This window comes from Elgaria multicarinata, chromosome 9, assembly GCF_023053635.1.
Source record: "Elgaria multicarinata webbii isolate HBS135686 ecotype San Diego chromosome 9, rElgMul1.1.pri, whole genome shotgun sequence".
NCBI classification, from domain to species: Eukaryota; Metazoa; Chordata; class Lepidosauria; order Squamata; family Anguidae; genus Elgaria; species Elgaria multicarinata.
Genome location: NC_086179.1, coordinates 66,131,392 through 66,203,480, shown reverse-complemented (window position 1 = coordinate 66,203,480; position 72,089 = coordinate 66,131,392). Strand labels below are relative to the sequence as shown.

At 42.3% G+C, this 72,089-nt stretch overlaps 1 protein-coding gene across 1 annotated transcript; it reads right to left on the bottom strand.

Moving 5' to 3' along the window:
* Positions 1-31,493: 31,493 nt before the first annotated feature.
* On the bottom strand, positions 31,494-64,732 carry TES (testin LIM domain protein). Its single transcript, XM_063134036.1, has 7 exons — positions 64,550-64,732; positions 50,164-50,249; positions 46,314-46,566; positions 44,518-44,853; positions 41,890-42,105; positions 40,500-40,658; positions 31,494-34,354 (listed from the first exon to the last, which is right to left on the bottom strand). The coding sequence occupies exons 1-7, from the start codon at positions 64,574-64,576 to the stop codon at positions 34,163-34,165; spliced, it is 1,269 nt and encodes a 422-aa protein (XP_062990106.1). The 5' UTR covers positions 64,577-64,732; the 3' UTR covers positions 31,494-34,162.
* Between the last annotated feature and the right edge of the window lie 7,357 nt (positions 64,733-72,089).

Sequence of the window (72,089 nt, the reverse complement as noted above, 5' to 3'; positions counted from 1 at the left end):
TACTCTTAGAGTCTGTAGTGCTCTGTGTGTGTTAGCTCTTGGTGTTTAGAGTACTTGGGTCTAGAGAATTTGAGGTTCAGTGTAGAGAGTGGTGTCTTTGAAGTGTGGTGTGCACATAGTTGATGTATATTAAACAATACTGATAATAAAGCTCAAGAGTGATTGTGTGAGAGAAAGGAAAGTGCGTATGTTAATGCATGAAAGGATTGGATGAAAGGTTTCAAAAAGGTTTTTAAATGTTTTATTTGAAATAAAGCTTGTGAACTTTTAAAAATAAATTTTAATTATTTTGTTTTTAACTACCACAAAAATCCCACGTGTCTGTTTGGCATTTGTCATCTGAAGTTTACACATTTAGCACCCACTCTGACAACAATTCACCTTAGCACATATAATTTACAGCACATTATTTTATTATTGAAATCCTCCTCCATTTAACCTCTTTTTCCACATGGTTTGAAGGAAGGTGGTTTTTATCCCTTGCCTCAGGCGTATCAAGCAATGGTGCTTGGCTTGAGCAGGGAGTAGCCGCGGCCGGGTCTGTTGTTCAGAGCCTGTGTTGTGGCAGTGGCCCCTCCCATAAATCTCAGTTTTAGTCATCACAGTACTGTTGCATGCCATTTACCATAGCATGGGGGTGGATTTCCAATTTTAATAGAACAAAAAAAGTTGCACAGGAGTGTGGGTGAGAGTACCACAGTGGGCTGCAGTGTGTGTGTGTGAGGCTGTTTTGAATATTCAAGCCATAACGGCACTTGTCATGTCATTCGAACCCACTAAAACAGCCCAAAGGTTCTCGCTGAAATATTCAATAGCCACCCTGCATGCAGTAGCATGCACCACAGCACATAAGAACATAAGAGGAGCCATGCTGGATCAGACCAACTGTCCATCTAGTCCAGCATTCTGTTCACACAATGGCCAACCAGCCGCCCATGAGAAACCCATAAGCAGGACATGAATGCAACAGCATCCTCCCATCCATATTCCCCAGCAATTGGTGTATATAGGCATACTGCCTCTGATATTGGAGGTAGCATATAACGATCAGGAGTAGTAGCTTTTGGTAGGCTTCTCCTCCAAGAATTTGTGTGACCCCCTTTTAAAGCCATCCAAATTGGTAGCCATCACTAAATCTTGTGGTAGTGAATTCCATAGTTTAACTATGTATGGGGTGAAGAACTACGTCTTTTAACTGTCCTGAATCTCCCATCAATCAGCTTCATGGGATGACCCCGGGTTCCTAGTATTATGAGAGAGGGAGAAAAATGTCTCCCTATCCACTTTCTCCACACCATGCATAATCATGGCTCCTCTTACTCACCTTTTCTCCAAGCTAAACAATCCCAGCTGTTGAAAACTTCCCTCATAACAGAGTTGCTCCAGCCCCTTGATAATTTTAGTTGCCCTTTTCTCCACTTTTCCCAAGTCTATCCTTTTTTCTTTTTCTTTTTTAGGTGAGGTGGCCTGAATTGTACATAGTATTCTAAGTGTGGTCACACCATAGAATTGCATAAGGGCAGTATGATATTGGCAGTTTTATTCTCAGTTCCTTTCCTAATTATGCCTAACATAGAATTCCCCTTTTTCACAGCAGCTACACAGTGGATTGACATTGATTTAAGACACTGTGGCTTAAATAAGCCATGGTGGGCTGTGGTGATTGTGCAAACATGGTCACTTTGTCTATCCTGTGACTTTTCTCCTCAGGTGAGTTCTAATACTGGAAAGAGCTTGACTGGGAGAAAAGTGCTTGGGTGATGGCAGGTGGAGATAGTCCTGGGGGCACAAGAAAAGTTCAACTCCTCTTACTCACATGCCTGTTATGTACCAAAAAAAAAGTGCCTCAGCTTAATATAGGATTGGGGAGACCTGGGTTTAAACAAGCAGGTTTCCCACCATTATGTCTAACTTGGCCCTTATACATGGTGTAATTTATAATAAAGGACACCCAATCTGTATGTCAGATTTCCCACCCACAGTAGAAGGGGTTAGTGGTTTCCTTTGGAAAGAAATGTTAGCCTTTCTCATTACAGCCTTATCTTTGGCAGATGTTCAGAAGGAATGAGTCACTTAAACATCTGACCTGAAAGAGAAAATGTGAGAGCCATGCAGAAGATTATGCCTGTAGGGCTATGAAGATTTCTGAGATTGCAAAACAGACACTGTTATTATTATTTTTTAGTACACCACACCCTCTGAACTCTTGTATTAGACAAGTGATTTAGGGCCAAAACAGAATTACTTTAAATCTGTATCTAGCAGCTACATATTTTGTTCATTTTTGCACTATATAGTCCAGTCCAGATTTTCAAAGCCCCCATACTTGATCTGAATCAGGCTGTGCCTACCCTAGATTAAAAAAGGAGGTGGAGCTGCTAGACACAGATTTAAACTAATGCCCATTTTGGCCCATCACCAGCTTCCATTTTATTAGTAGTTCTTATATGGAATGCAACACTTGTAAGTAGCTGAAAACAATAACAACAGTATTGCACTCCAGTCCCCAAGACATCTGCTATGGAGTTCTTTAGTACCACTGGTTTCAATGGAACTACTCCAGAGGAAATGGATTGAGGCTGGCCGGCAATCCTATTGCCTTTTGAAATGAACCCTGGACAAGCTGCGATTATTTTAAAGACTGCAAAGGTGCTACAGAAGCCCTCTCTGAAAATCTCCAAAGTGATCTGCAAGTTAATTTGCAACCCTGGACAACTTTGACTCTGCATTATATGGATGCACTATTAACTGAAGATGACTTCTCTTGAGAGCCACATTTCTATTAAGAAAACCTCAAGGCCCATATCTTCATGAATGGTTTGATTTATAATGTTCTCAAAGGCAAATGTCTCAGGTTCATTTTTAAAATTTATTTCTATCATTTGATATCCCGTTCTTCCATCCTAAGGGACTCCCAGAGCAAGAAGTTAAAAGCCACAACAGAACAATAAAAAAACAATAAAACAAAGCAATAAATGTTTTAACCAGTAGAACAGCCAAAAAAATTCAGTGTCGACTTCAACTGAACTCAATTACATTTAAAAACAAACAACAACAAAAAATGCCTCTAGCTCTGAAGCCAACTTGTGCAACGCAATACTCAGTCATGACCTACTGGTTTAAAAGGGCTGGCAAAAACATAATTTATTGTGATATCATTCCTTAAGCTGTTGTGCTTTCTAAAGGCTACTTTCATTCTTTGGTAGGTGAAGATGGCCATGGAAAGTAATACTGACTGGAAATAGAATAACTTGAAGAAAACAGTTCACAGTAACATTTATTCAGAGTGGTACAAAAGTATTCCCATGTGTTCCCCACTAAAAAAACAAAACCATTCTTACTACCATTTGTATGTGCCTTTGTAGATGGTATGTTCATACTCTGCAGTACTTAGGATATCTACAGCAGTAGGCTTTTTAATGAAATCAGGCTTGCTCAAAAAACAGGGATTTTATTTTATGGGAGTGAAAAAAAAGTATACTCTGGGCAAGGCAACAGCAGTCACAAGTTGCATATTTTGTAGCCTAGAAACTAAATGAAGATCTAAACAGTCAACCTTCTACTGCAGACATGTTACTATCTTAAAAAACAAAAAACAAAACTTCCCCTCAGAACCTTCACCACCATCTTGGAGATGTTCCCAATGCTGTGGTTAGCCTCTCCTATTTACTCACTCAAGGGCTCACATTCTCTGTACTAGTGGTGGCATTGCGTTGCCATGGCAGAAGATGTTTGTTATATGAAAAGATTTACAAGGAGGGAAACCCCACATACCATTATGGACCCTTCGTGCTTGAAGGGCGGTGAGGAAAACATGTTACAATTTACTCCTAGGCTGCTTGAACTTGAACAGCTTGCACCTTGGAAAAAGAGGCAACAATTTGCATTTTCCACAGTAGTTCCATGGGCCAACACACCTCTTACAAATGCTGACTAATACATTTGTAATGGCTGGAATGCTTAGGGTGTTCTTTTGAGGTAAGTCAGATCCCTGCCCTAACTCTGAAATCCTTCCACCCGTTCTCCTCCTACTCCAAATTCCAGCTCTTTAGAGGGAGTTCCTTGAAAAGAAACATTCTGCACTTGGCACATCACTCTGTTTGCCACTAGGAAGTTTCCGAGAGTCCCAAAACCTGAGGTGAAACCTGACAGCCAGGTTTTTCTCCCCCTCACATTCCAGCTGAGGAATCACTAGGCTGTGGTATGATAAGAGCAGCATGTGTGTGGAGTGCTAACATTTTAAAACACACACACGGACGGAAATTGACTTCACCCAATTAATGAGACAAGGAAACCGTTTTTGTTTTCACTTAGGAGGAGAGCATTTAAGTAGTGACTTTATCTTAATTTGTCAGGCATTGCCCAGGGGAACAAAAAAGGCAAAACAAAAAACCCACGAACAACCCTATGTGGCTGAGTGCCAGCACAACGCTGGACCACTGGAGCATTAACACCCTGATAAAAATGAATCCATTCTAATTGGTTTGCCATCTGAAAAAATAATAGCAGTCGACATGCCAAGAAATGCAATACGCTAATGGAAAGCCCGGAGCTTATACAATAGAAGCTGATTAGGATCTTGGGGCTCCATTTATGCTCCTTTTAGAGTGAAACAAAGGAAGGTGTTTGGATCCTCTGTCTTTTATAAAAAGGCCCCGCTGCACTAGTTGGACTGGTCTTAAAGCCAGGCTTCCCACAGTCCCACTGCCAAATGCACAATTTTTTTCCTGGCTGACGTTCAGGAAAGTACAGCTCCGGCCGTAGGATGGAAAATTAAAAGACTTTGCCTGGATACATTGAAGGGAGCATATACAAACACTGCTTGACGTATGGCATTGATTCACCCTGCACAGGCTGTCCCCACTGCATCCTAAGGAGAGAAGGTTGTAAAGCTCTTTATAATCTTTTCAGCTAAGATCTTTAAGAGGTTAGTGAGAAGAGTAATCTAAACATCCATCAAGAAACTCATTCCGGGAGTTAGCAGCAATGTCCAGTTGGACTTGTAGTATACAGGGACAATCATCAATTTGAGTCTGATTTAATCCCTGTGGCTATATTTAAAACAGCAGATTAGTTATAGCTGAATCATGTCATAATTAAAAGACAATCCTTGATCATGGTGAACTTGCACTTTTTGAGGGAGTCACACCTATCTTTCTAGATTAAATATGTAATAATAGGCTCATTGCCTGTCACAAGTTACTTATGAATTCTTGTTTAATGGGTTGGGACCAGATTTAGGCTGTAGCTAGACCTAAGGTTTATCCCAGGATTGTCCTGGGGTCAAACCTGTTCATCTAAGTGCATCTAGCGCTCAGGCAGGGACGAACCCTGGATGATCCTGGGATAAACCTTAGGTCTAGCTATGGCCTTAGTCATGCTTAGAGTAAATCCACTGAAATCAATAGGACAAGTTAGCCATGGCTAACTAAAGTCCCATTTCTTTTAATGGGACTACTCTAAGCATGACTAAGTCTGGATCCAATCCACTGGGTTTTGGATATGTTGCTGTGATAACATTTTATTGCCCCACCTTTCGTTTGACTTGTCTTATGCACCTTCAATATAGGATAGTCTATAAAGCTCAACGAACACCCTCTTTCCCATGGCGACCAATCATTTGGTGGTTTTGCAGTCCCCCCTGTTCTGAAAGGTTGCAGTGTCTCTCCCAAGGCTTAGTTATGGTCAGCAAGAATGTTAAACTAAAATATGCTGGCATTTTTAGTATTTTGGCCCCACCCATTTTGCCTTTAGCCTTGCCCACCACTGGAATGTGGCACCCGAGAGCTTTTCCAAAATTTGATTTGGCTCTCAGGGCTATAGGAACCTAATAGTTATCATAGTAACTTTACCTGAGGTATCATTTTGTGCGTGTATACAATGGGTTTTATCCAGACTTAGTCATATTTAGAGTAGATCTATTGAAATCAATGAGACAGAAGTTAGTCATACCTAAACTTAGATCCTATTAATTTCAATAGGTTGACGCTAATCTACACCAAGCAGGATATTGCACTATGAAAGTGGTATCAAAGCGGCATATGGTGGCCTTAGCCAGACCTAAGGTCCGCCCCCGGAGGCTAATGGACTCCGATGGATTCCAGAGGGCTCTGGGGGATTTTCCTGCTGGTATGGCCGGTGCTCCTGTCGAAGCCCAGGTCGCTCTGTGGAATGCAGAGATGACTCGGGCGGTTGACACGATCGCGCCCAAGCGTCCTCTCCCTCTGAGCAGAGCCCGGTCAGCTCCTTGGTATACACCTGAGCTGAGGGCGATGAAGCAAGAGGGGAGACGGCTAGAACGCAGGTGGAGGAAGACTCGTGCTGGGTCTGATCGAACACGGGTTAGAGCTCACTATCGAGCCTACTCTGTGGCGGTGAGGGTGGCAAAGAGGCAGTTCTTTTCCACCAGCATTGCGTCTTCTCAGTGTCGTCCGGCGGAGCTTTTCCGGGTGGTTCGCGGCCTGTTACACTCTGGGCCAGGGCGAGAGATGGTGGAACCCTCAGTAGCACGCTGTGACAAATTTGCACGGCACTTTGAAGATAAAGTCGCTCAGATTCGTCATGAATTGGACACCACACTTAATGCAGCTCCACTAGTAGAGGTGTTCAGAGCGCCGTCCGGTTCAGTTTTATTGGATGAGTTTCAGTTAGTGAGGCCCGAGGATGTGGACAAGGTGCTTGGCCAAGTCCGGTCGACCACCTGTGTGCTTGACCCTTGCCCCTCATGGCTCATTACATCAAATAAGGAGGGGATCGCCGGCTGGGTCCAGGAGGTTGTAAATGCCTCCTTGAGAGAGGGAGTGGTGCCGGCCTCTTTAAAAGAGGCGGTAATTAGACCACTCCTGAAGAAGCCTAATCTGGACCCGGAGGATGTTAACAACTATAGGCCGGTGGCTAATATCCCTTTCCTGGGCAAGGTGCTTGAGCGGGTGGTTGCAGGACAACTCCAGGCACTCTTGAATGAAACGGATTATCTAGATCCATTTCAATCGGGCTTCAGGCCTGGTTTTGGAACGGAAACTGCCTTGGTCGCCCTGTGGGATGACCTCTGTCGGGAGAGAGACAGGGGGAGTGCGACCCTGTTGGTTCTCCTGGACCTCTCAGCGGCCTTCGATACCATCGACCATGGTATCCTTCTGGATAGGTTGTCTGAGCTGGGAGTTGGAGGTACTGCGTTGCAGTGGTTCCGCTCCTACTTGGATGGCCGATTCCAGAAGGTGGTGCTGGGGGATTATTGCTCTGTGCCGTGGCACCTAAGCCATGGGGTTCCACAGGGCTCTATCTTATCCCCTATGCTGTTTAACATATACATGAAGCCGCTGGGGGAGGTTATCCGGAGATGTGGACTGAGGTGTCATCAATATGCGGATGATACCCAGCTCTACCTTTCCTTTTCATCAAACCCAGGTGAGGCAGTGGCTGTTCTGAACCAGTGTCTGGGCACGGTAATGGACTGGATGAGGGCTAATAAACTGAGACTCAATCCAGACAAGACGGAGGTACTGTTAGCGGGTGGTTCTTCTGTCCGGCGAGGTGATGTTTGCCCTGTCCTGGACGGGGTTGCACTCCCCCTAAAGGATCGGGTCCGTAGTTTGGGGGTGCTCTTGGATCCAGAACTGTCACTTGAGGCACAGGTGAACTCAGTGGCAAAGAGCACCTTTTATCAGCTCAGGCTGATATACCAGCTGCGCCCTTATCTGGACAGAGATAGCTTAGCTACAGTTATCCATGCTCTGATAACCTCTCGTTTGGATTACTGCAATGCGTTATACGTGGGGCTGCCTTTGAAAACGGTCCGGAAACTTCAACTGGTGCAAAACAGGGCAGCAAGGTTATTAACAGGGACTGGCCGGCGAGATCACATTACGCCAGTCCTTTTACAACTTCACTGGCTGCCAGTCCAGGTCCGGGCCCAATTCAAAGTGCTGGTATTAACATTTAAAGCCCTAAACGGTTTGGGGCCAGGTTATCTGAAGGAACGCCTCCTCCCATATGTACCTACCCGGACCTTAAGATCATCTACAGGGGGCCTTCTCCATGAGCCCCTGCCAAAGGAAGTGAGGCAGGTGGCTACTAGGAGGAGGGCTTTCTCCGCTGTGGCACCCCGGTTGTGGAACGAGCTCCCCAGAGAGGTCCGCTTGGCGCCTACACTGTACTGCTTTCGTCGCCAGCTGAAGACCTTTTTATTCACTCAGTATTTTAACACTTAATTTTAACTTAAATTTAAATTTTACTGTTTTAACTCTGTATTTTAATCCTATATCAACTTTGCTGTGTGGTTTTATCCTGGTTGCGCTTTTTATACTGTATTTCGTAATTGTGTTTTAAACTGTTGGGTGTTTTACTGTGGTTTTAATTTTTGTGAACCGCCCAGAGAGCTTCGGCTATTGGGCGGTATAAAAATGTAATAAATAAATAAATAAATAAATAAATAAATAAATATTATCCCAGGCAAATGGAGGGGTCGTCCCTGCCTGCTCCCGGGATCCCGTGTGTCATTTGGATGCACAGGGATGATCCCGGGACAATCCCGGGATATAGGCCTGGTCTAGCCATGGCCGGTATGTGTCAATGGGCCCCCAACAGTTGTCAGTGCACTTCAAGTAGTGTGGCTCCTGACTTTTAGATACCACTTTCATAGTGCAATATCCTGCTTGGTATAGATTAGTCTTAGGTCTGGCTACAACACAAAAATGTTTCCCCTTAGTACCAGAGAAGGCTACCAGTGGCTACTAGCCCTGAAGGCTAGGTGCTACTTCCAGTATTCGAGGCAGTAAGCCTATATGGACCAGTTGCTGGATCAGACCCTCGGTCTGATCCAGCATGGCACTTCTTATGTTCTTATGGTCTTAGATATAAGTGATACATCTGTTTTCATTAAGAAATGGGATCGGAAACAAGGATATGTTAGTTGCTCATTCAGAAACATGGCAGCATACAGAAATAGCTTATGCATGTGGCCCATTCAGTGGGCCATTTTGATCACACTTCCATCTTTAAAAATAAGTCAGACTTACTGGGGTTGGGCTTTTTTTTGTCGCGCATAGACAGCTAGAAGGGGTGGGAGGTGTGTGGGAGGCAGACGACATTGCGAGAGGGATGCATGAAAATCCCTGAGTGCCCAGTAACGAGCGTGCAATACAACGCTTGTCTGATGGTGCTCTGTAATGCAGGGGAAGCTCAATAATGATGGCCAAGCAGCTGTCTTTCAGCTCTTTTTCTAATCAAGTGATCCCTAATAAGCTTCCAAAGAACCAGGTTTCTCCAGAATATGGTTTGAAAATCACTGAAATATCATATTTTACAGTAACTGGTGGTTTGCATGGAATAGTGTTTAATATTAAATAATATTTGGGATTTGACATGTAATAATATTTTCTGTCTTATAGCATTTGATATATAAAATGCAGTAGTAATTAGTATTTGACAGTTGACATTTTATGGGATGTTATATTTGAAGCCCACTAAAATAAAAACAACCAAGAAGTCAAAAGCATTCCAATTTCAAATACTAAGTTAAAAATGTCACACGCTCAGGATGTTCAGATTTTTATTCAAAACGTATCATTCAGTAAGCTGACATTTATTTCAGACTTAATCTTAATATACAGTGCCTACCAATCTGTCCATTGCTTAGCAACTTTAAGTGCAACAGCAACAACAACTCCCCTTTAACCAATATATATGAAACAAACCATCATTATTAATATTCACAACAGCTAACTTGAGTAACTCTGTGTGACAAATGGGTTTGGGGATTTGATCAGATCTATATTTTCCTCAGAAAATGTTCTCTGGTCTGTAGCAGGTTCAGGATGGCAAAGAAGACACTGTTTCTTTGGAAAAAGTGGTATGATGAAACCTACCACACATTTAAGCCAAATATGGAAATGTTTACAAAGCCAACGACTTTGTTTACAAATGTTTACAAAGCCAACAACTGCTGACAAATAAATTATATCAAAGGATCTTCTTTAGAAGTGTTGGTGGCCAGAGAGGAAATGTGGTGTCGCTATTGCCTGCTTTCTCTGGGAGCCCTGCTGTTGCCATGCCAATAAACACACCCTCAAAAAGACAAATGTCCTTCTCTGCCACAAACTCTGCAGCAAAGTTAAACCAATAATAATAATAATAATAATAATAATAATAATAATATATTTCTTACCTGCCTCTCTGATTGGATCGAGGTGGGGAACAACAGCAAGCATAAAATACATAAAACTGAATTAAAAATATAGTATATATTATTAAAACAACCTAAAATTCCACTGGATAGGCCTGCCGGAATAGATCAGTCTTTATTGTTTTCTTAAATGCTAAAAGACTAATAAGTTGACGAATCTCCCCCGGCAGGCCATTCCACCGTCTGGGAGCAGCAGAAGAGAAACTCCTCTGGGTAATACTTGTCAGCCTAATTTTGGCAGACTGAAGTAGATTCTTCCCAGTGGACCTGAATGTGCGGGGCGGATTGTACCTAATGTTTTTCTTTCCCCTCACAAGTATTGTGATAAATAATAATTCCCAGTTTGGGAGTATAGATTAGGTTCTTTGTTCATTTAAGTACTACGTATAGAACAATAAAAGTGGGTAGGGCAGGGAATGAGATGGCAGCTAGAAAGTGAGAATAGGTGGGTATCTATCTATCTATCTATGAAGGGGAAAAAGTAGTACCACAGACAGGAAGACCTTGCAAATGCTTTTGTTTTTTCAGACGATAATTCTAGGGTGAGTAAACATGTGTATGGCAGGGGGTGGGGTTGTGCTGGCAGTTCCTACCTGGTGTGCTGTCATGATCTTCACTCTGGGCAGCAGCTCGGACTCCAACCTAGACAAGGAGGGGTCAGCCAGATCAGAAGAGCCAGCAGTGGCCACAGAATAGACTCAATCACAGTGACCCCATTCAGACGACACGCTAAACCATGCTGCTTAACCACAAAATGGTTAATGGAACGCATTATGCATTCCATTAACCATTTTGTGGTTAAGCAGCATGGTTTAGCGTGTTGTCTGAACGGGGCCAGTGTCTGATACTGGGCTTGAGCCAGAGTCTTTCTGCCAAGACATCTCTAGACAGAGACAGCAACCCCTGACCCTGAAGTCCTTGAGGAGTCAACCACCTTCTTAGTTGGGGCTCCATGCTCCCATCACCAGAGCTGGCAATGAGCCAGGAGGAAACTAACAGAGTGCTAGTTTCCTGGCCAGGAGCCTGGCCATTTAAGCTCACCATTCTCCAGGAAAGAGGCAGGGATAGGGTGACCATATGAAAGGGAGGACAGGGCTCCTGTATTTTTAACAGTTATATAGAAACGGGAATTTCAGCAGGAATCATTTGTACGCATGTAGCACCTGGCGAAATTCCCTCTTCATCACAACAGTTAAAGCTGCAGGAGCCATGCCCTCTTTTGTATCTGGTCACTCTAGCTATACGAAGAGGGAATTTCACCAGGTGCTGCATGCATACAAATGACACCTACTGAAATACATGAGCCCTGTCCTACTTTTCATATGGTCACCCTAGGCAGGGACTAGTTGGGTCTGAGGATTTCAGACTGGGTGGCTGTTGGGGTAGGGTCTACACTAATGCCTCCTGGGAATAATTTTGCTGTTTGTTTAAGGAGTATAATTGATTTCACTATGTAAATAAACCCCCAATAATTACAAAAAACTCCATAAAACTCCTAAGGAAATTGAAGCTTTCAGTGTTGCCCCTGGACTTTTAGGCACTTGGAAAAGTACTGAGTGCTCAACGATATGAGCAATTGTTTCTGCAGCAGTACACGTCTCATTTCATTTTGATCAGAACAAGATACTTTCAGTTGGATCCAGATTTAGTCAGAGTGTACACACTGAAATCGATGGGTAGTATCCAACCTTCTACATGCAGCCAGCCCTACTGGTCCTGTCCGAAAGCAGCACATACAGCTTGCACGATGTGACATCATTCTTCTGGGGGCAAGCCCTGAAACAAGCGGAAACATTCATTTTTGGGAGGTCACCATAGCCCTGTTCCTTCCAGAAATGAGTGTTTTCACTCCTTTTAGGGCTTGCCTGAAAACTTGATATTGCATCACAGAAGCGGTAGGATCCACTTGTGGACCAGGGCCAGCGGGACTGGCTGCTTACAGAAGACCCCATAATAACTAACTTATGTCCCATTAATTTCAACAATGCTCTGAATAATACTCTTAAAAGTTCTAAGTATGACTAAGGGCCTTGCTAGACCAGGCGTTAGCGCGGTGTGAGGCCCAGTTTCCCTCCTGTGCATCCAGATGACGCACAGGGGAATCTGGGGTCAGGCCGCGCTGAAGCCTGCCTTAAGCCGGCATAAGCGAAGTCGCTTATGGCCCGGCTTTTCCGCAGCCCCGGCCTCTGCGGAACGTCTAGCAGGGTCTGTGGCTTTTTGCAGCTACTCGCTTACTTGCGAGTAGCCGCAAAAGCATCGGGCCGGGGGGGATCCTGGGGGGGAGGGGCAGGGGGAAGGCTGGACATTGGGCCTGGCAAGGGGGGGAAAAGATGGGGATTGGCCTGGCAAGGGGGGGGGAAGCCGGACATCGGGCCTGGCAAGGGGGGGGAAAGATGGGGATCGGCCTGGCAAGGGGGGCGAAGACGGGGATTGGCCTGGCAAGGGTGGGAAGACAGGGATCGGCCTGGCAAGGGGGGGGAAAGACGGGGATCGGCCTGGCAAGGGGGGGAAGATCGGGGACGGGATCGGGGATGGCGGATGGGGGGAGGACGAGCGAGCAGGCAGGGGGGAGTCAGGGGCAGGGAGAGCGGGGGGGGGCTTTATTTTTGAAAAAAAAACACCTTACCTTCTCCGGCGGGGATCCAGCGCACATGGTCCCTTTAACAACAACAACAAAATGGCCGACACTACAGGGCTTCCCATTGCCCCGTCGCGTCGGGTGTGCAGAAGCCGGCAGGTCTAGCAAGGCCCTAAGTCTGGATCTAGCCCATTATGTTACAGCTAGGTAAGAATTTTGCAAACTGGAGATATCAGAGAGGTGCAGATAAAGAAGTAATTAGCATTGTGAAAAACAGTTTTCAAGAAAGGTAGCCATGCTAGTCTGTTGCAACAAAAACAACAAAAAGTCATGTAGCACCTTAAAGATTAACAAATAAATTATATCATAAGCTTTTGTGGATCTGATTAAGGGGATTCTAGTCCATGAAAGCTTATGCCATAATTGCCATAGTTTTTGTTATTTAAAAAAATAATACTTTAGTTTTTCTTGCAGTATCTGAATGCATTTAAACTTTAATATTGAAAGGCTGTTTGGTAACTCCACAGGAAAACGTGTTTATTTTAATAGGGGTTAGTAAATATAAAACAAATTCCAAATTCGTTCTACGTGCCTCCTACATATAAGAAACAAACTATTGCCTGGTTTATAGGATATGTAAAATCAACAACACTGTAGGTTAAGGAAAAATTTGGAGTGTGAAGATTAAATAAGCAACTAAGCTAGAGCATAGAAGAATGGAAAAACAGTAGGAAATCAAATTAGTTTCTAAAGTACACAGAGATTTTATCACTAGGTTCTAGGATACATTCTTTACCTCCAAAATATTTTCCTGGCATTTCAGATCAGGGAATCATTCATTTAGGTCTGGCAGTTATTACATATATCACCTTTAGCCCAGTTTCTGGTACTCTACACTGGCATTTTAAGAATATGCTGTTTGGAAAGACAAATCTCATCTGTATATTCAATTATTAAAAAAAAATAACTTGCCAGTTTAAAACCAGAGTTAAGGTTATTCTCATGCTGCCTCAAGTTCAGCAAAGCCAGGAAATGGGAAGTTCCTTAGCAAATGTGCTCCATGATCAGCTATGATGTTTGTGCAATGTCACAAATTCTGCTTCCTTGAAACTTTCTCTCCGTGCACCTACACCTTTCCTTTGTTCTTTCAGACCAAAATCCAGATGGGGAAGATGGAGGGCCTGGGACCAGTACAGATGACTTACTAGACCTGTATGGTATTATTAAGCAGCTGAGCCTTACTGTATTTCTAGAGGGATCTTCCTGTGAGTTGATCCATGTAGACCAGTTTTATAACTGGTGTAGATCTGTATTGCTATACTGATTCCCACTGACTTCATGAAGCTATCCTACATGATGTTCCAACATTAAAATCTTAGATATATGTCAAAATTATATATATATATATATATATATATATATATATATATATATATGAGAGAAACTATTTCGTTTTGCAAATAATGTTGCACTTCACACTGAGTGAGGGTGGACTGTGTAAGACGTATTATATTTCTACCATTCTTACCTTCAGAATTAAGAATTCCAGCATCCACACCAATAAGTATACTGTGAATACAGCAAGTGTGTGCAATTTTTTACAAGGCTGCAGTGGGTTTGGTCTTCACTCCTTCTTTTCTTTCTTCTTCTTATTATTTTATTGCATTTCTATACCACCTGTCTAGAAGCAACCAAATTTCAAACTAAACTTCAAATTTCAATATATCTTAAACAATTAAAGACATTGTAAAATGTTAAGAACCATCTTAAATGCATAACAACAATTTAAGAAGCCAAATTAACTATTCACAGCTTTGACTTGGCTTGCTGCATGAACACCTGTTGGACTCTGGAGTTGGAACTGGAATGATTGCATTGTCTTATTTTAGCATTATAGAGAAGAGCTGTGTTATCAGGTACATTTTTAATTCTTGCCACTCTTAGTCACAACCACAATGATTCATCCATCTGTAGCTGGAAAAAGGAAAGCAGATTTATCCTACGTGATTGAGCTTGGCAGTTGGCAAATGATAGTTTTCCTTCTTTGGGTCAGACTTTTAAAACAATTATTTGGAGAAATCAGAAAGGAACTGTCTGTTTTGTGACCTTTTCAGCTTGCGAGAGGGATCACCTGATTTTTGTTGGCATCAGAAAACTGAGCAGAATGATGCAAAATGTAGACCAGAGAGTGTTCCACTTGGCAGTCTGCACTGGGCTGGGCATGGTTGCAAGTCACATATTTCTGCAGACGTTGTCCCCATAATGATCACATTCTATCTGTGTTGGCCTTATCTGATCTATCAGATGTGGATGATTCCCTTGCCACAGGCATCCTGGTTTGCCTTCTGCCCTCATAAATGGGACACTGTAGCTCCTTCAAAGGCCTACCATTACAGCCCTTGTTGCTGAGCCAATCATGACAAACATTTCAGCACCTCGCATCCTATGAGACAAAAACAATAATGCCACATTACAGATTCCTCTCATGCAAATTGTGCAGTGAAAAAAAATTGGGGACATGATGGGAATGTTGAAATCATTTCAAGGACAGTGTGTCTACTGAGGCCAAGAAGCAAATGTGAATGACAGAGCTAAGAGGGTTTCCAAGTACGTTCAGGGATTACAGACTGATTGCTTAATGAGAAAAGAGCTCAAAGAATTTAGCAGTGCCTAAGAATAAACTGCCTAGAATTCATTAACTCCTCAGTGTTTTTTAACCAGATGATAGAAAATTGGTGGGTGGAATATGTGTGTGTGTGTGTGTGTGTGTGTTTAATTAGCACATGTAGTTCAATATTGTATTCTTCCCTTTTTAGGTTTTATGGGGTAGTGAAGTTGGTACACTATAATCTGCTTCTTATGGCTCTGTTACTAAGGGCAGGTCAATTACATTTGAAAGTAATGTAGAATAAAATCAGCTGAGATTTATTTCAAAAGAATTCGGAGGTTTCATACTTCTCTGGTAGAAGGACATTTTGGGACCAGATTCTTACATTCCTCACTGGCACCTGAGGAAGAGAAGCTATATCAGCCTTCCCCCAACCTGCTGCCTTCAAGATGTTTTGAATGACAACTCCCATCTTCCCTGACCATTAGCCATGCTGAGTAGGACTGATGGGAGTTGTAGTCAAAATGTCTGGAGGGCACCGTGTTGGGGTAGGCTGAGCTATACCATGGCAAGAATATGCCTTGAAGACCTTGATGGGAAAATGTCCAAATGGCTTTTTCAGCTCCGAAGAAGCTCCCAAAGATTCTCCCTTCACACTATCTGCCTGTGTTACAAATTATAAGAGCTTTCGGCAGTATCATACTGTTCTGTCCATGAATCACTTGTCTGGAATTTAGCATATGCAGGCAGGCTGGTGTTGTTGTCAGAGATGGAGCCAAATACTTTATTGCCTAAGCTAAGTTGCACCAACTGAAGGGGGGGATCTCCCCACCCCCCATTTTATAACAAACTCTTAAGAATCAGGTTTTTATAAACTAATAACATTTCCTTGTCCCCAGTAGACAGGTAAATATCTGTTTGCAAATATAGATCACAATTGTGCACTGAATGTCAGTAAAACCCTGTATATAGTAAAACTCCGTGGAGTTTTCTTGGCTTTGGGATGCCATTCCACTCATGCCAGTTCCACCAAGGGTTAGTCTACATTTTTTCCATGAAAAAAAGAATTATTTGACTGTTCTTGTGATTTACTGAGCACACTTGTAAGTATACAAATGTAACTTCTTTCTATTTCATCTGACATGTTGTAGATGAAACATGTCAGGGGATGAGCCACGCTGTGTACGAATTACACTGTTGGAGGAGAGACACTGCTGCTAAGTCAATGCAGTAGCCCCTGAATCCTGTACCTACCCAGCCCATGATAGGAGCTGGAATGAGCAGTGATTAGATGGGCTACTGGCCTAAATGTTATCAAGCTCCCTGGCTCCCATTTAGTGTCCCATCTGGAGGCCACTTAAAGATAAATCATACTAGGCCGAGGGAATGACTCCCTGTCACCCAGACCCTAGCAACAACAACAAACAGGGATGGCCCTACTATTAGGCAGAGTGAGGCAGTTCCCTCAGGTGGCAGATGTTGGGAAGTGGCAGCAAGATGTTGGAGGAAAGAGCAGTGCTCCATGTGGCCTGCCCTGTGCCCCTTAAGCTATCCTGTTGTCTTTAGGCATGATGGGAGATGCTGTCCCATTGCCCTTATTGAAGAAAAAATCAACTGCTAGTTGAGTCAGCTTTTGTATATGGGACAGGAAGGGGTGCCACTTTGTTCTTTGCCTCAGGCAGCAAAATGTCTTGGGCACTGACAGCAAAAATATCTTTGGCAAAGTGGACTGTTTTATTGCACAGTATTAGGGATGGAGTCAACACAGAAAGGAAAAGACAGATGTTTAGGGTTGCCAATTAGTCACGGCAGCAGGGCTTCTGTTTGGACAGTTGCTTGACAGATAGCAGAGTAGCAGATGTAGGGTCCCTTTTAGCACCAGCTCTATGCTGGGAACACCTTCATCTGTTGCATGACAGGGTGCAGGAGCTTGCCTGGAACACTGAGGTTGGCAACCCCACAGAGGAACAGCTGGTTATGACTTGGTCACTGTTTCAAACCTGCTACCTATGCATCTACTTCTCTGTATAACTCAGATGTATGTGGCCTGTTGATTAGGGCCACAATTCACTAATCAGTTTGGAGAATTCAAACCGTTTTTCCATTTTCAGGATCAAGTTGTTTACCTCAGTTCCATGCATTGTTTTGCAAGCTAGTACCTAAATGATTTGATCAAGGCTTCTTCTAATGCAAATGCTTTGGAAGCTTGAACTGGGAAAGGCTGTGGGCGTGCTCTATTAACCATGGAAGATTTGCAATTACTTCACTGGAGAGAATGCAACCTAAGAAATTAAAATGGTGTGTTGTAATTTTACTGTAACAACATGTCTTGGAAAGGGGTGAGGAAGCAATTTTTCCTCATGAAACAGGAACCCCGCTATAGATTTTATAATGTTTGAATGGCAATATCCAGAATATTATTCAAGGGATTGTAACATCCATCTATAGAAGTTAGAAAACTGGAATACCAGTGTTTGTGCTATTTGGTAAGCTGAAGATTACTAATTTTACTTCTTCAGTATTTGGCTTCACAATGGTCCACTTAGTTTCATAGTATTTAAGAGTAAATTTAATAGAACGAGGTGTGTGTGTGTTGTATGCTCATGTGTATTGCATGTGCTTGAGAAGGCGTGGAATGCCCCCCACCCACTGGCCCTGCCTACTTTTGCTATGGTCCCACCCACTGCTAGTATGTAGGCCCCAAAAGGTTAGTTATGAAGAAATGTGTCCCTTGGAGTGAAAAAAGTTCTCTGTCCTGTTTACAGATGGCCCGTGCCCTAAACAGGGTTTGCAGAGCAAGACAGTCCAGGTCTTCTCAGTGAATTTCCAGTAATGTATCAAAAAGCAGAAGTGTAGTCAGGTCAGTCCATAGTCTATTGCCAAAGGGGCGTGGAGCCAAGCACCGAAGCCAGTCAGGGATTGTCCAGTAAAGCAGTATCAGAAACATTGCCAAGGGTCTAGGAATCTGAGTCTTGATGCAGCAAGGTCAGGAAGGTAAGGAAACGGACAGTTTGCCTTCAGCGAGGTATGCCTGGTCCTGGTCTGATTTATAGCTGGCTGTTAATTAGCACAGCTGGGTCATTAAGGCTGTGTGTGGTAGTTAAGTGCTCTGTCCTGCTGTGACGGGCTTTTCTTCCTTCATTGTTCCTGTCTTTACTTCTTCTCTGCTGCACCAGCTGAATTACGTCCAGCTCCGCCTCCTGCAACTCAGGCATCTCTGGCATGCAGCCAGATGTGCCAGGCTGTTCTTCTGCCTGCTGCACTTGAGAAACCTCTGAAACGCTGTCGGGTTGGGGCCTCTACCACTCCCTGTGCTTCTGGCTGAGGCACAATGATCTGGCTCTCTCCCTCTTCCTCAAAGGACTCTTCTTCGAGGTGAGACATGGCATTCCCCACCCCTGAGTTTAAATGATCTCAGGTAAAAGGATGGAGAGGCCGTAAATCCTGGAGAGCAGCTGTCAGAGTAGACAGAGTAGATGGATCCATGCTCTGACTTGTCCACAGGCATCCATCCAATGTTTAGAGAAGCTGGTATGATACTGATTCTATACATCAGGGGTGTGGAACCTCTTCCAGCCTGACGACCAAATTCAATTTTGGAGAAGCTCTTCCAGTGGTGGGCGCGGCCAAGGACAAAAGGGACAGGACCAAACCACAAACCACCTGCCTCAAATACCAGCATATTTAGCTTAAAGCTCTTACTGCCAGTAACTAAGCCTTAAGAGAAGCATTTCAATCTTTTGAAATGGGAAAAACAGCAAAACCCAGGAAACCACCCAACAATCAGCAGACAATTGCTGGTCTTTGGAAAGGGCCGTGATCATCTGGGGAACCCTAGAGAGTGGGATTTGGCTTGTGGGGCTGAGGTCCCCCACCCCTGCTATATGTGGTAACTTGCATTCTTAACAAACGGTCTCATTGTGCTCCTAAGGCACAGTACATAAATTTAGTACAAACAACAATATGTACAAGAAACATCGGAATTATAGAGAGGGGCGATGCAAACTTCATTATTGCACAGGAACAAGGCAAGAAGCCATTGTCCTACCCTGGTTTATGTGCAGCTTTGTGGTTCTTTCAGGGCATCAGGAAAAAAGAAAGCACCCCTCATTAATATATATGTACTCTGCTGAAACACCGACCGAGAATAACATTGGCTCAACATTCTCAGATGTCTTTGAATATTGGGGAGTAGCCTGGAGAGTTCAGGCTTCAGATGAGTCATACCCGTTATCAGTTGCCTAGAAAAACACGACAGGGAAGGGTGTGGTTGAAATAGGTATCTATCAGGGGGAAGCAGGTTAGTTTGTTAAGGTTTAAACACCAAGGCTCTAGCAAAGGAAAGATAAGATATTGGCAAAGAAAATTAGCAAAAATGCAAGCCAATATTTTGAGTGTATATGTTTTTTTGGGTACAGTTGGTTATGCGTAATCTCTATCTTTCACCAATTTTGAAGACATATAATACACTTAAGTAGGAGAGAACCCAGATTTCCTTCCCCTCTTGTACATTGTATTATTTAATATTATTAACACTATGAGCTCCATCTGACGAGCGTTTTATTGCATGCTCATTACTGGGCACTCATGGACTTTGCTCAGGTCCCTTACATGACGTCGTCAGCCTCCCGTGTGCCTTCTGCCCTTCCTTACACAACAAAAAACCTCTCCACATAGTCCGATGTATTTTTAAACACGGAATTGCTGCTCTCTCCTGCTGTGTGCAGGAGAAGCAGAGCCATTTCAACAGCAGACTCAATGGGCCTCGTGCTGGTTGGGTACTTCCTCTTTTGAAACAGGAAGTAACTGAGTAACAAAAACACGGGCGGAGAAGCGACGGTAGGGAGTGTGTTTCCCCCCTGGTGTGATGGAGCTCAATGGAAGCTTCCATATTAAAAAGAAAGAAAAAAGTGCGTTGTCCAAAACCTCTTGGAGAGATGTTAATTTCAGTTAACGGAGCTGATAATACAGATAAGATTACATATTAAACTTTTTGGCTGTAATATATTTTAGAGTAGCCAGATTCACTGTCAAAGCCTGGAAATTTAAGAAGGAATTCACAGAGGTTCAAGAGATCAATTGTCAATGTGATGATCTACATTAGTTCTTATTGTCACCTTATATTGTGCCTTTAATGTTTGGTTGTTGTAAATGGTTAAAACCTTTGACTAATAAACTGTATGCAATAATTTGCTACCACTTGAATATAAGTATGGAAACATGCTAAGGTTAAGAATTATCTTGACCCAGAATTGGGTCAATGCCTAACAGATTCCTCCAGAAGTCTGTCTTGTTTCACATAGCTTCTAGTCTGTTATTAAAGATCTTAAAGACCACACAGTGTTTGGAAATATATCAACTAAGTTATCCAAGATATTGTTTACTTTTATCCCACCCTTCTTATTGCAATCCATAGATTAAGTGATTGGTTGTAAATATATTTTAGGCTTCTAGAAAGTAATTCACTCTTCATTGCTGCTGAGATATTGTTTTGAGTTGCATTCCAATCTTAATCATCACGTTGCATGGAAGCAAGTCATACTGAAACTAATGGGACATATGTCCAAGTATCATGTTTAGAACTGAATTGGAGGGGTCCATTCTCTTATTTTGGAGAGATCCTTTTGAGCTCCTCACAATCCCTTTTTGTTTTATCCACCATAATCAGCAAACCTGGCCACTCCAGTTCTCACTCCTAATTCCTGATAATTTTTGAATCATTTGAATAGCATTGGCCCCAATTCAGATCCCTTTGGGACCCCAGGGTTTACTTCCCTCCATTGGGAGAATTTACCATTTATTCCTACTCTCTGCTTTCTGTTCTTTCACTAGTTACTGATCCATAAGAGGCTCTCTCTTCTTATTCCATGACTGATAAGTTTGAGTGACTTTGTCAAAAGCCTTTTGAAAGTCCAAGTAAACAATGTTTACCTGATCACCCCCCATGCACATGTTTATTGATCTTCTCAAAGAACTCTAAATGGTTAGTGAGACAGGGCTTACCTTTATTTATTATTTATTTATTGCATTTTCCTCGAAGGAACTTAAAGTGGTATAGATAACCCTCCTCTTCTCCATTTTATCCTCACAATAACAACAATGTGAGGTAGGTTGGGCTGAGAGTCTGTGACTGGCCCAAAGTCATCCAGTGGGTTTCCATGGCTGAGTGGGGACTACCAGATCTCCTGATTCCTAGTCCAACACTTCAGCTGTACACCACACTGGCTCTCATTGATTCTTTCTCAGTGGGCTTGACCTTTTATATGTTTAATAATGCCTTCAACCAATTTACCTGGAACAGACGTTAAGCTAACTGGCCTGTAATTTCCTGGAATTCGCCCCTGGATCCTTTTTTAAAAACTGGTGTTACATTGGTCATCTTCCAGTCCGCTGATACAGAGGCTGATCTTAAGGATATGTTGCATATTTTTGTTAGAAGATCAGCAATTTCATATTTGAGTTCTTTAAGAACTCTAGGATGGATACTATCTGGGCCTGGTGATTTATTATTATTATTATTATTATTATTATTATTATTATTATTATTATTATTTACATTTATATACTGCCCCATAGCCGAAGCTCTCTGGGTGGTTTACAAAAATTTGTTTTACAAGTTACAGCATTCCCCAGTCAGCACTGCTTGCTGGGGAACTCTGGGTGTTGTATGATGTTTTTCTGTCTAAACATGCACAGGATTGAACGCAATTAGGTTGCAAACGTATGCACACTTAAGTGGCAGGAAATCCCATTGAGCAGAAGTGAGGCTTACTTCTGAGTAGATGTATGTAGGATTGTACTTGCACATATTCATTATTCGTTACTTGTCCTTCTCCCTTTCCTGCTTTGCCTTTGTCTCGCCCTCTGTTCAAATCTAGATTTGAGCTGATGGGGAAGGGATGAACCTTTTCTGCCAATCAGTAATGGCCCATGAACATTTGTCATTATCCTAGAACCCCAACAACAACATAGAACCAACCTTCTTAGTGCATGTCTGTCTGTATGTATGCATATACAGCTATATATGTCTGCTTTTCTTTTCCCTATAGCCTTCAAATATTGAGTTTGTTCTGACTCTATACTGTTAGCTTCACCCTTCCCGGTGCCTGTTTACACTTCCCTGTGCCTGTTTGCATTCTCCTTCCCTCTTTATTGTTTACTACAACTTATTAGATTGTAAGCCTATGCGGCAGGGTCTTGCTATTTACTGTGTTATCTGTACAGCACCATGTACATTGATGGTGCTATATAAATAAATAATAATAATAATAATAATAATAATAATAATAATAATAATGCTCAGTGATGCTCCATACAAGACTTTCCTCTTTAAATACTTGAAAGATTGTCACACAGAGGAGGGCCAGGATCTCTTCTCGATCATTCCAGAGTGCAGGACAGAGAATAATAGGCTCAAGTTACAGGAAGCCAGATTCCATCTGGACATCAGGAAAAACTTCCTGACAGTTAGAGCAGTATGACAATGGAACCAATTACCTAGGGAGGTTGGAGGCTCTCCCACACTAGAGGCATTCAAGATGTAGCTTGACAGCTGTCTGGCAGCTATGCTTTAAGGTGGATTCCTGCACTGAGCAGGGGGTTGGACTTGATGGCCTCATAGGCCCCTTCCAACTGTACTATTCTATGATTCTATACTTCCTGCTGCATGTGCACAAGATGAAATATACCATGAGTATATGCATCAATTGCTGTGGAGCAAAATTCACTGGGAAGTCTTAGACAAGACTGTCTTTCAGCCTCAATCCTCCATCTGCAATATGGGGGTAATTGTATTGGCTTTCTTTACGAGATGGATGTGATTATAACTGAGCTAATGTATGTACTGGGATGCTTGAGATATACTATGCAAATGCTAATTATTATTAATAACCAGCTGATCATAATACACAATGATCTACCTTACATACACAACCACGTGTTGCAAATATATAGCTAGAACCACCAGAAATTAAGGGGAACTTGACTCCTGTATCTTCAAAAGCAGTAGCAAAGGCAATGCTGACAAGTGCATCATACAGGGTTGTGGAAAGCTGGAAGCAACAAGAGGAGAGGGTGCTTGCCTTCATGTCCTGCTTGTGGGCCTCCCAGGGGCATCTGGCTGGCTACTGTGGAAAGCAGGATGCTGGACTAGATGGTCCTTTGGTGTAATCCTTCAGAAGGCATCTTCTGATATTCTAATGTTCTTCTAATGGTTGTGTAAACCTTTGGTGAGCAGCCCTGAAGATCTCAGTTTAAAGAGGTTGGAATATGTCTGTGTGTGTGCGTGTAGAAATGATGTCCTGCATCTGTCATGCCAAAAGAGGCTCTCACCCTCACTAATATTATAAAACAAAGGAATACAACTACTTTGAAAAGCAGCAACATATTACTTACAAGCAGCCAAACCTAAACTTTGGGGAGGGGGAAGGTCAAATTGGGAAGCCCTCATTAAAACGTCCCTTTTGCAGAGCAACCCTATACATGTCTATACCGAAACAAGCCCCACTGAGTTAAATGGAGTTTTCTTGAAGGTTAAGTGGGTATAGGAGTGCACCCTAAACAGAGTAGACTTGACCTGATGCATCAACTTGCCTGAAGAAGTAATCAGTCTGATTAGCTAAGGAACTCCAAAGATTAGATGCCTTTGATGAGAAGGCCCTTTTCTAGGTCCCGATCCTCCACATTTTATGCTTCAGAGGGATACAGATTTATTTATTTATTTCATTTCATTTCTATACTGCCCAATAGCCGAAGCTCTCTGGGCGGTTCACAAAAATGAACAGATGAACATGGCGGGTTGTTTCTAGATATACGCTGGATCAACTGTACTGACAGAAATGGATTTCCTCCCCACTTCCTTCCCACGGAAGCCCCTCCAGCCCCTGAACATGCTACTGAGAGAGTCAGGATACCCTGCTGAATGGGGTGATCTGTGCTGTGTGTGGGTAGAAGGGAGGAATCCCCCAAATTGGGGAGAGAAACCATCGTTGAGTGGAGCTCTTTCTCTTGCAAAAAGCAGATCCTGGATCCAATCCAGTCTGCAGGTAGGGTTCATGCAGGACGCAGGACTTCAGATATCCTGGTCCCAAACAGTGTAGATAAAAAAAAGGCACCTTGAATTTGGCCCAGAAACAAATTGGGAGCCAATGGAGGTGATGTAATATTTGCACTGAATGACAAGCTCAACAGGCTCCCAGCAGCAGTCTGGCTGCTGAAATTTGCACCAGCTGTATTGTCAAGGAACTTTGACCCATGTGGAGCTGGCTGCATTAGTAACCAGAGGATGTATAACTGTCTGGCAAGATCAGTAGTACGTTGTAATGAGATGGGCTTCCCACTACTGTTGTATTCCACTGGTTCACTGCCTTTCTGTACAGATCGTGTTTAAAAGTAACTTGAAATTACACCCATTTCAATCTGGGATCTATGCAAAGACTTCAGCAAGTGCAAAAGCCCTTACCAACCTTTAGGATTCATCATTTGTCTTCAGAGATGTTCAATCTTTTCTCATGAAAGGAATATTTACATTGTCATGCCTTCCAAACAGCAAGAGCTCTACAACTGAGGCCCAACCCACGATATATGGCACAGTGTATGACTGAAATATGTACTCGCATACGCTTTATTACCATACAAGGTCACTCTGCATTCTTGCTGGTAACCTTTTATTACCTCCTATGTTTTCCAGAGCGCTGCCAAACATCTTGAACTTCACAGAATGATTACAAAGCTTTGTAAATATAAGCTTCAGATTCTGCTTTGCCATTCCCTCCTGGAATTAAATATTTTATTCAAAGAGAGCCAAGATTTCTCTTTAATTTGGTGGGCAGGAATAGGCTGGCATGTGGATGGAACGTTTTTGTCATATATTTTTTTTTAAAAAAAATGTTGTTACTGTCTCTCAGGTAACAACACCCAAGCTACAAATAAATAATGTTGTTGTTGTTGTTGATGATGATGATGATGATAATGTCTGCTCCAATTGGGCATTATGCTATTCATTTTGTTGCCTTCTAGGTTCTGCATTTGTAACTGCTCTAGTTTTTTCTCTATGGATCTTTTGGCAACTGCTTGGGCCTTACCATGCATTGTTTCGGTGTTCCTAGGAAGACCTTCTAATCCGATCTGCACCAATTCTTCTCTGCTACTGCTCTGGGTTACAGCCTGAAGGCCTGACCTTACCTTGGTTTTTCACTTCATCCATCCATCTTATTCATCCATTCCTCATCCTTCTAAAGCAAAGTCTCGATCCTGCATTTATTAGTTGCTTACTGATTATGTTGTGTTTCAATAAAGATGAAGATTTGATTTACATGGAAGTGTGGATTGGATGTGAGTTTGAGTGTCTGCCTAGACACGTAGCCCAATAAGTGTTGAGTCCAGAACAATCACCATCATTACCTTTTAAATCCCCCCTTTTTAGAATCCATTGCCTCTTCTAAGATCTTCACCTATGCACCCCTGCAACCATCCTTATATAACCTGGTGCCATCCAGGTGGTTGGGCTACATCTCCTACCATCCCCAGTTGGCTGTGCTGGCTGGGATGATGGGAATTGTAGTCAGTAGATCTGGTGCATGCCTGGAAGGAAAGGGTTGGTCTAAACCAGGGGTGGGGAACTTTTTTTTGAACTGAGAATCAAATTGTTTCTGGACAGGCATGTTGAGGGATGCATGCCAGCAGTGAGTGGGGCCACCCCACTGAAGTCACTTAGCCCCAGTGTGATTGTCCAGACCTCATTCACTTACATACACATATACTTCTCTCTCTCTCAGGCCCCATTCAGAAGACACCTTAAAGCACGGCTTTAACCATGGTGGTTAAGCCAGAAAACCAGGGCTGTGTTCAGAAGACACCTTAAATCACGGCTTTAACTACAGTGACTAAGGCAAAAAGGCTTATTCACCATGGTGAAAGCCATAGTTTAAGATGTCTTCTGAACGGGGCCTCACACACACATCACCTCTCACCTTCTGCAATCGAGCTCTTAAAAACTTTTAAACAATGATCTGAAAAATGCATCTCTTTTCCTGAACCTTTGACCTCTAATCTCTGCTGCGCAGTCATGTCTCTTCCCATGTCCTTAATGTCTTGCCCTTTTAGGGTGTAAATCTGTGGACAAAGGTTTACACTTTTTAACTCAGTGTATACAGTGCTTAGTTTTTGAAACAATGTATTAAAAACATATTAGTAATAGTCTAAGGTCTGACAGAGAGTAAACTCTCACGTTGCAAATCAGCACTCAAGATGGAGCCATGGCCTTCCTGAGAAACCAACTGTATATTTGTAGTTAGAAACAAAGCAAGCTACCTTATACAGAGTCAGGGCTTTTGTTCCATCCAGCTCTGTACTGTCTAACCAGAGTGGGAAGGGCTTTTCAGACAGGGCCCTTTCCCAGCCATACCTGAAGATGCTGTGAACCTCTGGATCCACCCAAGAACCAGGTAGTGATCAGAGAGAGGGCATTTTCAGTCATCAACCCCCTCCCCCCATTTAAGAATATAAGAAAAGCCATGCTGGAACATTCCTGCATTGAGCAGGGGGTTGGAATCGATGGCTTTGTAGGCCCCTTCCAACTCTGCTATTCTATGACTCTATGATCAGAAGAGCCATACTTCCACTGGAAAGCTCACCTGACATCAACTGTAGTGATACTGGTGTCAGGCGAAGATTTTGTTAATTCACTCAGTGCTTTTAGCATACAGTATTACCTGTATGAAGCTTTTCTACACTACTGTTTTTATTTTTATTTTTATTTAATAGGTTTATATAATGAATACTATATTTTTTTAAAAAAAAATCACTAAGCTGTTCTGCTTTGTTGTTGTTGTTGTTGTTGTTGTTGTTGTTGTTATTATTATTATTATTATTATTATTATTGTGAGGTTTTTGTTTTTTGCTGTACACTGCCCAGACGGTTCATGGAAGGGTAATGTAAAAATCATTTAAGTAAGTGAATAAAATAAATGTGTGTCAAATGCTACTGAACCAGTGTCCCTGCATAAAAGCATTTATAGGCAGCAAACGTTTTTTCCTAGATAAAACCAAGACATGTTAAGGGCACAATTCTATGCATGTTTTGACAGCAAAATGTCCTACAACTCTCAGCATTTCCCAATCAGCCAGACTTTAATCTGTCTAAACATGTATAAGATTGCACCCTTTCACCTTTTGTTCTGTCAGAAGAGTGCATTTCAGAAATTTGCTACTGCGTCAAGACGCCCCCGCCCCCACATATTATATTTTCAATTCCTGTGTTGGAATAATTGCAAGATTTCTTAAATCACTGGTGGTTAATTACAGTGCAGTTCATTTAAGATTTCCTGCTTTTAACCATGCACCTAAAATTGCTATACAGAAGTGAAATTTTCACAAGACGTAGCTTCTTCCCACATGAGAACACTGTGAAAGAAAATGAAGGCCGAGGGACCTTATGGAGCAAGTTTCAGAACAGAATTGCTAGCTTCTAATTACTTAGTTTTTCATATACATCTTCTCCAAGCAAAAAGGAATGCAAAATGCTTGTGTTGTTTGGTATGCAGAAAGCCAAGTGCACTTTGTTTCAGCCTTCAGCTTAAAAAGTCCATGGGAAAGGGTCATTCTTTTGGAAGAGACAGATGGTTCAAGGTTTAAAGAAATGGTTGTAATCTGGGAGGTGAGAGACCGAAGAAGTGGCTGATCTTAATAGACACCTCAGGCGCTGATTTTGGATGCCGTGAAAAGGCAGGACATTTTTAGTCATTTTATTTAATATAATTGCATTTTTACTCCTATTGGGATTCTCTGTCTTGGGTGCCAAAATAATCTGATATTAAGAAGAAAATGGATGAGATTACATTCCTGAAAATAATGGATGCAGGAATAGTGAGCAAGAAAGGTTTATTAAAGACAGTAGAAAAAATAAACTAGATGGATGAGTACCATTGAATTGTTTGTGCATAATATCTACCTTGAAATATATTACTTCTACAAACAGACAGGGAGAAGCAATACCCAGACAGAGAAAAGTAAGACAACCATGCCGAGTTTCCCAAACAGCATAAGAAAGTTTGAACACATGCAAAATGACATAAAATGAAAAATGTCTGAAAAGTTTAAATTTGTTAGGATGTAGCACAGTATTTTTAAAAATCGACCAAAAATATCTAAATGTATGGAAGTAAGAACTTCAGAAAGAAACATGAACATCCGAAAGCCATCTTAATAAAAAATAACAAACAGTTATAAATACATAAAATGCCAGCAATGGTTAACAGTTACAAAAATGTTGTAACATGGATGTTTTAATGTTAAACATGAGAAGGAAAACAAAGAATGTTGATAAATGCTAGAAAGTAACATTTGCAAAGGGATAGTTTTGAGAGAATCAGTGTGCTGATACTTAGAATGCTCACAAAGACCACAAAGACCTGGGTTCAAGTCCCCACTTAGTCACACAGCTCATTGGATGGTCTTGAACCAGTCACTTCCCAGCATTATCTACCGCTCAGTCTTGTAGTGAAGGTAAAATGGATGGGCAGCGAACTCACCTGAACAGTGGGATAAAATGTAAAGAAAAGTTCAAGTAAGGAGTTAGGACTTAAAATGCACCACAGGACAGCTTTTAATATAGTATCATGGAAGGTGCCACCAGGTGGGTAAATGTAAATTCCAGTATAGGAATACAATATGAGGTGGGTAAAAAAAGTAAACCTGGTGACATCTTCCACAAGAAATTAGTAGGACCCATAGAAGAAGCCAATGATGACTTAAAGCTTCCAGTATTATTCAAATAGCTAATCTGAAATGCTTACTCAGCTTCATTAGTTGATGACAACCTAGGCCCAGTTCTTACTTCAAAGGCTAGAGACAGAATAAACTGTGCCTTTATCTGGACAGAGATAGCCTAGCTGCAGTTATCTATGCTCTGATAACCTCTCGTCTGGATTACTGCACTGCATTATACGTGGGGCTGCCTTTGAAAACTGTCTGGAAACTTCTGCTGGTACAAAACAGGGCAGTATGTTTGCTAACAGGGACTGGCCAATGAGACCACATTACGCCAGTCCTTTTCCAGCTTCACTGGCTGCCAGTCCAGGTCCGGGCCCAATTCAAAGTGCTGGTATTAACATTCAAAGCCCTAAACAGCTTGTGGCCAGGCTGTCTGAAGGAATACCTCCTCCCATATGTATCTGCCTGGACCCTAAGATCATCCTCAGGGGTCCTTCTCCGTGAGCCCCTGCCAAAGGAAGTGAGGCAGGTGGCTACCATGAGGGCCTTCTCTGCTGCGGGACCCCAGCTGTGGAATGCACTCCTTAGAGAGGTTCGCCTGACACCTACATTATACTCTTTTAGATGCCAGGTGAAGACCTTTTTATTTTCTCAGTATTTTTAACTGTTTATCAACTTAGATTTTAACTTTGCTGTTTTAAATTTATATTTTAAATCTGTATTAATTTCTGCATTGTTGCTCAGCTTTATCCTGGTTGTGCTTTTATACTGCATTTTATACTATGCTTTTATATTGTTTGTTTTATATTTTGAATGGTTTTCATGGTTTAAATTTTTGTAAACTAGCCAGACAGCTTCGGCTTTTGGGCAGTATAGAAACAAAATAAATAAATAAATAGATTCACTTGCTCTCCTGTTGTTCCAGCAAACCAAAGCCCCCTGAGCTCTCCCTTAAGTCTTGCAGCCTTATACAGGCAGGAAATAGTGAACAAAGAGTTATCGGCCAGAGAGGTTTGACTACTGAGCAGTATAGGAATGAATATTCAGGTGCCTGAATATTTTTTAGGCCAAGAGGCTAACAGCCACCTAGGTTATTGAATCCTGGGGATTTCTATCTGTCTTTGTATACATGTGTAAAGCTACACCCTCTTTCTAAGGTAGCCTTCCCCAACTCAGTGCCCACTGGATATTTTGGGATATCAACCCCCATCTGCTACAGCTAGCAGCTGGCGTACCATATGCAAAACCCAAGAGGCTAGCATTGATATTTGGCATTAGTGACTTCAGACATCACATAATCTCCTGAGCCAAGGTTTTCACCTTTACTCAAAACAATTTCTTGCAGCGCTTTGGAAGTCCTCCCTCCAACCACTGATTAGCAAGATAAAGACGCTCGATGTAATACTTGTGGAGAGAAGGAAGCTGGAATAAATATTTCTCCTATTTCCAATGTATTGTTTCACTTTCTTTGGAATCAGAAGGGAGCTGGTAGAATTAGGGCTTTTTACTCTAATGACATGTAGGCCATATTGCCTAACTTGCTCAAGAGATCATTTGTACCATGAAGGTGGATGGCAGTTCCATTTATCCCAAACAGGATAGAAGGACTAAATACAAGCAGGCAAACACAGTGGATAAGTTCACACCATGTACGTAACAATGAGAACAACTCCAGATTTCACAGAGGCTCCTTTGGGTTCTCAAGGAACACGGGCTAACTGCCTAGCACACACACTTCCCCAACCTGGTAACTTCTAGATGTACTGGACTCACAATTCCCATCAGCCAGAATGGCCATTTGGAGAAAGCTGTCCTAGTAGATAGGAGCTTCCCTTGTTAAAGAAAAACAAATCTATTTGCATGCACTCCAGATTCCCCTGGTTGGTGTGTACAGCATTGCTCCTGATTTACGTTTTCCCCTTTTGGTGCTCTCCAGTTTTGTTGGACTACAGCTCCTATAATCCACAGCTAGCAGGAAGGCTGCCTCTGACCATAGAAGAAAATGGGAAATCCACTATACCTATTTATCTCTCTCTTTGTGGGGGTATTTATTAGAGCTACTGAATCCTAGCTATGGACTGCATTTGTTAGCACCACATACACCTGATTCTCAAATGCAGAGTTTAATACAAACCTTCAAGAACAAGCCTACGTTTATTTGTCCAGGGAACCAAGAATTCAATAGACTTCCTTACAATCGTTTTATCCAGACAGGCACCATTAAGAACCTAAAACTATGAAAGAGAAAACAGTGCTTTTCTTCATCTCCATCTGCCAAAAGCTTAAAAGTTATTGAGAGCTCTTTTTATCTTTGCAGGTATCACCCCCTGCTGGAAAAGCATAGTCATTACAGCGACCCAGAGACAAAATGAAATAGATGCTATTTAAAGCTAGAAAATGGTTTAACAAAAAAAGGTTTTATTTGAGAGTATTTAATCAGAGGTATACAGATCTCTTTAGTCTTAGAAGAGCTGAATTGAAAGAGTTTGCATAGTTTACAAAGCCAATAGGTTTATTCTTTTTCATTCCTTTGTGTACCTTCTTACATTCATCATAAAGAAATACCAGCATGCCACTGTATTGCTTCCTAAGGACATAGAACAAGCTGCCTTACACAAAGTCAGACCATTAGTCCATCTAGCGGAGTACTTTCTATAGAGACTTGACAGTGGCTTGCCAGGGTTTCAGGCAGGAGTTTTTGCAGCCCTAGCTAGAGATGCCAGGATTGAATCTGTAACCTTCTCCATGGGATGGCTCCATCAGAGAGCTACCGTCCTTTCCAACACATCCCTAGTTATTTCCAGGCCTCTTAAGGGTGGTGATTGGGAAATGAGTTCGAAAAACTGGAATTGTGCCGTAATTAATATACAACCTCCGGAACACACTGCCTTGATTTCTGATGGTAGATGTTCTTCTAGATCTGCCTTCTTGAACTTGGTGCCCTCCCAATGTGTTGGCCTACAAGTCCCATCATGTATTAAATGCCATCACATCAGAAAGTCAACAGATTGGGGATAGGCATGTTGGAGGAATGTGTCTGGGGGGTGGGGGTGGAGTTCACTGAGCTTTCATCAGCTTCTCCCCCCGCCCCACAGACTTTGGCTCCCTTTCCCACAAACTGGCCTGACTTGATCTCTTTCGACTTGGGCCAGCTCGCAGATTGCCTGGTGTCCCCCCACCCCACTGCCCCTTACACACAAAGTTGTGTACACTGCAGTTGTAATTTGCAAAAACTGTGGACATAATTTGCTTATTTTCTATTTACTAGAAGAAAAAACTGAAAAAGTCACTAGATTTTGGGAAAACTCCAGAGCTTGTGAATGTGTCAGGCCCCCAAAGGGCCAGATTTACAAACAACAGGCATCCCTAGTTGGGGAAGGCTGCACTAGATACTTGGCTTTTAACAGTGTTTCACCCAAATCCTGAGTCTGATTCAGTCATTTAAACTGAAGTGTGTGGGGATGGAGAGCAGGGATGTGCCTGTTAGCCTCACTCCTCTATCACGTTGCCATGCCTACCTCCTCAGCTCTACAGGTGGGACCATAGGTTAGGGGTAGAGCACATGCTTTGGATGCAGAAGGCTGCAGGTCCTGTACCCGGCACCTTCAGGTAGGGGTGCAAAAACTCCTGCCTGTAACCCTGGACTGCAAGTCAGTGTCAAGAATACCCAGCTAGATGGGCCAAATGGTCTGACTCCGTATTAAGGCAGCTTCCTAGATTCCTATGTACACATCTTTCTGGGCAAAATTCTACAGCGAGAAGCCCACTCTACTCAAATAAGCCCCCCACATGATGTGGAGGAAGTGGCAGAGACCTGCTCTCCTCCTTCACACGATGTGCATCGCATGTGGTTCAAGGCCCAGATGGGGCTTTTGTTTTGGGTCTAACTTACAGCCAACTGTATGGTGTGCAGCCCTATTGCAAAGTATGTACAGGAGAGGATTATTTGCAAACCAGGAGAAATAAAGTTTGCCAACCTAGAAAAAGGTGGCTGCTTGTTTGTATTAGCAAGTTCATTCCTGTATAAGGGTGTGGGCAAATTGAATACTTCATATTGCCTATTATTTTGGACAAAACGTTGACAGAGGCAAACCAAGCACACTGAGTAATAAACCTGACAGGAAGAATACAAGGACAGAAAGAGGCATCTATATTGTTTGAAAAAACACTTCAGTTCAACAGGCATCCACTCACATTCTATGTCCCAAAGCATTTTTTTTTAGAATTAACAAAGAAAGGTTTTGTTAACGTAAACGTTAAAGGCTACACCCCAGCCTTTAGGAGTCTGGCCTAAAATGCTCAGAAGGCTTTAGAAAAATCACCCTAATTATGTCTACTGTATACAATCAGCAGGCCAAAGCAAGTTGTCCATGGCTGAACTGTGCCACATTCGACTAAAGGTGAGTTACTCAAATGTTTGAATGTTACTTCACAGTTTAAAATCTCCCTGTGCATATCAAACTAGCATGTCAGCAAGAAGGCTCTAGCTTACCATTCTTCCCGATATGTTAAATTAGCATTTGCATTTAAGTACAAGAATCTACTAAATGTTGACTGCCCCCGGCCCCCACCACCAGCTAATATGATACAGTCCAGCACCATGTTGTCTGTTAGGTTGTGGAACCTAAGGCCCAGCAGATGTTATTGAACAACAACTCCCATTAGCCCCAGCCAGATGGCCAAAGGTGAGGGATGGTGGGATTTATAGTCCAATGTCTCGAGGGTCACAAGTCCCCCTCCCATGATTTAATGCACATGGATTACAATGTACCCAGCCAGAATTTTGTTTTTCCTAAGTCTGTTTAGAAATATGCATTTAAAAAATGAAGACATACAGTCCTTGAAATACATGATGACTACCAGGCGCCTTACATTTGAGAAAGGTTTGCAGCAAGCAATCAAAAGCAGTAAGAATACAGACATGCTTAAGAGCTTAAATCACAAGCAATCAAGTTAGTAATGTAAAAATCTTTGGAATTTGCCGTGTAACACTTTCGTTGTTGTCAAAAATGCCCCAATACAGTAGAAATGCAGAGGACTTTGGAATAAGGCGGAGCTTGGTTTCAATGTAGTGTCCTTCCCATTAGGACATCATCTTCTTCTTACATTCCACTGAGCAGAAAACCATTCCTTCTACCGGCATAAACTTCTGGCCAATGAGACACTTGCTGCAACAGGAACACAGAAAGCACTCCGTGGTAGCATGCCAATTGAAGTTGTTGTAACTCACACGTTGAACTTCTGGGTCAATGGCATTGTGGCACCCTTGGCAGACCTGGCGAGCAAAGAAGAACGCAAAAACGCTTTATTTTTTTTTAAGTTTCAGAAGACAACAAAGCCTTGTGTGGGTCAACACAGGATGCTGTTACGGCTGCAACCATAACATCACTTATCATAGTGATCTCATAGATATTAGTCAACTGTTCCAGATTTAGACTACAGAAGAGAAGAGGCTAGTACACCTCTCTGCTACTTACAGGGCCCCTAAGTGTATGCACACGCATGTGTGCATGCACATGTGCAGCACTCTTCAACCCCCACCCTGGAACTGCACACGCATGCCATCTTACAAACAGCTTTTTAAAGACACTTCCAGATTTCAAATGGCATTTGCTGGTGGAATTACAGGGCTGCTTTTGAGGGAACCCCTACTCCTGAAGCCCTGTTGGGCACATGGACCTAGCTGTGCGGTTCTCTGAGGGATCAAAGGACCTCCACACTATAAAATACCTTGTAGGAAGGGGACAAATCAACACAGTCCAAAGGGGATGAAGGAGGCCCAAAAGGTCACGCTCCAAAATCACAGTGTGTACATTTATATGTCAAGAGCACCCCTGTCATGTGCTTTGATTTCATGATCAGCTTTAGAGCAAAAGCAAAAGGCTGCCTGCTAGGCAACACTGATAGGTGTTTCCCTTGTATATTTGGCACATTCATAGAATCATAGAATAGTAGAGTTGGAAGGGGCCTATAAGGCCATTGAGTCCAATCCCCTGCTCAATGCAAGAATCCTCCTTAAAGCATCCCTGACAGATGCTGCCAGTCCAGCTGCCTCTTGAATGCCTCTAGTGTGGGAGAGCCCACGACCTCCCTAGGCAATTGGTTCCATTGTCGTACTCCTCTAACAGTCAGGAAGTGTCCTGCACTCTGGGAGGATCAAGAAGAGATTCTGGCCCTCCTCTGTGTACTTTTAAGTATTTGAAGAGTGCTATCATGTTTCCCCTCAATCTTCTCTTATCTAGGCTAAACATGCCCAGTTCTTTCACTCGTTAATGCTCTGAGTTTGCCTCTGGAGTCATTCTAGACATGGAAATAGTTGGGGGAAGAATTCTCCCTCACCAAGAAAGACCCTACTCAGTGTGACAATGCAGAGAGAACAGCCAAGATGGATTGCTCAACTTGGAGATTCTGTCTATTCTTGCTTGTCCAAAATGTAGCAACAGCCACTATGTTGAATGATTTTGAGGTGCCTCCACTTGGTGGCGAGATTGTGAAAGCTGGAAATGCTACACCACAGTTTGGCTGAATGGCCCCACTATCTTACAGGTGGAGACAGACTCATGAGGCTATATGCAATTCCCCCAATGTTAAAATATATGGATTGAAAAGCCACAGGTGAGTCACGGTAAATGAGATGTGACAACAAAAAGACACAGATGTTAAGGAGGATTATGAAACTGAAAAAGACATCCACAGTAAATATATAGATTAAATCCGATTTACCATTCATGTTTGATAACACAAATGTCTATGCAAATATACCATTGGCTACACAAATCCTCAGGAAAGACATAGTTGCTCATAGAATCACAACATTTAAGAGTACTCGATCCAAGTGGAGAGGCGGGTAAGAACTATATTATTATTATTATTATTATTATTATTATTATTATTACATAAAGAGAAGCAGCTTTGCTGACTGTAGTTTAACGGAAAACATTATACAATGGTAGTATAAGGCTGTAAACTTATACCCACTTACCTCGAAGTAAACCATACTGAACACCATGGCATTTACTTCTGAGTAGACATGCAAAGGATTGCACTTCTAAGCAAATAACTAAGAGGACTGCATCTTCCTAACTTCATAGCCTAATAAACCAGGGATGGGGAACCTGCAGCCATCCAGACGTTGTTAGATTGCAACTTTTATCATCCTTCCCCATTGGCTTTGTTGGCTAAGGCTGATGGGAGTGGCAGTCCACCAATATCAACAGGGCCACATGTTCCTCATCCTTTGAAATAAGCAAGTCATAACACAATCCTACACATGTCTACTCAAAGGTAAGACACTGATTTCAATATAACTTACTACCAGGTAAATGCGTATAGGATTGCAGCCAAAAAGTGTTGCCACTCTCTAAGGCTAGTTCTACACATCCTGCTTCTCAGATTCTTCCTCCCCTATTCAAGTTTGGGAATGATAAATGACAGCAACACACTGGCCATGTTCCAATGCAAAAATACGCCAGAGTTGTACATCTCATCATATATGAGCAGCATGCTTGTGTATAATGTCCAATTGCCTCTTCTTGGGTCCCCCCATCAGCAGACTGCACAGACATTATCTAGACATCAACAAGGAAGCAAAAGCTTCCTGTTGCATCTGAACCCGGAGCCTGGCTTGCTGCTCTCCTAACAAACCAGGATTTGGAATCCAACTTCAAAGTTTGGCTTCAGGCCAGTGGAGACTGGTGGCTCCAATGTCAGTGGGGCTGTGAATCGGCTCTGGGTTTTAGTCAGAACTCATCAAAACTCTAAAGGAGCTATCCAAGGTGCTGAACCTATTTTGGGGATTGGGTTCAGCACCTTGGATATCTCCTTTAAAGTTCTGCCTGGTTGTAAATGAAACCCAGAGCTGATTCCCAGCCCCACTAACATCAGAGCCACCAGCCTCCACTGCTTCAGATTGGTTTGTTAGGGGAACCACTTGGGGAGTCCATGGGGGCTCCTAAGACTAAAATAGCAAAATTACATCTACATAGAAAACTAGTTCCTAGCCTTTCCCAACCAGATGCCCTCCAGATATGTTGCACTACAACTCCCAGTATCCCCAGCCAGCCAATGTAACACTGCTGGAAGGCACCAGACTGGGAAAGGCTCTTCTAGCCCTTTTCACGCATTTACTCTGTGCGATTGACAATCATGTAGAAAAGTGGGCAGTGGCTACTGGTCTCATCATCCACATGTCTGGGGATATGTCTGTATCGGGAAGCCTACTGGATATGAATGGGATTTGCAGGTTCACATGATCCACACAGTGTACTCCAATGCAAATCTACTCAAAGTAAATTTTTTGAAGTCTGTTTTAAATCTGCATTTTGAATCTCTGCACTGCTGCTTGGTTTTATTCTGGTTGTACTTTTGTATTATGGTTTTAAGCTTTCATGTTATATTTTATATTTTTCTATATTTTTCTATATTTTTAATTTTTGTGAAAAGCCCAGAAAGCTTGGGCTATTGGGCGCTATAGAAATAAATAAATAAATATGTATAGGACCAAAGCTTAATTAGATGGAGTGAATGCCCGAGAAGGGCTCCTTGACAAGCTGGCTTTCTTAATGCAGGGATTTTTTTGGGTTTCCTGTGCTGTTGGTTTTTCTGTACAGTATTTATCCTTTTAACTTTTAGCAATCCACCCAGAGAACATTTGTTATTGGGCAGATTAAAAAGCAAAGCCCACAAGTTGAATCGTCTCATTGATCCGTTTTGAAAGAAGCGGGCCACTGAACTGCCTCTTGCAACAGTTTAAAGGCTGCTTCCTCCTCTACTTTCATCCCTGAGTAACAATGTAACACAGCAGCAGTTTCTCCAGAAAAAGAGGCTGTGAAGAAATGCAAGGAAGTTGTGTGTCCTCCGTCCCCCCCCCCCCCCCCCCCGCAGCCCCGGCAAGCTCATTTAAGATAATGGTGACAGCAGGGTGGCAGAGTGCTCCAATGAACAGTAAGTTCTGAGGGACGGAAAGCTCAATTTAAAAACGAGAGGTTAAAACAAACAAAAAAGCTAGTCAAAAATTCAAAGAAAACAGTCATCAAGAAGGGGGCAGAATCAAACAAGAGCACTCTGAAGCTTATTAATAAACATCCTTTTAAAACAGCAACAGCAAATTCTAAAAACAATAGTGTAGACAGAACAAAGAAAATCCTGAGGAAGTCATTAACCTTGGATTAATTGACGCACATTCTAGATAACATTCTTATATGTGTGTTCTCACCCTTTCCACTCTGCATTCTTTATAGTATTAATAGAGAGCGCACATGCACACACTTTCCAAGGAGGTGTTCAGGAGATTTTAAAAGAAATATAGCAGATGTCCCAAATTGCTGTACAATACAGTGAAATGCTACAAACACTGTCTAGGAGGCAGTGCGCGGGATAGCCCTCTATAAAAGACTTCGACCAGGAGAGCTGCACCTGAAGAAGTGTTTTATACCCAAGATGCTCTGGGGCCATTTTGATCAATTATTTCCAAGCAGGTGTTTTGTCTGCATGCATACAATGCTGCAGCCTTTCCCAACCTGTTGCCCTCCAGATGTGTTGAACCAACACATCTGGAGGGTGGGGAGAGGTGGAAGGGAGAAGCACCACTGAAGCAGGGTGGGGAAAAAGAGGCGAGGCTCTGGTGCTAGTGTCAAAAGTAAAAATGGCTTTAATATAGTTTTTTTAAAAAGTTTTCTTCACAATTTATCAAGGACGCGCTCAATATTTCGGATTACTGAGAATGCTTCTTCAGGAGCTAAAATAGACTGAAATAATATACTGTTATTATCGAGATGTTCTATATCAGCCTTTCTCAACCTGGGGCGCTCCAGATGTGTTGGACTACAACTCCCAGAATGCCCCAGCCAGCCTGGCTGGGGCATTCTGGGAGATGCAGTCCAACACATCTGGAGCGCCCCAGGTTGAGAACCACTGTTCTATATGCTTAGGGTTTGTCCATGTCATTTGATATATGCTTTGTTGTAAAATTTAAGGTATACTTTTAATAACAGTATATTATTTCAATCTATTTTAGCTCCTGAAGGATTCTCAGTAATCTGAAATGTTGAGTTCATCCTTGATAAATTGTCAATAAAAACTTTAAAAAAAAACTATATTAAAGCCATTTTTACTTTTGACTCTAGCACCAGCGCCTCTTTTCCCCCACCCAACATCTGGAGGGTTACGAGATTGGGAAGGCTGCAATATGGCCACCAGAGCCAAGGTTCTAAGAGTGAGTCTCTAACACAGCCTGAACATCGAAAGCCAAGAACTACTAACCTTGAAGTTATTTCACTATTCCATAGATAATGTTATCTGTATGTGTGAGTTTTGCTGATGTGGTTTTTTTTTTGGGTGTGTGTGTTGGAAAAGGATATTTTGGCTGGTGTGTGTGTGTTGACTTGGCATATGGGGTTCAGACCTAATTTCTACGTTGTGCTCAATTTCTTGGGCAATGTACTTATCCTCTGTGACTTGAAGGGAGAATCAATTACTAATTGTACCTACATACATTTAGCCTTACATATTAGCGGATCCATCGGTTTAAACGTATACATTAAATTTTAAACATTGGGTGGAATTGCTTACTGAAAAGTTAAAAATAAATCAGTTTATACTATTTTATGAACAGTTCCTCTAATATGACTAGCCTTTGATGCCATCTCTTGTGTCATACGCCCATCTTGGCTGAATTGCTCAATAATCTGTTTTCAGTACTTGTAATACTGTATCCCAGCCTTCCCAGTCAACACACAGTCAATGTCTAGAGCAGGAGTGGGCAGACCTCAGGCTTGTGGGATCTACTTTGTCGTTTTCTCTAGAACCTGCGAGATCTCCAATCAGAGCCAGGTGCAAAAGAATTACAGAAGTCTGAGCCCAGGAGTTTGTTTTGAGTACTAGAGCTGAATGGAGCTCACAGTCCTTTTCCACAGAAAAATCCACTCCTGGTTACCCCAAGCATTTTTCATTTCATTTTCAGCAGTATAATTGGTGGTAGTAGTAGTAAATCATTGTGTTGTTGCTACTGTTCAACAATTGGCAGTCAGAAATCCTTACTACTCTACCTCAGTTTACCCAGAGACCTACCAGTAGATGGCCATCTACTTTTTGCCAATTGTTAGGCTACAGGTACCACTCCACTCCATTATAATAAAGACTTGTAATATAATATTTAAGAGAAGCCATTTCTTTACACTTGGGGTAACACATTAATGCCACTGTGAGTATGAGTTCAATGGGACTTTCTTTTGAATGGGCAGTATACAGCTGCCCTGTGAAAATAACTTTGCACCCCAGTCTTCTCTCCACACCTCCTCAATTTAGTTATGTCCTTCAGGAAACCCACTACTCTAAGCAAGGTACAGGAAAGTTCATTTACTCTACACAGTAATGACTTCACATAGCAGTTGCAAATGCCAGGCAAGCCTTGATCATCTTACCACAGCATGGTTCTTCACATAGCACGGTTTGCAGACAGGCTTTTCGTTTACCATGACATAGATCTCCCCGGCCAAGACACAATCACAATCAAAACAGCAGAAGTGTTTCAGATGCCAGCTTTGACCTTCGGCCTGGGTGTACTCATTGCTGAATATAAGCTGCAGGGAGACAAGGTTTCCAGACACACATTAAGTCTAGCTGCAGGGTTCTTTTTCTTCTAGAAGACTTGATAAACTAAGGTGTATTTCCAGTTTAAATCAATGTCTCAGCTCTGTCACGACTTCAGTGTCCATCTTTTCCAACAGAACCTCCTCCAGACCTCTATCTGTTAAAAGCAGTGAATGTGGATGGCAGACCTTTGCCTCTTCCAGAGGGGGTCAGGAGGAGAAACTAATGTACTATAACTTTAGTAGAATCATTACTAGAAGAGCCAGTTTATGAGTTGTGGTATCTACCTCATGGCAAGTGTGACATATGTAAGAGATACAGCACAGGTTTGTGGCACACTTGGACAAGGGCACCTACAAGCTGAAGTGTGAGCACAAAGTCACACCTCCATTGCTGCAGAAATAGCGAAGCCAGTGAAGTTCTCCTGAGCCAGGCTCAGAAAATAAATTTGGGGGATTGTGAAAGCTTGCCTCAAAAGAAGACATGAGCCTTACAAGCAATTCAAAGCCATTTCCCCCCAACCCCCTTTGATTAAAATCTGAGCCGGAGAAGAATGGCTGGTTTTCTGGACCTCTCAGTTTTCTCCTTAGGAACGTAATGGAGCCCCTTCAACCTGTTAGGTACAAATGAGGAAATTTATATCCAGGAGGAACAAAAACTGAAGAGAGATGGACATAACTACTGACATAATTTTTCAGAAATGCCCTGTTCTCAGACCCAGAGAGGACGGCTTCCAGACGAGGCTTTTATTCTCTAATCATCTCTACCTCATTCATGGAATTCTATGGGTGCTCCAGACAGCACGGGATTCATGGAGGATGTCGATCACTGGCTGTTAACAATGAAAGCTAAACAGAAACACCATGCTTAGAGGTAATATCCAGGATTAGGCAAGCTGGCATCCTCTAGACAATTTGGCCTGCAACTCCCAAAATCATGGACCACTGGCTGTGCTGGCTGGGGCTTATGGGAGTTGTCATCCAACATCCCTGGCGGGTACCAGGTCCCTGTGTATGCCACCTTTGAATGCCAAGTACTGGAGCAAGCAGGATCGCTATCACAATTACATCTTGCTTGTTTGTGGCATCTGCTTGACCACTGATGGAGACAAATCGCTGGGCAAAAAGGGTGCCTGACCTGATCAACCCAGGCAATTTTAAATGGCAAGTATTTTCCAAGGCTTGTTCCAAGAATGGTGAGCAGAGGCGGGATCTCACTTACCTCGTCACATCCAGCACAACGGGGTTTCTCACTGTCACAGTAGTGTCGGCCACAGTATAGTTTTCCGTTCTTCCAGAAGTAGATCATGTCTACCAGGAGCTCACTGCAAGTACAGCAGACAAAGCAAACAGGGTGCCAGAGTTTGTCATAACCAGCCCGCTCAGCATAGACAGCTGGGTCACCTTCTTTCATGTTCAGTTTGCACCGGAAACAGAACTACAAGGAAAACACAAGAGTCACACTAGGCTCCATGGAAGACACACCTGCTTGTAAGGAAGAGCGCTGCTGAAATATATACAAAACCAGTGAGGTCTCCGTACAGTTTTAAGCCAAGCTATTCAATAGACAGCAGTCATTTAGAACATTTAGAAATGGACACATTTGTCTAGGATAGGCACCCCCAACCTGACGCTTTCCAGGTGATTGGGACTACAACTCCCATCAGCCAGAGCCAGATTGGCTAATGGGCAGGAATGCTGGGAGTTGTAGTCCAAAACAGCTGGAGTGCAGCAGTTTGGGGGGAAAGGATCTTCTATTCTCAGGTTCTAAACAACCTTCACCAGATTCTGAAAACTCAGTCAAACTAGAACAGTTAGCTCTACACTAGTTTCTGGATGCCGATCCATAAGGACTGGACTATTTCTTTAGAAAACTAAGCTGTATGGACAGGAAAGAAAGGTCAGAGACTAAACAGAAACATGCATTTTTAAGCATTTTCCTCATGAAAGATTTCATTGTATCCCAAAGGATTATGAAATCCAAAAAACAATGAGAGGGAGAGATAATGCCTGACATAATACCATGAACAACTAATGACATATGGTTGCACAGACACTGGTTTTCATTGTACAAAAAATAAAAATAAATAATAAATCCATGCCTTGTTTAAGTGAAGGTGCCTTAGATACAGTGAGGTGTTGATTTATTAATTTTCAAAGCACCAATGGTCTTAAAGGCTAGGAGAGCTCCAAGAACTATTACCTTGGAAGAAGAAATGGAAAGTGACAGAACTCCATCATTGAACACTGGAAAGCATTTAGTCATTTGGAGGAGTCACGAACCATGGACTAAATTGGCAGAATGGCTACGTAATGAGGATGCCACAAGCCTTCAGTTATAGCGTTTATTTCATACTTAACAGGTTATGTCACCACAACGTAACAAAGAGAATGGTTCTCTCAGCTGCCATGCTTCGTAGCAATTCTAGGGTCACAACTCCCCCTCTGAGGAGCTACAACAATGCTTTTGCTTCAGATGATCTTGTACATAAGAATTGGGATCCAAGAGCTTGTCACCCCCATATTGCACCCTACCAGAACTTCCCTCACTTTTCACAGCCGCTTACCTTGCAGCATGGCAGGAGGAAAGGAGGGGCGAGGTGGTGGTAAAGAAAAGTTTACAGCTCCCTGGGGCTGATAAAACTAGTTTCATAGGACTCTGGATCCTAGCCAATGAAAATCAGCAAGAGCCAAAGGCAGGGTTCAGATATAACTCTACCTCACTTGTGGCTTGGCAGCTCCTCCTTGTGGCTGCACCAGAGGAAGGGAGCAGAGGGAGAGAGAATGTGCCCAAAGTTTCCCAAGGCTCTTCCTCAGAGCGCTCAACTATGGTGTGGTGTTATGTTTCAGCTGGGCCCATACTGTTTGCAGAACGTGTCACTTTCAACAAACAGTAAGTGAAGCCAAGAGATCACTGCCTTTTAATTGATAAGGTTTGATTTGAAGCCGGGGCCTTTCCCCAGTGAAATTAGTTGGTTGGAGGAGGAAGCAAGACTGCACGTCTTTCTGGTTTTCTAATTTGGCATCTGACTTCGCCCCTCTTCATCCAGGAAGGGCTGTTTTCATGCAGGGTTCATCAGTTTTCACCTTGAAAAGAAAACATGTAACCTCTTCCAGGAAACTAATGGCTCTCCCTTAAATATAGCATAGCCACCAGCCATCTCAAGAGACCAAATATTGATCGCTTTGTGGGTACTGAGTCTGGCACATTATAGGAAGGTCTCAGTAACGGCTGTACGATCATCACGTAGAAGCTGGAGCAGATTTGTTCTCTGCTGCTCCGGAGGACAGGGCTAGACCTAATGGGTGGAAACGGCAAGGAAGCAGATTTCAACTAAACAGTTGGAGAAACGTCTTGATGGCAAGAGCTATTTGACAGTGCAAGGGATTACCTCGGGAGGTGGTGACCTCTCCTTTGCTGGAAGTATTTAAGCAGCACCTGCATGACTACCTGTCAGGGATGCCATAGTTGCAAGAGTCCTGCACTAAGCAAGGGGGTGGACTAGATGACCTCCAAGACCCCTTCTAAATTTTTATGACTTAAGTATAATCAGTAGGAAGAAATGGCAGCTTTCATGCTTCCTATGGGTGCTGTTGCAGACCCCAGAGACACTTACTCCTCCCCCCGTTCACTTTGGCTTGCAGAAAAGCAATGTCAGTTTCAATTAAAAAAAAACACCAACAACACCTAGATCCTTAATAAAGCAGTGAATGTGGAAAGGACACCAACATGAAGCACTTAAGTGAAACGAATGCGAGTGAAATGCTTTTTGATTATTTACCTAAAGTTCTGCCCCTATATACAGTATGCACACGAATGTACTCCCCATGCACAAATACACACACTCACATATTGGGATCCCTTTTGGCCCGCTAGGTTGCCTTCCATGGCTCTAACCGTGGCTGAGGTGCCCCTCTCTCCGTTACTCGGGACATTCTTCTCCCCGGCTTTGGCTTCCACATCACTGGGGAGCTTGACGTCGCCCACTCCCAGCGCCTCGTTCTTGTACTTCTTCACAAATTGCTCCATCTGCTTCACCTCGTTCGGCGTCAGCTCGTGGCATTTGGAAGGATCCTGATCGTGAGCGGGCAGCTGCTTGGCCAACTGCTTCTTCCTGTACTGAGCCCCTTCCGAGCCGGCCACCGGCTGCTTCTCCTTCGGAAGCATCTGCATATAGTGCCTTGCCTAAAGAGAGTCAGGAGGGATTGCTAGCATTAGTGATTATCAGATGCCCTCGGGATTCCAGCTTTCTAAACAAAAAGGAGAGAGGGAGAAGCAACGCAAGAGAGATTTAGTAGCACTTTGCAGGCGGTTCAGTGGGAACGGATACCAAGGGGTGGATGGTAAAACTGGGGTAGGTGGGAGAATTAGGGATATTGAATTAATGTGTGGGAAGAAGCTGAATTTCGAAAACTCACAACATTAAAGCATGTGTTTACTCCAGTGCAGTAATAGCTCTAACAGTGTTTACCTAACACTGAATATCTTCAGAAACTGACAGTGCACGAGCGTTCAGATTGACTAATTGCAGCCGTTGCTTCTTATTTCATAGAGCAAAAGCAGTATGCGTGCGTGGGGGCGGGGAGTGAGTGGAGTGAGATCTCAGCCTGTTTAACTTAAAACATTTTTTTTAAAAAAATATATATATCCAGAGAGGTATACATTAATAAAAACAGATAAATATCTGCACATGGAACGTTTTTCACAAAATCCCTAAAAAACCCTTACATTTACAAGCTGCCTGCAGACCTCCAGCCTCCTGCTTTAGATCATACAGCCTGACGTGACATAAACTTGAGTCAAAATTGAAAGCAAAAAAGAAAAAAGGAATAGAAGAAATCCCAAGAAGGCTATCCAGCTATCTCATCTAGATGAACCGTTAATAAACCGAAGGCAGCTTTTCTTTTGGACGACAACCCCAAATTCGTTATGACCATATACAGTAACAGAAACGGACAGGCTTGAGTGTTTTCCTTAGCTTTTAAACAATGACATAAATTGTGCAGGTTTTGCTGTGTCTCATTTCTGGAAGTCGTTTCACAGCAGATCGTTTGGGAATTCATAAATCATCCTAAGTGGCAGTGAACATTTCTAATGCAGTTTTTAATCCTAGCCATTAACACCACGGTTCTCCTTCACCCCACCTCTCTTGCTCACCCAAACATCCCCATTTCCCTTCTGTCCCTTTCTTGCAGGACAGTTAGGACTTGGCTATTTAGTCCTTGGCTACTTTTATCAGACACTTACAAGAGGAGCCAACCACCGGAGCCAATTCCATGATATTTACATTTTCAGTGGAAGTCATGGGTCATGGCAACCATGCCCAAACTGGTGACCTCTAGATGTGCTGGACTACAGTTCCTATCACTACACTCAGCGTGGCTAATGGCTGTGCTGATGGGGTGATTAGATTTGTAGTCCATTAGATTTGTAGTCCACCACATCTGGAGATCACCACGTTTGGGCGGGGGGGGGGGGGAACGCTGGCTTCCAGCTACCAAGGTAGTAATTCTGTTTACATTTGATGGTCATTGCACATCAAGATGAGACACTTATCCTGAATGACCTATGCACCTCACACCTCCTTTGATGTGAAAGATAATCTCTTCTAAAAGCCACCAAGAATAGATGCTATGAGATCTCACCAGGGTTTGATTCTGAACAGGAGGCGCCCATTCGTAAGTTACGGTATCGATGGACACATTCTTTTTGGCCGCTATGGGATTAGTCAAGATCATTACATTGCGCTTGTACATTGGGATCCCATCCGATTTCAGCTTTGCAATAAGGGTCGTATATTTCGTATCCTCAAAGAGCTTCCCCACTTTACGGTCATCCTCATTGCTCGTGGGAACATCATGTTCCTCTTGTCCGCATTTGCAATTTCGGCATATTTTTCTAGCGATTCAAGAGAGAGGCATAATTAGGCTGTGTTCACATAAATACATGGAAATGGACTTAAAATGCTCCTGTAGAAGTTATTCTGCCCCAATTATCTAATTTGGATACACTGAGTGGCACACTGTATACAACTCCAACCTCCCTGTTGAAAATTCATGTTTAGCCAAGACAACATGATTCCAATATCCCGGTGATGTTCTCTGCTTTGCCTTCTTTCCCATTCCAAGATGTTGTTGGCCTACAACTCCCACCATCCCCAGGCTGCATGGCCAATGGTCAGATATAGTGGGACTTCTCATCCCACAACTTCTGGGGGCCAAAGGTTGGGGAACGGCCATTCTAGAAAGCAGACATTTTTTAGAGAGCAGAGAAGGGTACCCAATGAAGGAGGGCAACAGGCCTCACTCTGGTCTAATCTGAGGGACCAAATTCAATTTCAGAGAAACTCTCAAAGGCTGCATTCCACTAGTGGGCAGGGTTGAAGGCAAACAGGGTGGGGCCAAAATACCACAACCACCAGTATATTTTAGGTTAAAACCCTTACTGCCAGTAACTAAGCCTTAAGCAAAAAAGAGGAAACCTCACTGTAAACTGAAGCGAAAGGGAAAAGATCCACCAACACTCCTGAAGTTCAGTGCGCAATATATAGGGAACCCAATGTGTTGTGCATATACAGAAAGCCTTAATACAATTTATCCAAGCCAGCAGTCATATAGTAAGCGTCAATGGACATTTAGCAAACATTTAATAAACATATAGCAAAGTTACTGGTGCTTAATAAGGACAAACACATGTCATAAACATGAAAGAATACAAACAAGGGAAAATGTATAAATGTAATATTAAACAACGACTCCGGATTGTATGCACCATTTCCAACTTTGTCAGTACTACACATTTTCAATTTTCAAAAGTTAAGCATTCACCGTAACATAAAAGCTTTCACCATAACATAAAAGCTTGGCATGTTGGCTGCAGGTTCTAACCCCCATGTTTGCTTCCTGAAGAAAAATGTTAGACTCTATGTCCAAATTGTGGAAAGGATTTCTAATCTGTAATTAACAACTTCTAGAGACAGCATGAGTCTAAATTACAATTCCCATCATACTGGCTAGGACTGAAGGGAGTTAAGAGTCCATCATCCTTTGCAGGGCCACAGAATACACAGAAATCACTCCATTTTGTTGTTCTTTCCCAAGCCAAATTATGTTACTCCATGGGTGGGCTTGCAAAAAACAACTACCCAGTTTCCAAGTGACTTAGGACCACACTAGACATGACATCAAATGTGTATTTCCATTTGATGTACATCCTCTTTAAAAACACAATGCAGCTCTGTTAGCAGCTCTGAGCTGGGAGGCAGGATGGCAGCCCATGCCTGTTGTGAGATATCACATTCAGAAAGTAATAACATAAGAACATAAGAAGAGCCCTGCTGGATCAGACCATGGGTCCACTTAATCCAGCACTCTGTTCACACTGTGGCCAACCAGCCATCAGCCAGGGATGAACAAGCAGGACATGGTGCAACAGCACCCTCCCACCCATGTTCCCCAGAAACTGCCTAGAATACTGGAGATAAGAGTTTTCCAACAGAAAGTTTTTTTAAAAAATCCTTCTTCATCCTCCAACAACTTCAAAGCTTGGAAGGAGGTGGCAAGGAAGATACTAGTAGTATGACACTAAACCATGGGGAAATATAAAAATAAAGCACCTTCTAACACTAAGTTCATTGACCTCCAAGCCCACTGTTAGACAAGAATTGAATTAGGTTCCATTTATATCCAGGAGGTTTTTGACCTTATAAAGAGGAAGTCTACAGCTGCTATTTTACTAATGCAAACTATTAGAAAAAGCAGAATGCTTCCTAAAATGCATAAAATGACATGAAGTAGCCCTAAATTCAACCCTTTCGGCTTGAGAAAAATCAAAAACCTTACATGTCAAACTGTTAGTGGACAATCTAATAAATTCACTGACAAAAAGTGCAATTGAAAGAAATTATCAGCAAACTTAGGGCTGTGCCTCTAACACTGCCTGGGACTTGGGAGAGAATGGATTTACTCTTATGCCCCTCTCTACAGTGATATTTGCAGCACATCAGAATTTGATCCAGAATATTGCACTGGGCACGTCAAGGTCATTTGCAAAAAGAGATCATCGCCTTGTAGTTTTCACGTAGCAGTAATAAGAATTCCTCAGTTGGTATGCCAAGAACTCTCCCAGCGGCTTAACATTACAGGTTTCCACTCATCATAGCTGGCTTTATACTGTCACAGATGTTACACTCCCATCTAGTGGAAAAGAATGTAATTATACACTAGGCCCTTAAGCAAATGCCAGTATATTTTTCATTTTCCTTAGATAATTTTGCAGAAACTTACACACACACACACACGGACTACATAAATACAGCATGGAGAAGAATTCCAGGTTAGGTTATCCCACAATTCCAGAAAGACCATCTTCAAACTTAGCATCTAACAGCAATCCTCTAAAAATTAATAAAACCACTCGTTATGTTATTTACAGTTCCATCTTGAAATAGGAAAGTTATCCTGATTCTACTGAGCATGCCCAGAGATGATTGAAAGAAAAAAATAATATTCAGGATCTGGATATTTGCTGAAGACGTCACATTGAGGGAGGAGGGCTGTTGTTGTTTCTTTACCATTGTTGGTGGCAATGCAAGCTGGCAGCGAGATATTGGAGAACATCAATCAAGAAGAGCCTAAAGGTAAAGTTAGCTCTTGACTCTAAGATTTTCCTCTCCATGTATTTTAAAAGAAATAGATACATAAGGACAAAGAAACCTTTTTTACATATGATCGTGGCTGCTAGGGTAGTGTATGCAAAACTTTGGAAGCTTAACCCCAAGAATTAGAGCTATGGGACTTGGCAATTTCAAATAAATGCACTTTATTATAAGAGCTAGCCAGGGTGGGAGGTGCATGAAGTTCAGGCAAGAATGGAAGTGGTTTAAACCATCTTGAAAATACCAACAAATTACAATGACTGGTAACTCACTTCTGTGGATAAGAATATATGGATTTGGTTCACACATAACAGTAACTTGTGATTTATTTATTGCCCTACCCAGGATTTATCTGGCAAATGATCAAACAAAATTTGTAATTTGTTTTCTCAACCTCTGGATTGTCTGTTTCCCTTGTCCTTTGCCCACTCCCTCGCTGTATCCCAAACGCTTTTGCAGTGCTTTAGTGCTGCCATGTAGAGTGTCTGTACAGGTTTTTTTAAAACCACTTTGGCCTGCCAACTCTGCAGCCTGGAAAAACAACCCACTGTTCTAGGTTCACACGTAACAACAACCCATGATTAAAACAACGCAGAATTTATAACCTAAAAAACAATGGGATATTTTTCAGGGTGGTTTGTGGTTAATAAGCTATGGTGTATCCAATGTTAGTCCTACAGATGGGTATGCATAACTTGAAACATTAGTTTGTTCCCCATTTGTGTGCCTGGGTGTGCCATAGTTAAGCCAATGTCTTACTGATATGCTTAATGTTTAAGGTGGCCAAAGTTGAGCTGCAACAGAAATGCTCCATTAAATAATGAAGTATCTCTTCTTACCTCCAGAAGTGTAGCTCAAATCCTTCACATTTATCTTTGCATTTCAGGCATGGGGCTCCAAATCCTTCTTCATGTCCCAAGCCCATCTAGAGAGAAGCAGGGGAAAGAACAGTTTCAGCATGATGTTTTTCCAAAACCCATGGTATTTTCTCAGTGACGTGACAAATGGCAAACTTCCAAAGTAATTATTTAAAAACTAACACTTCAATCCCCAGAGCAAGATAGACTATACTGAGTTGCTTTATGCAAGCTTGTACACTTCCCACCCCTGAACCTGTACTTGCTGAATTTTATTTAGCCCTTTTACACATTCAGTGTTAGGAAGGTTGTAACACTGGCAGTGAGGTTTGGACATGGGAAGAAGCACCTGATCTGTGTGTGCGTGTGTCAAACATAGGCTGAAACTTATGATGACAACCAAAATCTCCACACTGCAAAGAGAGCACATGCAACCATTACAGAGAAATGCTGCATTACTGAACAAGATAGAAATGTTGGCAGCAGAGGTAATGGGAAAGGCAGGAGTCATGATCCAAAGATGCAATTTACACACAAATAAGGCCTCCGTACTTGCAGACATAATTTTCTTTGAAGTCTGGCAGCCAATCACATTCCTAAGTAGGCAACTTGCGATTTTGTCCCAAAACTATTTGCCTATTTAAAGTGAGATTACAATTGCAGAAATTGGCCACATATGTATAAAGAGGTAAAAATCACAGGATACGGCTAGGGGTGCACTGAAACAAGTATCTAGCACCACTTCCCACTAAATTCAGACAGGCAGCCTCTTCTTACTTCCGCACGCTTGTTCTGGACAGGAGAAATGCTAAACTGTAGGGATGAATTCTGCAGGCAAGGAGCCAGTCCTCATTGGATAAGGACTCAATTCTGCTTCTCTCCAATCCTTGTAGCATAGAATGGATAGCAAGGAATGTGAGGAAGGTTTGGGCTGCTATGTTACCAATCATAGGAGAGATTCCAAATGTAGCACTAGGTCAGTTTATTGAGATATTATTTAGAGCTAAGGTAACAGGGGTTAAAGACAGTGTAAATGAAAAACAAAAGCAATCTGTTTAATAGTATCATGCATTTGATAATCTTGTAGACTCAAAGAATTCGATAACCATAGAGCTGTGTGTAAAGGAAAGCTATCAAGAATTACAAATAGCTGACATCTTTCCAATCCTATACTCATTGATTTTTTTTGTATTTTAAAGTCTGCCACTCGAAGCTGACAGGGAAAGGGCTTATCCAATCAGCTTCTAGGAGGTGGAGCTGGGGCTACCACCTATGGCCAATGGAAGAGGATTTACCCATAGTCATGTGGACCCAAAGGACTGCCTCTTTATGTAAATAGAACAGAACACACAGCACTCTGGATCTCTTAGCAGTAACTGACAAATCTGAGAGAAAGTGGGGAACCTTCCCTATTACTGAAAGAGAAGTTCAAGATGGCCACGGGTTCCACTTTAGAGTCCACCTTTAGAAGGGCTCTCAGAGGACAGTCATAAGAAGAGAGAGCAGGGGCCGTAGAGTCGGCCACTAGCCGTTAGCCCACAGTCTTCCCTCTATGAGAGAGATCTAAAACAATTTCTAAATTTCCTTCTACACCTATAAATCAGCCCATGCAACTTCTATTCCAGCCCTTGTGTCAAGAGAGAACAGCTTCCCACGGGGATGTTTTGGCTAGACACCCCACATATCCTCTGCCTAAAGAAACCAGACCAGTTCCTTGAGGGACTGAAAGACTATGTAATCTTAAAGCAGCTGAAGAGTCAAAATTGGGTTCTCTTAGAAGCCCCACAGCATTCACGGACCCATGGGTTTTACTCCCTGGCCTGCATATTTAGATTACTTTCTTTTTTAAAAAAAGGTTTGCTTCACAATGGCCTCCATAAAAGTCAGTGAGGTGATGCCCTAAGAAACGTACAAGTACACACCAGTACCAATGCCTGCAAAACCTGCCCCACAGCTTTAAGTGGGGAAACCCCCATCCCCAAATTTTAGCTCTATATCTGCAGGGGGAAGTTTGAAAATGTGAGGGGCAAAATATTAAGTATCTTTTTGTATTTTACTTCTTTGTATTGTAGAGTTGGTGGTGTATGCATTTGTAAAATTGATATGACCATGATGGTTGAAACAACAAATAGACATTACTAAGAAACCCAAGTCCAGTATCTTTTTCTAATTCTCATGACAGAGTTTGTGCAGCAAGATATTTCAAGTTGGTTCACATCTGAAGATAAATATTTCTGAAGTATTCATAGACAACATATCAACAATAGCCTAGAGACAATTGTTTTATTGTTCATACACTGTAATTTTTACAGCATTTTTAAAAAAAACAAAAAACAAACACACCCTGAGCTTTCTGGATAATACTGCTCAGCTTTGAGGGTGGGCAGAGAGAGGAAGAGAGATAAGTATGGGATGATTAGCTTAAATACCAGTTGAGTATTATTTAACTAGGTTTTCCACAAAAAAGCAGAATATCCAATTATGAATATATTAAAAAAACATAGATTACACGTAATGCTTTCCCCCCTTCTAGATGTGTGTTTGTATATAAAACTGAACTTGTTCCATCAAATTTTGTGCCACAGTGCAAAAGACTGACTATCCAGTACCTTCCGGCCTGCAAAGGTTTAGGCTAACTTTTCATTGCTTTGCAACCAGCCGGAGGCACAGAATTACTTAAGACCAGAGTAAAGGAGAAGCCATAAAGCACTATAAAAACAATGCCATGGTATTTTTAGTGTGTCAATAACACTTCAGAATATATAGTCAAAGGATCTTATATAAAATCTTCCATTTGATTCCCCCCCTCCCAAGTGTTGGTTCAACTTACTCTTGCACATTAAACTTCTACAGGTTTTCAAAAGAAAATTAGGTTACTTTGAATACTCTGCAAAATGGTCAAAAGGACCCTTTCAGGTTTCTGTAGAATCTAGAAAACACAGTTGAGGAGAGGTGTGATTTCCTGTACTTGACACTTTTCAGGAACTGGCTGCAGCTTATATTTGTTAATATCCACCTTCGCTGGAAAGTTTTTGTTGTATCCGACTCCGTATTATAAAAATAGGTAAATGTAAGTTGATATCATGCTGGATCCAGGATTGCCGTTGTATGAACAGAAGGGATCAGGACCAGCAGAGGCCCCTAGCTGAAGAAAAAGGGTGTGCCAGTTATTCTTGCCGACTCCCCATTCAGCCCCACCTCAACCTCCATTGTTCAGGGAAGGGGGGTTCCCGATCCTCCAGAGCAGATTTTCAGGGGACATGGGGGCTGAATAGTCAGTGGGGAAGATCAATGAATTGCCTCCCCATCTTCCATCCGTGAGACCATCCAGTTCACTAAGCTGTGCTGTGTGCAGAGCTCTGCTGCATCCAACCCATTGTGTTTTAAATGAGTGATACTGTAATAAATTTTAAATGTTCTAAGTTTTGTATAATTGAACTGAACTGCTTGCTTGAGTTACTATACTCTATTTTGAAATGAACTGGTGCTAGACTGTTTATTGTGATGATGCTATGTATTCCTATCAGAGCCGGATTTAGGAACAAGCCAAATAAGCCATGGCTTAGGGCCTCATAGTGTGAGGGGCCTCTAAATATTTATTTATTTATTTATTACATTTTTGTACCACCCAATAGCCGAAGCTCTCTGGGCGGTTCACAAAAGTTAAAACCATAATAAAACAACCAACATGTTAAAAGCACAATTACAAAATACAGTATAAAAAGCACAACCAGGATAAAACCACACAACAAAATTGATATAAGATTAAAATACAGTTAGAACTGTAAAATTTAAATTTAAGTTAAAATTAAGTGTTAAAATACTGAGAGAACAAAAAGGTCTTCAGCTGGTGACGAAAGGAGTACAGTGTAGGTGCCAGGCAGACCTCTCTGGGGAGCTCATTCCACAACCGGGGTGCAACAGTGGAGAAAGCCCTCCTTCTAGTAGCCACTACTTTGGAGTTAGCTAATATTTATTATAAATGAAATTTAAGCTTTGGCTTAAACGACTTTCCATTATTTAGTTGTTTCACTTTGCATCTTTATGTGTATAAGCAAATATAATGGTTACCTCTTATAATGTAATATACACTTTTCTCTTTTATTTTTTTATGGTATGGGGCGTCTGGATCGTGACATGGCTGGGGGCCTCAACATGTCTTAATTCAGCCCTGACTTCTGTTCTTGTATCACTGAACTGCTTTCGTCGCATCTGTGTGGAAAAGTGGCATACCAACAACAGCAACAGTAATCCACCATTTTCATTAAAGCAGCCGTACTTTGGTCTACCTCGCAGAATTGCTCAGCACATAGATCACTCTCAGGATTATTAAATTAAAAAGACCATGGGAGACTTATGTCCCACAAGAGGGCTTTAGCAACCAGATTGATTGCGTAGGACAGAAATGGACAATTTTCGTGGAAATGAGCAATGGGCTGTAAGCCTGTGCATCATAAGCACAGCCAAGGGGTTGACAACTAATACAGGTAACTGCACATCTGATGCCTTTGGAAAAGCCTCAAGATGAATGAATAGGTTTCAGGCATTGCGATATTCACACAATAATTGCTACCACTTATCCTAAAATATGTGGTGCGATTAAACAATGTTTTACTCTGGATCTGTGTGGAATTCTGCCTGAACACCAAAACTACCCTTTTGATATACTAGAAACTAACAAATTGGCCAGCATAAGTTTTTAAGAGAGGATGGAATCAATTTCTCCATAAATGGAATTATGGAAGAATGCAAGATACACAGGTCATTTGAATTGTTGCCAGAAGAGGTTTGTGTATGTCAGTTGCTAAAAACTCCAAAAAACATCTGGCATTTCAAACATGGGCAGTCGTATTTCGAAGCAGTCTGCGTATGAAAGGCATTACAAGTATACTGATTGAAGTCATCTGTTTCACAGTGCCTTCACGACTAAAACATTACTTCAGGGCCAAGTGTTATAAATGCTTACAGACGAGCCAAATGTTTGAAAAAGAAAGCTTGCTTTAATCAACTTGGAATGTTTCTGGGGAGTCACCGCTGGCTCTCTTTTATATTAAAAACCATGGACCAAACTTCAGTCTCTGCTGCCATTCACATGTCTTGGGAAATAAATGCTGAATATCATCTCTCTCTGGATCATATACCAGATGAATATCTGCATTAGCAAATAATTTATTCATAAAATGCATATCCTGGTTGGAGCCAGGATGGGAGGGGGGCGGGCGGGGGGGGGGGAAGATACTGATCTGAGATGGACAAATTCCGAGAGTCATCTAGAATAGTGCTGGGCAACGTATTGACCCGGTTTGGATGACAGAACCACCCATGGTTTGAGCAAACTGTAGGTTGTTGTGAACGAGCGGGAGCAAGCAAGCGTGCTGGGTCCCAACTACTCGCCTGTTCCTGCTGCGCTAAACTATGCAAGGTTAAACCAAGGGCAACATCCAAAACTGCCCAACCACCAGCTGGACCCACTGCTTGCATAACCGAGATTTAGCACTTTGGACAGGAACCGGAAATGAGCATAAATAGCTTGACAAAACTCCATCGATTTGTCCTGATCTGAAAACAAGTGTTTGGGGGCTTCTGGTATGAAGTGCTAAATCTGCTAAATTTGGGACTTTCCGTATGAAGCACTGAACGTTGTACAAGTAGTGGGCCCTGGTTGCACAATGGAATCAGCAGGAGCACAGCGCCCCCCTTGGATACTAGCCATGGGTTGGATGTCTGGATGTTATAAGGTTATAATCCATTGCATTATAGAAGGTGAGGGTTTAGCCTTCCAATGTTGTAGTATCAGATTTTTAGCTGTCAAAAGGGCACAGAGAATCCATTTACACTGACCATTTGTTAATGTCCATAAAGTGGGTAAATAATTTAAAAGAGTGTATACATCTGTGAATATGAAAGACAGTTCCAGTATAAAATCTCTGTAATAACCTCCCCATAAAACCAATAACTACTGCACATTGCCAAAACGTATGTTTAAAAGAAGCATTAGCTGAATTCACCAGCAAATAGCCAAATTAGACAATCCCTTATTAAAGAGATGTTGCGTTGTCTATTAGACACAAAACATTTTTTCTTTTGCTGAATATGATGCAGCCTAAGATCCACAGATGTAACAGGTAGATGCCAAAGCAGCAACCCACTGATAAGACATTTTGTGTTGGTGCCCACAGCAGTTTCTCAAATTTCCAAATGTGCCCATGGGTACAAAAAGGTTGGGAATCCCTGTGCAAGAGGACTTGGGAGGAGAAACAAAGGACAAATACAGGCTGAGCGAGTAAAACAACCCAATATTTGTAAACCCCTATATACGAAAGAGACACACACAGAGAGATGAATTTGATTGTGGTCACTGGTAAAATCTGCTTCTTCAACTTGGTCCACCCCCGTGACAAGCCTGAACCTTGGTGGCCATCCTTTGTATGTGCATGCAAACCATGCATCATAAAGGACATGAGAATCATATTGAATCAAATCTCCACCTCTTAGCTTCAGCATTCATTTGTAATACGGGAAGAAGAGTACTGTCTATTTTACAGAGGTGTTGGAAGGATTCCTGACAGAATGCATATACAACCTGTATAGAATTGCATTAAAAAAATCTGTTTCAATTATACTAATTTAATAGTGGAGTTTCTTTAAAAGTACAGGATTAAAATGGACAGAAACCACAATAACCTTCACTCGTAGGCTGAAGGCATAGTTCCTCTTAAAACATGCTATTTTATTGTTGCATATTTTGATGTCAAAATCATCTTTATTACCAGAAAGATGCTTCTTCTGCAACTAGTGCCACAGAGAAAGCTCATATGGTTATCTAGGCCTGCTTGTCACAGAACTCCTACATGTACAAGTAAATTCTGGTCCATCTTATTAACCAGAAATTCTGACAATTACGATGTAGAGTTAATTTCACCTTTATATAATTGGGTTAAGAATTTTAAAGTCAGTTAAGAAAAGGTGTTTTTCCATTTGGTCCTACTTTATTCTTGCTCTAGAAATGGTGCTGAATCTAACATTAGATTTATTAACACTGTGACTGGACTTCCATTTTCACTCGGCTCTGGTTTCCAAGGCAGCAGCCACAAAACAACAAGTATTAAGAAATGCACTGCAAAAACAAAGGCTAAGTGGCACACTGCAGTAAACAGATGGAGCAGAAGCATTACTTCTGCATGCTAAGTAAGTATACCTGCAGTACATAATGTTTAGAGCCCTTTTGCCTCTCCTTTCTTAATTTTCTCTGTTCAGGCACATCACAGAATTTAGCTACATTCCAAATCCCTGTTATAAAAAGGCAGATACACGTTGTTGTTGTTATCTGAACCAGAATCCTGCCCATTCCTCATTTTCCAAAAAGACATAAATCCTGTACAGTGAGTTCCTATGCCTCCACGCCAGTTTTGCCTTTCCTGCGGCAAACTATGTGATCACTGCGCACAAATGCAATGCATGTCTGTGACCTACTGACACATTTTATGGAGTTCACCAATGTCACAGACAGGGCAATGTGAATTCTAGCTTAGAACAAAGGCTTAACTAACAGGGGTTTTAATAAAGCACCAACTGTATCGCTGTCGGCATCTCCATGGTGAAGTTAATGGGAAACACAGACACTGGGAAAAATTACAACCTCTGCCTTCATATATATGACATCATAGCAAGCATATATATAGCTTATTGTTTCAGCACCTTCACTTTTAAAATATAAAACTAGATAGAATCAGGTAGTGGCTAAGAAGTTGGGGAGATCTATCTAATTTTAAAAGGCACTATCATATTAATGCACTTACAAGACAACTCTATGCACATTTATTCAGAGGTAAGCCCCACTATCTTCAATAAAATAAACTCTCTTGTAAGTGTTCATGGTATTGAAGTCTTAGAGAATTATTGTTGGAAGTAATACTTTATTGATAATTACCAAGCCTTTAACCTTTGAGACACTCAGGAATTTGGGGCATGGTAACTCTACACATGGCATTTTCTCAGGGACTGTTGATTCAGGCTTATTGTAGAGAACCAATAACTTTCCTCACACCACATGACATCTGAGGCCAATGCCATAAATAAGATCTTACCTCATCCCACTAGCAAATACTTTTCTGTTTGTCTTCATTGTGTTATAAATCTATAGAGAAAAAGGCAACTCAAGATACCCTATTTATCCAAGGGCTCTTTTTTAGCCTTGGTTTCTGTCTACATTTAATGGTTAATCAGATGAGACATCCAAGCAACTTAGGCTGCACGCCTATATCTACTAACTTCCAAGTCCCATTGAACTCAATGGGATTTGCAATAGAGAGTAGACATACATAGGACTGCACTACTAAGGAGTTGCTGCCTTGGGCTACACAAGCCCTATGAATTTTCTAACACCAATTTGCATATTAAAGGTCTGCATATTAAAGGTTGACTTTCCTCATCCCTCCATAGGTAGGCATTTGAGGCATCCTGCACTACACTGGTACTTAAAATCTGCACTGCTTATACTACATTTCTCCCCAACAAAGTAGTACTCGTTCTACAGAAACAAAATGAGTTTATTTTCTCTCTGCATTAATTCAGTGTTCATTTTTGACATTCTCCTGCCCCAGCCCCATATTAAAGTGTGTCACTTTATAGCAAAGATTAAGATGAATCAAATGTTTAGACAATTAGAAAGAGAAAAAAGCCAGAATGGGGTGACTAAACCTGAATATAACCAACTCAGAAGTTATTGTTAATCTAGATATTCCAGGCAACACAGAACTACTTTAAAATCTCTCCCAGGAGACATGGAGGGGGTGATAAAGGCTGATTTACTACATACCACGTGGTTATCCTACCACTACATCCTATCCATTATCTACTCAGTAGCATAATGTCTTCACCAATTTTTTTAAGAGTGACGGGGAATCATACTCCCCAACTCTCCCACACACATTGCTGTCTTCCCAGCAATATTTTCCGTTTTCTTTTTGTGCACGTGGAACCAGAGAGTAAGGGTTGATGAAAATAAGTTGCATGTCAGGTCGTAAGATATAAAGAATTGCCCATCTTCCTCTGCCATATAATTTTCTGTAAAGCAATTAAGAACTATAATTTAAGTTAAGAAAAATGCATATCCTCAGTCTGCAAAGAATACATCTGTGATAAGGTAAAGCCCTGCTTAGAGTAGACTCAATGAAAAGAACTTAAGTTAGACTAACATTGGATACAAGCCCAAATTATGAACTTTATGTAGAGAACAACACATTAATGCCTGCTTGGCTTTAAAAGCAGATGGAGCAAACTTGGCGGAAAAAATCCACAGATGCATGTATTTCAGATGTACTTTCCCAAGGATCTTCTAATTTGACCCAAGGTCAAATGACTAGAAGACTGTCTCAAGGCTGAGATTTATGTAGACCATTACATCAGGAAGCCTGAAATCACAGAGCAAGGAAGCTTTCTGTTGGGCCACAGTCAGTGGAGTCAGTTTTTTTTTTTTTACTACGACAGAACCACTGAAGAGCATGAATGACATCATAGGAGACACACAGAGTTGCCCAAGGGTGGAGGGCATTTAGCACTACTGACTAGAAAGCATTGTGCAGCTTTTCCATCTTTTTGTCTTTAAGAGATTTTCTGCGGTGAAAGGAAAGATGGAGGAAATAGTAGGATGGTCATGAGTGGAACACAAGGTCATTTTGGGGGGAAAACAACAACTCTAAAATTAAGTGAACGACGCATGACGGCATGATAAAAGCCTTACCTGGAAGCACCCAAAGTCTTTTTGGAATACTAGGATGTGTTCATGTGCTAAGACTGGAATGGATTTATCCATGTGACATTAAAGAAAAGTGTTTTAGTTCTAATTAATTACAGAAAGAGTATTCAATAAAAAGAATTTCCTACCGATACTGCCATGCTCTTTTTTGGCTTGCAGATTCCGAGATAATGTTATGCTCACAACTACCATATTGTTGATGTCAACACCAGCATATTGTTTATCCTTACTAGATTTTATATTCTTCTGGAACTGGATCTCGTAAATCTTTCATAAACATTTATTTCTACTTATTTCTACACAAAGAGAGTTTGTGTGGGTGTATAAAAGAACTAAAGAAATCATTCACAAATTTCTATTCCTGCCCAAGGCCTCACTGTGCCTTCTCTGTAATAACATGCATTTTTGTATACAACTTATGTCCATGTAGGTAAGTTTGAAAATTTCCACTTGAGACCATTTTTTCAGGGTCCCAACAGATTTGCTTGAGCCCCTGCCAAAGGAAGTGAGGCAGGTGGCTACAAGGAGGAGGGCTTTCTCCGCTGTGGCACCCCGGCTCTGGAATGAGCTCCCCAGAGAGGTCCGCTTGGCGCCTACACTGTACTCCTTTCGTCGCCAGCTGAAGACCTTTTTATTTTCTCAGTATTTTAACACTTAATTTTAACTTAAATTTTACTGTTTTAACTCTGTATTTTAATTTTATATCAATTTTGCTGCGTGGTTTTTATCCTGGTTGTGCTTTTTATACTGTATTTTGTAATTGTGCTTTTAACCTGTTGGTTGTTTTATTATGGTTTTAATTTTTGTGAACCGCCCAGAGAGCTTCGGCTATTGGGCGGTATAAAAATGTAATAAATAAATAAATAAATGACAGATATGTGATCCTTCTTACAATTCTATATTATCCAGGGAACCAATTGAAAGAGTCACATATATGCTAGGAAACTCTTTTTTAAAAGCTGATTTCAACACCTTCTCTTTCACCTATAGCTCATCAATAAATAAATGAAAGTTAATGCAAGCTAGAAAATTCATTAATTTCTTCTTCGAATGTTTACTAGTTGCTATATCACAAAGAAGCAAATGTATATTCCAACTTTTCAGGTAAAGCATCCTGGAAAAAATACAATGTGATGGAAAAACCTATGCTGCTAAACCCAACACTTTTAGGAAAACACAAATATGCTCCTTAAAATTGGGTTTTGGTTCTATATAAACACACATTCACACAAGAAGCTGCATGTTATACAAGCTTCAGTGAGTTTCCTGTGGCTCAATTTCATTTTAAAGTCACTGATTTTTTTTTCCGTATAGCGAATGAAAAGCTGTGTCATCTGAAAAACTTATGGGGGCAAGATTATATCCATATCTTTCTCCAAGAAGATATAAAGTTGAAGTAATTGATATCCTTTCCCTGATGCTGTTCCCAGAGAATATTCCTTTCCATTTGCTAAATAAAAAAAACAATTTAAGAAAAAAAAACTGCATATTTCCTTTTCATGCAAAATTACCATCCAAGTTATTTGCTCTAAGAAGCAGATTAATGTTCATAAATGAAACTCTAGTCAGCCAGGATATTGAGCAATTTCTCCCTTCTTTCAACAAGTTTGTTAAATCACGATTGTTCATGCAACTTCAAGCTAATTATATGACAGTTCAGAAATGTAGTGGTTGATGCAAATGAATTGCACAGAAAAATGTTGTGTGACAGGAATAGTGTTGCATTTGGACTCAGCCAATGACTCAGCTTAAAGGCCCACATGGCATGAACTCTCTTGGTGGTCTTGGGTAAGCTGTCATGTCATCATCAGGCCTACTTTTAATATTGCCAGATTCAGGCCACGGGGTCCTGACTGATGTCTTAGATTGGTAAGTAGTTCATTCATCTTTGATTCTCTCTGGCCTAATCACTCTCCCCCAAAGCAATAGAAAAGAAAGATCTGTAAACCAACTTAAAACAGTGGGCAACAGTGCACAATGGTGTTTGTGTACAGTGCACACTTCCCTGTTCTCCACTCCCACTAATGTGGACTGGAAGTTCAATGTAGCTCCAACATGTGAGTGGGTGAATAATGTGAGTACCATGGCACAAATCATGCCCGCTTCAAGGTCACCTGGTTCACATGACACAGCAGCCCACCATGGCTTAATTTAACCACACATTGTCCCAAAGGCGCCCAGCTTGCCATGCTGTGCAAACCCTGCTGGCAAGGGCTGTTTGAGGGTTAGACAACCCTCAAATAACTTTGGAATAAGCCTCAAACGATCCCTGCCACCTTGGTTCACATGACATGACAAGCCTCAGCAAGCCAGGTGTCTGTGGGCATCATGCAAAGATGGTGCAACAACCCTCATGGGCAAATTAAGCTATGGTGGGCGGTTGTGTCATGCAAACCAGCCTGGGAGCAACTGAGCTTCTAGAAAGCTCTCGGGGAGCTGGTAATCCCACCTATTTCACAGGATTATGGCATATCTCAGGTATGAGCTAACTTCAGTGTTTGGTCGACTGTTTGTTTTTTAGCAGGAGGATCTCCAGGTCCTACCAATACATTTGAAAATCTACAAAGCAAGGACTGCATGCTCAGGAGGTACAACTGTTAAGGTATAAATAATTGCTCTTAAGTGAACCCAAGTATGCACTTGTGCACAAGGTGTTTCTTGCAGGATCAGAACATATAAGCACTAGGTTGTCCACTAAAAACAGATCAGATGTCCACCAGTGGACTGTATAGCTCAATGAGATCAGAATTAAGACTCTACAATGAAAATATAATAGCAGTATTGTAGGAAGTGGAAAAAGCTTAATAGCTACACTGCTTTTGATTTAGAACTATCAGAGTCAGAACAGGGGGTGGGAAACCTGTGGCCCTCCAGACATAATGGGACCAATCCCCACCAGCCCCAGCAGTATGGTCAAAAGCCAAGGATGATGGGAGCTGTAGTCCTCCAATATTTGGAGGACCACTGGTTTCCCATCCTGAATTAAATAAACTCAAAAAGAGGCCAGCTGGTTCCTTTAGTGTTGCTCCCCCTTCCGCCCCCCAGGCAGAAACAATCACAGCAATTAGTCATTAATAAATTCTAGTCACTAAGACTGTATGCATGATGAGAGCATGAAGATCTCAATTCCCCAACTCCGGCATTATTTTGACATCAATTTACACCATGTGTTAAGTCAGGGTTGATGAATGACAATACAGTTGCTTCACTTCCAAACAATACACCAGTCTGAGCTTTAGAGGTGGCCTTAGGCTTCTGTGAGCAAGTCTTAAAAACCACAAACCAAGGATATCTGATTAAGAGAAACTAAGGCTGAAATCCTATAGCTATTTACCTGGAAACATGCAAAGTAGAGTTAAGGAAGAGTAAAGTGGTAGATCCACTCCTGCATCCCAAGGTGGAGATGGGATCCACAGTGGTGTGGGTGCATATGTGTGTGTGTTTCATTATGCCAGCTATAGGCTGGCATAGCTGAGAAGCCCAAGGATCAGGCCCCTTGGGGGATCTGTGGAGCCTACCAATTTCTGGCACCACACCTACTTTGGGGCCTTTTCAACACCTGATTTCACTGCCTTCTGCCAGTGGGAACAGTGGGTGGTAGTTTTCTGTTTGTGGAGTGTTCCCTGAGTGAAACATGGCTGCTGGGGCAGATGGAGCCCTCCTCTACTGGCAGAGGGTAGGAGAGGGATACCACCCCCTAACCCTTCCAGCAAGCTAACTACGGCGGCGTTAGGATTGCGTTCTTAGGTACTACACGCCAAACTCAGGCTGCAACCATAAAGGCACCAAGCTAAGAATAAAAATATACAAACTATGGTGTAGGAGAACCAAAACATAACAGTTGCACTGCTTTTCATTTAGGACTAGAACGAACAGCTGGCCTACACCTATCCTCCTACAGGCATGAATGAATGACAGAATCCATCACTGAAAACATGCGATTAAGACTTTGTGCATTCCCAGAGCACGGTAGGGGAAAGCCCACCTAGAAGGGAGTGTGATAGGAGGGGAGATCAACTAAAACAAATCAACAACAACACCATGGTGAGGCAGGGAGACTCTAAGTTTCTTCTTTTAAATTGATTACTGTTGTTTCTTTGGGTGTTTTTTTTTTGCATATGTATTTTATTTTTTTAATGCACAGCTTTGGGGGGTATCTTAAGCCCTCATCACAAGCAATAATAAAAACAAACTTTTACTTTTTTACTTGGGAGTAAACTCCACTGAACACAACCCAGCTGACATTTGCAGGACTGCACTGTCCAAAGATTACATACCCATAACCACAGCCCCAATTAAATCATTCGGTGGGAGATCTACACTACTGCTTTGAAAACGTTTTGAAAACTGTATAAGCAGTGTGTCCTGGGCCCCAACAGTTGTCAAAACTGTTATAAAGCGCTTTAAAGCAGTAGTGTAGATCCCCCCGCTGGGACTAAGCAAAATTTAATAACTGAAGACCCATTTCCTCCAATGGGTCTACTCTACATAGGAGTCGCGTTGGCTTTTACTCCATCGGAGCAGCACGAGAGGAATAGTGAGGGCGTTGGCCACCGCGGGGCAGGTAACTTATCTCCAACTCCACAGTGCACTTACGGGCTCTTTTCTTACCTTCTTCATTTTGCTCTCCAAATCCATGTTGGCTTCACCACCACGACAGCCGCGCGAGATGCAGGAGACACCCAAGAAACAACCGCCCTCCTCGCTCCGTCCCCCTCCACGCCTTGCTGACAGTCGGATGTGGTTAGAAAGGAAACGCGACTAGGGAGACGCTGCTCTGCCGGCGATCGCGCCTCGCAGCGCTCCAGCTGCTGCCGCGGAGTCGAGTCAAACTTCCGCTCTCCTGCGGCAGTGGGGGAAAGGAACAAAGGAAGCCCGGCAGCCAATCGGCGCTCAGCAGCATGCAGGTCTGCGAGCCAATCGGCAACGCCCTCCGAATACCTTTGCTCAGCCAGCCTGCTCAAAGCAGCGGGCGGGGCTTCTCCCTCCCGGCTCTGCCCTGCCCGGTGAGCAAAGCACGTCCCGGGTTCTGCAGCAAGGACGCGCCCCCTCCCTAGCCCCGGTCACCACCACGGCCTGGGACCTTTGGGCCGGGCTTCCTGATGGATGGAGGCATGAATGAGGCGTCTGATAAGGTCATGGCAAAGGTATTTGCTGACGCAGCCGCCCGGCTCGGCCCATTGCGTCTGGCAGATTTGGCCCCCCTTAACCCTTTCTTACTCTCCCGGGGACAGCAAAAGAAATAAAAAATTTAAAAAGGAGGAGAAAAAAGAGCCGTTTATTACAATTAATAAACTGGCGGCTTATAAGAAGGTAATTCCCTGGCTTTAAAAAGTGCTCCCGCGTATGTGGTGCTTGATTTATAGCGTTCTACCATTCTTTTAAGCAGATACGTTCTGCCTACAACTTCAAACTGGCTCCATGGGTAAAAGCCAACAGAAGTTCTCCTAACGGTGGATACATTGAAACGAATGGGGCTTCAGTAAGTCGTGACTGACTTGTCCCATTCATGTATATGGGTCTACTCTAAGGAGAAGTTCCGTTGGCTCTTGCCCCATGATTTGAAGCACAAACAAACAACAACAAAAAATACACACTTGTCCTGTTGCATTGGAAAGTTAACCCAATTTAAGAGTTTTTTGTTATGTTTTTAATCTGCCCTATTACAAGCGATCTCTGAGCAGATTACAAACAGTTAAGGGAACCAAATACAATACAAACAGTTCTCTCTTCTCCCGCAGCAGTTGGAGCCTGTTGCTTTAATCCTAAGTGAGGGTACATACTTTAGGCTGCAATCCGATGCATGCTTCCTGTGGAATAAATTCAAGTGGAATTTACTTTGGAGTAGGGGTGTGCGGACCCCCTGCTCTGCCCCGTGGGCCGCTCCGCTCTGCGCCGCTCCGCCCATACTCCGCTCCTCTTCACCGCGGAGCTCCAGCTTCAAATCGGAGCTCCGCAGTGGAGGGGAGTGGTGCCAGGTAAGGCCGGGAGAGGAGGGTGGGGGGGTTTACCGGGCCCTGCCGCCGTCACTGCCCGTGCGGCGACGGCGGCAGAGCCCGGTAAGGGACCAAGGGGGAGGGGGGCCTTACCTGCCTCCGTCCGCGTCTTCAATTGAGCCCGCGGTTCAACCAGGAAGTCTGGGCCGCAAGTGTGGCCTAGACTTCCTGGTTGAGCCGCGGGCTCAATTGAAGACGCTGAGGGACCGCGGACGGAGGCAGGTAAGGGAGAGGAGGCGGGGGGTTTACTGGGCCCTGCCGCTGTTGCCGCATGGGCGACAGCGGCAGGGCCCGGTAAACCCCACTTACCTTTCCGGCGGAGCTCCGGATCGAGGCAAAGGATCCGCCTTCACCTCGATCCTTTTCACCATGCTCCGCCGGCCCCCCAATCCTCTTCGCCTCCGCCTTAAGGGGAGACGAAGCACCCCGCTCCGCTTCTAATTCACCGGTCCGATTAGAAGCGGAGCACATCCCTACTTTGGAGTATACTATACATCCATCATAGGAGTGGGTAGTGGCCAGATTCAAAAGACAAGCTGCACCTGCTGAATTTCCTCCTTCTGCACAACTATTAAAGGTGTAGAGGCCCTGTTCTCTTCCGCATTTGGCCACGGTAGGATTGAGCTGTTTAGAACAGGAGTGAGAAGGTTTGTGAGATCTACTTCATTGTGTAAACTTCATCCCACGTACCTGCTTCCGTCAGATTATCCCCGTAGCACTAAACTTCCTCTGTTGTTGTTGTTTTTGCTACAGCGATCCTTTGCATACCAGAAAGTGAGTTTAAAGGGGGAAATGTAAAAAATCATAAAAAATCAACAGATGACCCAAATCAATTCAAATTTGGTGTGCTTAAAGCTCTCCCTAATATTTATTACTGTGCCAATTTTGGTGTCTTTAGCTTTAAAGCTTACATAGATGTAAGCATTTCTTTAAAATCCTGCTCTTGCGCCCCAGCGGCGGCTGGGAAGAGACACTCAAAATGTAGGGGCTAAATACAGCTAATCTTTTTGCTTTATTGTACAATTAAGGCAGGATGCATGGGAGTACTTCACAATCAAAGCAGATTATAAGGTGGAAAATTTCTGAGTCCTTTGCATGCAATTCACAGTGATTGCACAGTATAACGCTGGTGTGATAAAGCTCTCTCTGTGTGTGTTTTACTGGAATCCTGAGATCCACCAACCAGAACCAGATGCAAAATGAATACATTTAGAATTAAAGAATTCTTATTCCAGGAATTAGCTTTGAATCCCAGAACTGAACGGAGCTCTCAGTCCCTCCACATTAAAATTCACTTCTGGTTACCCCAAGCATTCTTAATTTCATCAGTATAATTTGGCAGGGTGGGAGGAGTTGTCATTATTTTAACCAGTTTGAGTTGAAAACCCTTGCCAATTTAATGCAAATCACTGAAGGATTTACCAATAGATGTGGACATTCTGCCCACCCTTGGTCTAGTAGTCAAGATCCAGGGCCAAGATAGGGTGTGTAGATTTATTTTACTGGCTGTCTTTTCCTGCAAGATACTGAAGGTTATTTTAAAAAGTGATACTATTGGGACATGTTTTATTTAGGGGGTAGAAGCAAGTATAAGTGCTTGCAAGGAAGTTAAGATTTCATTTGACCTGATTAAAACAACAATGTTTTAAGTTCCGATTCATGTCCTCTATAAGGCGAGGTAAATTCTTTTGCCTTTCCATAGTTTGGTATGTTAATAACTATTTCTAAACATGATTGTTGCCAGCTACTACAGCTGCAGGATGTTAAAATACTGAAGAATGTGTAAACACATTGTGTAGTCTACTGACTTTATTATTTATTTAGTTTGCTTTCGGGAAGTAAACTACTGTCCATATTATACGACAGTTATGGCAGGGGAGCCTCTGACACTGATTGGTTGAGCCAATGTGATGGTTTAGAATATTCAGTTGCTCAGGGAACAGAACAGCATACAGTCCAATTTCTGCGATGGAAGGAAAACTTGTTAGTTTGGCTCAAATAGAAGCTGAATACATTCGTTGGGTAAGAGCTAGTAACTGGGAGGCAATGACATGGACTGAGAGAGAGGAACTTGAAGGAGTAGTAGGGTTGAAGAAAAGGTTAGAGGTTATGGAATTTAGGCAAGTAAAAGCAAATTTGGAAACAGACTGAAAAACTGCACAGCATTCAGCATAAGGGGTGGGTGAGAAGGGAAGTGCTAGTCAAAGTGGCTGAAAGTAGTGGAATAAATAGGATCCTGAGGGAGCACTGGCACCATTAGCTGTGCAGGAACCAGGTATCCTGTGAGCAGATCCTAAACAGCTGGCAGAACGTTTAAAAGATCAAACCGTGTGGGTGGGGACTGATGGCATTTTTCTTTCCCACAGAATTGGAACTGTGCCTGAAGAGGAGGTGCTGGCTCTGTGGGAAAGAACCATACAGTCAGTGCCTGCCTGCACGGTTGTGTCACTTAAACGTTTTGCCAGATGTGTGGCAGCTTTTTGAGGATAAGTGGCTCCTGAATCACTGGGAGAACGGCAGAGAGGCACCAACGTTGGATACATTGAATGGAAGGAAGGAGGCACCAAGGAGGAGAAAGGAGGGGATTTTCCAGTGGATCGAGCTGCCAATTCTGTTGGTGCCCTTGCTTCTCTGTGGAATGGGGAGATGTGAAGGGTCGCCAACACAATTGCCCCTGAAGATTCTCTCCAGTGCTGCAGAACCCATTCTGCCCTGTGGTACTCTGCAGAATTGTGGGTAATGAAGCAGGCTGGATGATGGCTAGAGTGCAGGTGATGGATGTCATCACTGAATCATAAAATAGAGTTGGAAGGGACCTATAAGGCCATTGAGTCCAGCCCCCTGCTCAATGCAGGAATCCACTTTAAAGCATCCCTGACAGATGGTTGTCCAGCTGCTCCAGAGCTGATTGTACACTGCTTAGAGCACATAAGCATGCCTACCATGTGGTGGGGCGGGCTGCAAAAAAGGCCCACAGTCTCCATTGCAGCCATGAGTGGTTGCCCAGTGGAATTCTTCAGAGTGATTCAGGGGTTGCTAACTCTAGAGGTAGCTACTTTAGAGGCCTGCTGTGATGCTTTTTCATTGCCCTTTGAGGATAAAGTCATCCAGTTCCAAAGCAAGTTAGATGCCACTGTTATGTGGGGCTACCTTTGGGATTGGTCCAAATGCTGGGACGGGTAAAGATTACAGTGCATGAGGCTGCTAACTCGGGCCTCCTTTCAACAGCGTGATACACCTTTGCTAAAAGAACTGCACTGGCTGTCAGTAAGCTACCAGGCCATGTTTCAAGATGTTATTGTTAGCATATCGAGCCCTAAACAACTTGGGACCAGGTTACCGTAGGTAGAGGTTCCTAACTTAGTACCTGCGGGGATCTCCAACAGCACCCACAAACCTCTCCACTCCCTTCAAAAAACAATTTAAAAAACACTTTGAAAACATTAAGAGTAGTCTGATTTTTCTTCCTTTATAGCCTCTAGCCTTGCTCTCCCCCCAGCTCTAGCCCTTTGCTGTACCATTTTCCCTCCCCTCCCCATCTCTAGCTTTAGTACTTCTCCCCCAATCCCTGCACCTGTTGAACTCACTTTGACAAGGCAGCCTCCCATGACAGCCATTATGTATTGCATTTGCTCCCATGCTTAAATAACAACGTTATCTTGGTAGACTATTAGTGGCCATGTTTGCCTCTGATATTACAGCTCCTATCCTCAACACATTTACTAGGAAATAAGTCCCATTGAATGCAGTTGGATTTACTTCTGAGTAAACACTTCAAGAGGTTCAAAATTAGTGGTGACATATTTGTTTTGGACCATTTTTTTGTTGTGCAAATTTTCAGCTGGCACACAGCTCTTGCTGATGTCAAGTTCTGCACAACAACAACAACAATGAAACATAAGCCTTATGCAATAAAAGATGGCACCTTTCCCTGCCTTGTATCCAGCAGAATAAGTATTGGGGATTGCAGGATAAAATAATAGTGTTGTTTGTAACATTCCATGTTGTAGAGGACTGGGGTGATCAGAGGAATGATTTAATATGATAAATTTATATAACACAGATTGTTTAGACTGTATTTGTTCAGTTCTTATAACATCAGGATAACTAATCTGTGATTGGCTAACACATCCATTTTGTTAAAACATTCCTTTTTCATTAGATGATGTAATGGCCTGTCCTTCACTACATACGTTTGTGTGATCTCATTGGACTTTATGACTTTCAGTTGACTGAAGTGTTTACTGTGTGCCTTGCTTGTTAATCTGTCCCTGCTAGGAAAATTTTAAGAATACAAATATAACAGCAATATTGCAAATTTTAATACAATGACTAATATACAAAGTTTTAAAAGGTTTTTTTTTTTTAAAAAAAAATGAATTAGCAGTCCAACATTTAGTTTTCATACATAGTGACAATAATTTTCCAAAAGGGGCTATATTAATATATAATATCCAAAGCCCAAATATGTTTTGACCTGACTGGTCTTCATCAGTGGGAAGAAAATATATAAACCATAATTATAGCCCTTAGCACAACAATCCTTTTATGAGATTAGATTTTCAAAATGGAGCCAGTGAGTCTTAACTATGCACTGTGCTGGATTGGTAGCTATGACTTTCTCTGGATCTTAATGCTAAAATCCTGTTCAATTAGTGCAACTAGAAAACTAAGGGATACTTTAAACTAGATGAGCTGGTTGTTAAGAATTCTTACTCAAATTGCTGTTATTTTAGTCACATACTGGCTTGTTTATTGCATTGTAATTCCTTAGTGCCCCCCTTTGTTCTTATTTAGTCTTTTAAGTTCACACTATTTTTAAAAAAATTAATAAATATTAATTAGGGAGTAATCCTATGCACATTTAGGCAGGAAAAAAGTCCTATAATCCCCTGCATTCCCCAGCTAGCACTGCCTCTAGAGCTTTAGGGTGCAATCCTATGCCTGTTTAGACAGGAAACTGTCCTACAATTCTCAGCATTCTCCGGCCAGCCATGATGGCAGGGAAATGCTGAGAATTGCAGGATATTTTTCTGTCTAAACAGGCACAGAACTGTACCCTTAACGGTAAGAACTAGCACCTTTGAATTAGACTCTGAACTGTATAGGTAGCCAATGCAGTTACTTTAGAATCAATATAATTCCACCTGGTTGTACCAGTTACAATCTTGGCCACCATATTCGGCACTAGCTGAAATTTTCAAATCATCTTCAAGGGCAGCCCCATGTACAATGCATTACAGTAATCAAATTGGAAGATTATTGGAGCATGCGCCATTACGGCCATCATATCCCTATCTAGGAATGGTTCTAGCTGGCGAACCATCTGGAGTTGGTAAAAGGCATTCCTAGCCACTGAGGTCTCTTGGGCCTGAAGTGACAAGATTGGGTCAAGCTGTAGCACCAAGTTATGCACCTGCTCTTTTGGGTGGAACACAAGCCTATCTAGAACAGGTTGCAGTTCCAAATCCTGCACATGAGAACCACCTACTGATAGGTCCTCTGCAATTCTCAGTTTATTGACTCGTCCAGCTCATTACTGAATCTGGATACTGGTTTAATGCCTGCACAGCTTTGCCTGAATTGACATGCAAGAATGGAGGTGGCATGGAAAAGTGTTAGGAAGATTGGGTTGCGATGCTGTTGTCTGAGAGGTTCCTCTGGAGCAAGTTGCATGCCAAGTCATGAAGAGTTAGCAATAAAGTGTACATGGAAGCAAAATCCTAATTGAAGTAGGTGGCATTTTGACAGGATGATAACCAGATCAGGCTGTATTTATGAACACCAGAGAGGGAAAAGCTGCAGTTGCCAAGTTTGCAACTTGCAATGCAATGTTTGAAGGAACAGGAGAAACTCTAGCTAGGCCCAGGCTACCAGGAATCTACAGATTTTTTACAAAGGTGACTCATTAGTAAATGTAAGTGGACATCTGGGTTAGTAGAATGTTCTGGGAGCATGAAACATGGCTTGTATTTAACAAGTTTAGCCTCAAGATAGTTAAGCAATGCAAGGTTTCAAAATTAGGCTTTCTTGGTTCCCCTCCAGCCATTTGTGTCCAAGGCAAAAATACAAATAGTTTTTTTGCTACATGTTAAGGTCTAGAGATACCAGGTGGGTGTTACTGCTGCTATTTTTTAACCATTTATAATCTGCCC

Coding starts and splice junctions, on each gene's coding strand:
- TES (XM_063134036.1), bottom strand. CDS start 64,576: ATGGATTTGGAGAGCAAAATGAAGAAG. Junction 50,250..64,549: donor TGGAGAGCAAAATGAAGAAG/GTAAGAAAAGAG, acceptor GCTTCTCTCTAG/ATGGGCTTGGGACATGAAGA. Junction 44,854..46,313: donor CTGTTCAGAATCAAACCCTG/GTGAGATCTCAT, acceptor GACTCTCTTTAG/GCAAGGCACTATATGCAGAT.